The following is a 72,089-nucleotide window of genomic DNA, read 5'->3' as shown; positions in this document are numbered from 1 at the left end:
AATTTATCTTTTGTCCATTTGTTCCTCTTGAAGAATTACATTAAAAAATTAGATTGTGGATCATATATGACTATAAAATTATACACAGAATTCTAATAAAATTTTTTAAATATCTAAGTATATAAAAATGCAAGTATTAAACTACTTTAAGTGCAAAGTGAAAATGAACATTAAATGTCTGGTTATAATAATATTTTGAAATAATATTTAAAGACATGAGAGTGCTTATGGCCTAAATATTAAAAGAAGGATTCAAAACACTATGTATGATAAAATGTAAAATTGGTAGAAAATATACACACAGAAACAAATACACACAGAGAATTGAAGAAATTTATTGGAAAGAAATATTCATTAAGAGGATTCATTGGTTCTGACCAATTTCTTTACTTAAGATATTTGCCATATACTTCATGTTCCCAATTATCTCACTTTATAGGCAGAAAAATTCTATAATTACTTAAAAAATACTCCATTCATTAAATTTAGCATAATGTTGTTAGTAATTATCCAATTTAAATACAAATAAAGAGATGTCTTGCTAATGGTAACAAGTAGCCTCTTTACTATGCTTTTGATGTGAAAGTAAGATAACTTTGTTAGTTCCAATGCATGCAAATGAATGATATTTATGTCATAATCTATCTTTTAATTCAAAGCATTATTTAATTATGTTGTATTTTGTCTTGAATCAATAGTCAGATTCATGTAACTATATTAAACAATGAAAAAAAAGGGAAACAGAAAGAAACATTAAATGGAGGATGTTTTTTCAAGGTTAACAAAATATAAAACATGTATTTTGTGATAAATCAAATAAATCAGCATATTTCTGAATATTATGCATGTGTTTAAGCCTTTCATAATTTTGGCTATTTTTAAATTATGACTTTTTAATGCTTTAATTGTCTGAAAATTCCTTCTGGGAAATTTTTGTCCTAGTTTTCTGAAATAATTGATGAATATAAATTTATAATTACATATAATTTTGCATATTTCATGGTTACAAAATTAGACTATATCAGAAGCTTGAAGCTGAAAAGATGAACAAAGTAAAGTTAAAAGATTAAAATATTAATTATCATGGGATAAAAAGTACAAAGACCATTAAAAAAATCTGTAATATTTGTCTTCCTTTGGAATAATTATTGACCCCGAAAGACAATGACTTGTATAACATGGTGAATTAAAATTCCTTCCTTCCCAAAATATCCTTTACATGTTGTTCTCTTTATTCTCTTTGTCATTTAGTGCTAAATTCTGCCTCTCTAAAAGAAGATGTAATGCGGCACAGTTCATAAACTGTGGCAAATAACAACTATAGTTGTTTTTTCAGCACATTCCATGAAAATAAAATACGGAAAGAAAACTCTTTCATAAATCAAGTCTGATGAAATTCACTCAACTGCTTGGGAATCCAGCACAACAGGTACAGACCAATGTGACAAAAAATTAGTTTTATGTCAATTCATTATTATGATAGATACACTTTATTTTATAAATTTATACACACTCAGAAAATTGAACACCTTTCATTAGAGTATTTTTTCCTACCATGCATAGTTTGGGTATTACAAGATCTAAAAGATTGTTCAAAGGTCTGAACTGTTTTCTGTCAATCTTGGACCTGTTGCACAACTCTCCCTTCTCTGAGCCCCATCCACAACTTGTAACATTCCAACTGTCCAGTAGTGGGTTGGGAAGAATCTCCAAGTACGTAAGAAGTTGCTCCAGAAACCAATATGACCTTTAAATGCTAAGCTTCTCTTTGAAAGGTTTGAGATAATAGATTCATTAATTCTATACTTCATACAAGGTGTCAAACATATCTCAATCCACTAAAGCCCCCAAAATATCACTAATATATTATCTCCAAATCTTCAAAATGTTTATCTCTCGGTTGAGAACCCCTTGATACACCCACTGGCAAGCAGCTTAGGCATGCGGACTGAGAGGTCCCTGGCCTTCTGGAGCCCCAGTCCATCTGGCTCACCACGCCCACTTGTGACCAGCTAGACAGTGAGGGCCTCTCAACTCACCCACCGGCAACCAGCTTTGCCCCACAGGGCACCTGCAACCCCTGCCCACACCCCCGTCACCCACAACCTCTGGCCTCCTGGCTGTGCTACTACCTGGTTCCACACTACAGAGGCACAGAGGGGCATACAGGCCATTGTCCTGAGCTGCAGGAGTGAACAAGAGATAGAAGGCCCCTCTCAGGCTCCTTGATGAAAACTGAAGCCCACTGGAAAAGTGAAGATAATCTCTGCAATAAAGGCACACCAGACCACCGTACTTGGTAAGTTGGAGGGATCATCACCTCTCATCAGAACCTGGACTATCTTCAGGGGAAGGGCAGCTGGAACCTGTAGTAGAGCCTTGTCAGAGTTTAACCCTGCAGGAGGACAGTGAGCTCAACTTGGGACTAGCAGCCAGAAATCAGCCTGAAATTCATGGGTCTGCAACTGGCTTGCTGAGATTCATTGACTTATATCTGCACACTGCTGTCCACATTGTCTATTGTGACAGCAGAGACATACCCTGAAGGAGGCCCTTCACTTTTATCTTTTAATTGTTATTTTCAAAATTATTATTAGTATTTATTAGCTCTTATTTTTAATTTTTTCTTCTACTCTTTTCAAATTTTTATTTTTCTCTTTTTTCTTTCTTTTCACTTTTCTTTCTATCTCTCACATGCTCCCTTGCTGGCCCACATTGTTCTTCAGCTCCCTTTGTGTTCCTGTTCAGGGTCTAATTCGTATTTCTTCTTTAATTTTCCTTTTTTTTCTCTTTTTCCTCCTCCTGTCTGTGTCCTCTGGCCTCACTGATAATCTTCCCCTATCGTTCTACCTACCTATCCCTCCTTCCCAAACTCCTTCTAACTCCCCATCCCAAAGGGTAAAGTTGCTGTATTGAAGAGTTTATTCACTATAAATATATGTTCAGTTGGTCCTCAATTTTGATTTAATTCACACACTTAAAGGCAATAGATTAATAACAACCACAAATTGTCATTTTCTAAGAGGTACATGATGCTATGGTGTTGCTGATTGTACCACTTGAACTAAGGTGTTGTGATTTATCTAATCAGTTTTCCTTCTGGGTACAATGAAAATGAGATAGCATCAGAGTCATTAGAGACTCAAAACCTAAAGACCAGCTATATCTGGAAGACACCTGTGAGACGCAATCATGCCATAAGGGTTCTAACTACAAGCAAAAAAGATACTTAAAATAAGCAACTTCCAAGTATCCACCAAGAATTCAAAAAGGACAATACCAAAATAAAAATGCTAAGATATTTAAGCAAGGCAAAAACTCAGACTTCCACCCCACAAAGGCAAATTCTGGGAAAATGAAGTGAAAAAGTCTGATAATCAAACACTTGGACACCCTGAACAGATAGCACAGGAAGTAACAAAACAGATGAATGAGGCTCTAAAAAATTCAAAGCAGAAATAATCTCCAGATAACTACCGAGATGGCGAGCAGAATGAGAGACATGATTAGAGGCTCTAGGACAGAAACAGATAAAAAAATAGATGGGCTCAGAAATATACTGGAAGCCATGAATGCCCAGCATAAGCAAGAAATGGAAAGCATGATCACCCAGCATAAGAAAGAAATGGAATCCATGAAACAGATTCAAACGGATATCCAAGAGATTAAAAACTCCATTGAAAGTATGCACAGCAGATTAAGGGAATGAGAAGATAGAATATCAGGTACAGAAGACAGGATTGTGGTTAAGGACCATGAAAACAGAGATTTCTGCAAAATAGTAAGGGACCATGAGAAATTAATCCAGCAGCTGCTAGATAATGGAAAGAAGAATAACATAAGACTGATAGGAGTCCAAGAAAAAAATAGGAAAAAGTACAATTGACATAAAAAAACCTGTTCACAGAAGTAATAGTAGAAAACTTCCCAAACAGAGGTAGAAAATCAGACATACAGATAAATGAGGCATCTAGAACACCAACTAGCCACTCCCCCCGCCAAAAATGTACACCTGGACATATAATAGTCGAGATCCCAGAAACCCAAAAGAAGAACAAAATCCTACAGGCAGTTAGAGAAAAGAAACTAATCACCTACAAAGGAAAGTCCATCAGAATCACAGCAGACTTCTCAACACAAACCCTCAAGTCAAGGAGAGCCTGGAGTGAAGTATTTCAAGCCCTAAAAGAAAATAACTTCCAACCTAGACTGTTGTATCCCACAAAATTATCATTCAAATTCAATGGGGAAATTAGATAATTCCAAGACAAAGAACACCTGAGAAATTTCATGAACACCAAACCAGCACTCCAAACAATTCTAAACAATATCCTAGAAAAAGACAATGAAAGTCAGAAATCCATGAGGCCCAACAGTGCAAAGCCACCAAGCAAGGTAACAAACTAAAGGGAAAGGGGGAAAAATAAGAAATATAAGAGCCAACAAGAGTAAAATATCAGTGAAAGGATGATTTAATATCTATCAATTATAACCATCAATGTTAATGGCCTCAAATCACCAATCAAAAAAAAATAGACTGGCAGAATGGATTAAGAAGCAAAATCCAACAGTATCCTATATAAAAGAAACACACCTAACTCAAAAAGAAATTCGTGGACTGCGAGTAAAAGGATGGAAAACAGTTCTGCACATGACAGGAACCCAGAAAAAAGCAGGAGTAGCAATTTTATTTGCAGATAAAGTAGATTTCAAACTAAAATTAAGAAAGACAAAGATGGTCACTACATCCTTATGAAGGGATTAATCCAAGAGGAAGAGATGACAACCATAAATATATATGCATCAAATATGAATGCCCCCAAATATACAAAACAAATATTAATGGACATGAAAAACCAAATAAGAGCTAATACCATTGTAGTGGGGGACATCAATACCCCAAAAATAGACAAATCATTTAGACAAAAAATTAACAATGAAATTCTAGAACTGAACCAAGCTATTGAACAAATGGATTTAATAGATGTTTACAGAGTGTTCCACCCCACAAAATCAGAATACACATTCTTTTTGGTTGCACATGGGTCATTCTCCAAAATTGATCATATGCTAGCTCATAGGACATGTCTAAGTAAATGTAAAAGAACTGAATTTACCCCCTGTATATTATCAGATCATAGCGCAATAAAACTGAAGATCAATAGCATAAGAATCTGCAAAACCCCCCAAAACTCATGGACATTGAATAACACCCAACTGAACTACCAGTGGGTCACAGGGGAAATTAAAGAAGAAATGAAGCAATTTGTACAAGTAAATGATAATGCCAGTACAACATTCAGAAATCTATGGGACACAATGAAAACAGTTCTATGTGGGAATTTCATAAGAGTGAATGCCCATATTAGGAAAACAGAGAGAACCCAAATAAATAACCTAATGCAGAACCTCAGGCTCCTAGAAAAAGAAGCGCATTACAAACCCAAACCTCATGAAGAGAGGAAATTATAATTATCAGAGCAGAAATCAATACAATGGAGACTGAGAGACTGATACAAACAATCAATGAATCAAAGAATTGGTTTTTCAAAAGAATAAATAAAATTGATAAACTTTTAGCCAACCTTACCAAAAAAAAGCAAAGAAAAGGGTCAAATACATGCAATTAAGAACGAAAAAGTGAAGTCACAACAGACACCACAAAAACCCAGAGGATCGTTAATACCTACTTTGAGAACCCATACTCTAATAAAATGGAAAACAGAGAATAGATAGATTCCTAGATACATACGAATTGCCAAAGTTAAATGAAGAAGATATAGAAATTCTAAACACCCCAATTACAATGAGTGAAATTGAAAATGTAATAAAAAATTTACCAACAAAAAAAGGCCCAGGTCCTGATGGCTTCACTGCTGAATTCTACAAGACATTTTAAAAAGAATTATTGCCATTACTCTTTAAACTCATCAAGGAAATTGAAAGGGAAGCAATACTTCCAAATTCATTCTTGGAAGCAAGTGTTACTTTGATTCCTAAACCAGGGAAAGACCCAACCAAAACAAGAGAACTATAGGCCAATCTCTCTAATGAACATAGATGCAAAAATCCTCAACAAGCAACTGGCAAACAGAATACAGAGGGTCATCAAGAAGATCATACCTCCTAACCAAGTCAGATTTATCCTAGGGAGGCAAGGATGGGTCAACATACATAAATCAATAAATGTAATACACTATATTAACAGAGCCAAGGACAAAAACCATATGATCATCTCAATAGATGCAGAAAAGGCATTCAACAAAATCCAACACTCATTCATGATAAAAACCCTACAGAAAATTGGAATAGAAGGTCTTTATCTCAACCTGATTAAGGCTGTCTATGAAAAACCAACAGCCAACATCATACTAAATGATCAAAAACTGAAAACGTTCATGCTAAAATCAGGAACAAGACAAGAATGCCCACTATCACCACTCTTGTTCAATTAGGAAAGAGAAAGAAATAAAAGGAATAAAGATTGGAAAGGAAGAAATTAAACTGTCATTATTTGTTAATGATATGATTCTTTACATAGAAGATCCAAAAACTCCACCAAAAGACATTTAGACTTAACTGACAGATTCAGAAGACTTGCTGGATACAAAGTCAACACTCAAAAAAAAAAAAAAAATCCTTCTTGCACACAAATAACAGACTCACTGAGAGAGAAATTAGGGAAGCAATTCCTTTTCAGTAGCAGCCCCAAATATTAAATATCTAGGAATCAATCTAACAAAAGAAGTAAAAGACCACTGCACTGAAAACTAAAGCTCTTTGAAAAAAGAGATCGAAGAGGATATAAGAAAATTGAAAGTCATCCCCTGTTCCTGGGTAGGAAGAACCAATATAGTGAAAATGGCCATACTTCCAAAACTACTATATAGATTTAATGCAATACCAATTGAAATTCCAACAATATACTTCACAGGACTAGAGAAAACAATCTACAAAATTTATTTGGAACCAGAAGAGACCTAGAATAGCAAAAGCAATTCTAGGCAACAGAGATATGGCAGGGAGTATCACAATCCCCAACTTGAAACTATACTACAAAGCTAATGTGATAAAAACAGCATGGTACTTGCAAAGAAACAAACCTAAGGATCAGTGGAATAGATTAGAAGATGCAGAAACAACTCCAGACATACTCAGCCACCTCATCTTTGACAAAGGAGCCAACCACCATCATTAGAGGAAAGATAGTCTATTTAATAAATGGTGTTGGAAAGACTGGCTTTCAACCTGCCAAAGATTAAACTAGACTCATATCTATCACCATGCACTAAATGAAGATAGAAATGGATTAAAGATTTAAATATTAAAACAGAAACAATTAACTTGTTGGAAGATAAGTTATGTAGAACTCTTGATGACATTGGCATAGGAAAAGACTTTATGAACAAAACCTCAGTAGCACGGGAACTAGCACAAAGAATCAACAACTGAGATCTCATCTTATTAAAAAGCTTCTGCACTGCAAGAGAAACTACCAACAGAGCTGAGAGACAATCTACAAGGTGGGAAAAAAATTTTAGCACTTGTACCTCATACAAAGGACTACTATCTAGAATATATAAAGAATTGAAAAAACTCAAACCCCCCAAATTCGAAGACCCATTTCAAAAATGGGCATCTGAAATTAACAGACATTTCTCAGACAAAGAAGTAGAAGCAGCAAAGAAAAATATGAAAAAACGTTCAACATCACTGGTCATTTGAGAGATGCAGATGAAAACGACACTGAGATTCTGCTTCACTCCAGAAAGAATAGCTGCTGTCAAGAAATCAACCAATAACTAATCCTGGTGGGGGTGTGGGGAGAAAGGAGCCCTTCTTCATTGTTGGTGGGAGTGCAGACTGGTGCAACCATTGTGAAAATCAGTATGGAGATACCTCAAAGAACTAAGGGTAGAGGTCCCATTAGACCCAGCTATTCCTTTGCTGGGTATCTTCCCAAAAGAATTAAAAGAATCATACCACAGTGATAAATGTGCACCTATGTTTATAGTGACACAGTTCGTAATAGCTAAAGCTTGGAAACAGCCCAAGTGCCCATCAAATGGAAACTGAAGAAAGAAGATGTAGTTTGTTTTTTTTTATGTAAATTGGAGTACTACTCAGCCATAAAGAATGAGCAATTAGAGACATTTATAGCTAAATGGATGGATATTGAGGCCATACTCTTAGGTAAAATAGATAGTACACACAAGTGTAAATACTGAATAGTTTCCCTAGTGTGAGAAACTGAAAGTGTAAATGAGGATTAAAATAATTAAAATGAATAATTGATAATTTGAAATAGGAAGAAAAGTTCCAAAGTGGTAGGGGGACTGGGAGGGGAAGGAGCAAAGAAAGAAGAGAAGGGACAAATTATGAGAAAAGAAAAAAATGGAAACAAAATCTATGTAAATATGGAAGGGTGGAGGGGATGAAGGGAGCACGGGTAATGGGGAAAAAATAAGAACCAAGATACATCATGTACAGGTACAAGCACCCAATGATAAATGTAAACGTATTGTATACCTAAAATGTACCAATAAAAGAATTTAAGCAAAAAAAAAATTATCTCTCACCTTTTCCAACACTGTGTCTTAACAAGACTTCCAGTATAATTGTCAATTCTTGATCTATGTTCTGACTCAGATGCAAAAATAGTTCATTAGGGTCCAAGTCCCTCTGGATATAACATTTTCTCTACTGTCTTTAAATTTATTCTCTTGTCTGTCATGTGTCAATGTGAATTTCCCCTGTTCTGCCTGGAATGGAAAAGATTTGCCAGATCAATTTCAAGAAACCATGTGTCAAAGCCTAGGTTAAACTATTCTAAGAAAGACACTGCTTCCTATAAATTTGCAGCAAATAGGTCAATGCTTGTTCAAGTTTTAAATTGTCCATGTCATATCCAACAACACATTCACTTTACAAGTGCTATATTGGTGAATAAATATAACCAAGGGCCATGATGAATGGATTCCTTAAATCTTTGAGACTGGCAGTATTATTTGCCATTTCTTCTGATTTGATATTATTTTTTATTTTCTATGTAAAGTAGTAAGATAATAGTGGTGATGAAGGCCTTGCTTGGAGTCTTTTTATGATAATGCTGTAGACCCAGTGAACTTATTTTGACCTAGTCTAACCCCTGGATTCCATTAAACATCAGGCACTTTTATGTTTGTGTATGGTATGAATCTCTCAGGGGATGAAAATGGCAGTGTGAGTCCTCAGTAAAAATGTCAAATGAATATCTGCACCAAATATTTCCTTAAAAATCTGGCTGTTCTCTTTTAATATATATCTGTTTGTTTCCATAGATTGCTTCTTTGTGGACAGATGAAGAAAATGACTATTCAGTGTAAGTAGAATGCCTTGGAAGGTCCTGCACTGTAGAATTTGAATTTTTCCTCAGTCCAAAGGGTTTCAGAACAAAGAAGTAAATCAGATGCAAAAATATGGATAGAAACAGTTAATTTTCACAGGAGCCATCAGCTTCCTGAACATCCATCCTTGATTTCTTTCTCTTTCATTTTTCCCCAGTTTTAAAGTATGATTGAGATAAAAATTATATCTTTTGTAAGGCAAATAGCATGATGATTTCATATATACCTTGTGAGATGATTATCCTAAGCCAGCCAATTACCATAGTCTTCACCTAGCCCCCATTTGCTTTGAGTGTATACAGTAGACAATTCCCTTATAGAGTGCTCCTGTCTTGCCTTTGGGGATTTTCTGTCTGCACCACTTTCTCATTGTCAGGGCCTGCAGGCTATCCTAAGATATTTCTGCTTGTTCTAATTTTTGTACCTATCTTGCTTAATGTTTTATTATCCTATTGTGGTCTTGAAATCCAGTTTTATGACATCAAAGAGTAGGTATCACTGAGCTGTTCAAGGCTGCTGACATTCCTGCACTAGCATATTGCATATTAAATTGTTAAATGCAGACTACTCTGGTTTTTCTCACAGAGGTGAGACATATGGTGGTTTTCCTTTTGCCTTCCAAAGTGTATCTCCTTTAATATGGTCACCTCTTTGCACATTTTAATCCCTTTCTCTATCATCTACCATAGCACTTTGATACTTTTTCTTTACTTTGTATGGTCCACCTATATTCTGATTTGGCAAAATTTATCTTGCTAATTGACCCAGTGTTTCACAGTTCATTGTCAAACCATTAAACATTGTTTTAGCATAATATCTCATAATGATAAACTATCTTTTATACAATCGTATTTACCTCTTCTATGACACAGTGCCTTCATGATTTAACTTCACATAATTTCCCTTTTCTTACTAGTGCCTAATAATCAAATTGGGCCACTATCTCATTGCACCCATAATACAGCTTCCCTTAGGAGGTCTATCACAGCCAGAACAAGGCCCTGCAAGGATTTGGGCCTTGATATTCTTTTAATTATCTGTTTCCCTGAATATAAGACCTAGCCAGGAAATAACATTACCTGCCTTACAGAGCAGCCACCAAGTAAGATAATCCTGTTGGCAGGTAAGGCAAGGATAGGATGATTGGGGCTGGCATTTTTGATCTCGAGTTTTCAAGGCTGATTGTTGTCCTAGGTCTTAATTTTGGGGAAAAGGAGTTGCTGTGAGCTGAGCAGTTATCCAGACAAGAATTAGAATTAGAGTCCAGGAAGTTAACAAATGTCTTGTACTTTTCCAAGGCATTTGTTTCCTCTGTGTAAGACGCACACAGTACTGTGACGCTATTGCACACAACACTGTGTGTCACTGAGTTAACACAATGGTATAATAGGCATACATTAGTGTATGGAGAAGTTCTTTTTTTTAATATGGCACTGTATTTGCTTTTTTTCTTTATCCTCCCCATTGAAACTCTTTATTCTGTGTAAATTGATAGATAACTTGGAAAATTACCTTTGATATCTTTTTATTTCTCTTTTAATTTAACTAAAAATTTCTTACTAAAACTTAGCAGTTCAATGCTTCATTTGTCTACATTCTAGAGTTTTGTTTGCCGGTTCTATACTTGCTTAAAAATTCATACATGATCATATCATCCAATTACTTAATGTTTTCAAATGATTCTCTACCACTTGTGTGAAAATTCCTAGACTCTTTGCCATGATATAAAATATGCTTTCTTGAGCTGGTTTCTATTTTTTTTTTGTTATTATATTTTTTTAATTAAATTCTTTTATTTGTACATTGTAGGTATACAACACAATTACATTTCTCATTGAGAATTGTACCTTTACATAATGCATCTTGGTTCTTATTTTTTTCCCATTCCTAGCCCTCCCTTCCCTATTTACAAAGACTTTATTTCCATTTTTTCCATTTCTCAGCATTTTTCCTTTCCCTTCTTTCCTTTCCCCTGCCCCTCCCACTACCCCTAACTCTTTGCACCTATTCTTCCTACTTTGCATTATCAATTATTCATTCTAATCATTGGTACACTTTAGGTGTACCATATAATGACATTCATCATTGGAAATTTGCATCTTTACATAATCTCTCTTGGTTCTTATTTTTCACCCTTGCCCAGCCCTCCCTTCAACCCCTCCGTTCCTCCCTATTTACAAAGATTTTGTTCCTAGTTTTCCATTTTCTTGTATTAATCCCACTCCCTTCTATTCTTTCCCCTACCCCTCCCACTTCCTTCCCCTTTGCCCCTTTTCTTCCTATTTCACATTACCTATTATACATTTAGTCCTTATTTACACTTTCAGTTTCTCACACCAGAGAAACTATTCAGTATTTATACATGTGTGTCCTATTTATTTCACTTAAGAATATCGCCTCAATGTGCATCCACTTAGCTATAAATGTCTCTAATTTCTCATTTTTGATGGGTGAGTAGTACTCCATTTTATTAAAAAAACACATTTTCTTTATCCAATCTCCAGTTAATGGGCATTTGGGCTGTTTCCAAGTTTTAGCTATTACAAACTGTGCTGCTATGAACATGGGCACATATATATCACTGTGGTATGATTCTTTTAATTCTTTGGGGAAGATCCCCAGCAGTGGAATAGTGGGGTCAAATGGGACTTCCAGGGCTAGTTCTTTGAGGTATGTCCATACTGATTTCCACAGTGCTTGTACCAGTATACAATCCCACCAGCAGTGGAGCATGGTTCCTCTTTCCAAACAGCCCCACCAGCATTTCTTATTGGTTGATTTCATGATAGCAGCCATTCTTTCTGGAATGAAGTGGAATCTCAGCCTTGTTTTCATTTGCATCTCTCAAATGACCAGTGATGTGGAACATTTTTTCATGTATTTATTTGCTATTTCTACTTCTTTGTCTGAGAAGTGTCTGTTCATCTCAGATGTCCATTTTTGGATTGGGTCTTTAAATTTGGGAGATCTGATCTTTTTAAGTTCTTTATAGATTCGAGATAGTAGACCTTTGTCTGAGGAAGAGTAGGTGATTTTTCCCACTTTGTGGGTTGCCTCTTCACACTGCTGGTGGTTTCTCTTGCTGTGCAGAAGACTTTTAATAAGAAGAGATCCCACTTGTGGATTGTTTCTGCTAGTTCATGGGCAACTGAGGTTTTGTTCATAAAATCTTTTCCTACACCTATGTCTTCAAGGGTTCTACCTAACCTCTGTTCCAACTGGTTCAGAGTTTCTATTTTAATATTTAGATCTTTAATCCATTTTGATTTTAGTTTAGTGCATGGTGAGATATACAGGTGTAGTTTTAATCTTTGGCAAGTTGAAACCCAATTTTTCCAGCACCATTTATTATAGAGGCTATCTTTCCTCCAGTGAGAGTGTTTGGCTCCTTTGTCGAAGATGAGATGGCTAAGTGTGTCTGGCATTGTTTCTGCATCTTCTAATCTGTTCCACTGGTCCTCAGGTCTGTTTTTTTGCCAGTACCATGCTGTTTTTGTCACAGTAGATTTGTAGTAGAGTTGCAGGTTGGGGATTGTGATACCTCCTGCCATGTCTCTGTTACCTAGAATTGCTTTTGCTATTCTGGGTCTCTTCTTATTCCAAATGAATTTTTGGATTGTTTTCTCAAGGTCCATGAAGTATGCTGCTGGGATATCAATTGGAACTGCATTAAATCTATATAGCAGTTTTGGAAGTATGGCCATTTTCACTATATTAATCCTTTCTACCCAGGAGCAGGGGATGTCTGTCCATTTTCTGATATCATCTTCAATTTCTCCTTTCAGAGTACCATAGTTTTCAGAGAAGAGGTCTTTGATTTCTTTTGTTAGGTGGATTCCTAGGTATTTCAACTTTTTGGATGCTATTGTGAAAGGAATTATTTGCCCTATTTCTCTCTCAGTGAGTCTGTCATTTGTGTAGAGGAAAGCTATTGATTTTTGTGTGCTGACCTTGTAACCAGCTACTTGACTAAATTTGGTTATTAAGTCTAGAAGACATTTGGTGGAGTTCTTGGGGTCTTCTATATAGAGTATCATGTCTTCTGCAAATAATGACAATTTGACTTCTTCATTACCTATCTTTATTCCTTTAATTTCTTTCTCTTGTCTCATTGCCACGTTTAATGTTTCCAGAACTAAATTGAACAAGAGTGGTGATAGTGGACATCCTTGTCTTGTTCCTGATTTGAGTGTGAAGGATTTCAGCTTTTGACCATTTAGCATGATATTGGCTGTTGGTTTTTCATAGATGGCTTCCATCAGTTTGAGGTAGAGATCATCTATTCCAATTTTTTGTAGGGTATTTATCATAAATGCATGTTGGATTTTGTCAAATGCTTTTTCTACATCTATGGAGATAATCATATGGTTTCTGTCCTTGGCTCTATTGATATAGTGTATTACATTGATTGGTTTGCATATATTGAACCATCCCTGTATCCCTGGGATGAATCCCACTTGATCAGAGTGCATGATCTTCTTGATGATCTTCTGCATTCTGTTTGCCAGTATCTTATTAAGAATTTTTGCATCTATGTTCATTAGTGAGATTGGTCTACAGTTCTCCTTTTCAGTTGGGTCTTTCTCTGCTTTGGGGATCAAGGTGATGCTTGCTTCCAGGAGTGAATTTGGGAGTATTGCTTCCCTTTCAATTTCATTGAAGAGTTTAAATAGTAGTGGCTGCAGTTCCTCTCTAAATGTCTTGTAGAATTCAAGCAATGAAGCCATCAGGGCCCAGAGTTTTCTTAGTTGATAAGTTTTTACTTACATTTTCAATTTCATTGGTTGATATTGGGTTGTTCAGAATTTTTAGGTCTTCTTCATTCAACTTTGGTAATTCATATGTATCTAGGAATCTTTCCATTTCTTCTGTGTTGTCCATCTTATTGGCATATAGGTTCTGGAAGTAGGTATTGATGATGCTCTGGATTTCTGCTGGATCTGTTGTAATTTCACCGTTTACATTCCTAATTGCATGGATTTGGGCCTTTTCTTTCCTTTTTCTGACAAAGTTGGCTAAGGGTTTGTCAATTTTGTTGATTCTTTCGAAAAACCAACTCTTGGCTTCATTGATTTTTTGTATCGTTCTCTTAGTCTCTCTTTCATTGATTTCTCCTCTGATCTTTATAATTTCCTCCTTTGTATGAGCTCTGGGGTTGTCCTGTTCTTCTGTTTCTAGAAGCTTGAGGTTCAGCATCAGGTTGTTTAATTGGGCTCCTTCTGTTTTCCTAATATGCATATTCACTGCTTTGAATTTCCCTCATACGACTGCTTTCATTGTGTCCCATAGATTCTGATATGTTGTATTGTCATTGTCATTTAATTGAAGGAACTGTCTGATTTCTTCTTTAATTTCTTCTGTGACCCATTGGTTATTCAGAAGTGTGTTCTTCAATTTCCACGTGTTTATGAAATTTTTTGAGTTTCTTTTGCTATGGATCTCCAATTTCATCGCACTATGGTCTGATAATATACAGGGGACAACTTCAATTCCTTTGCACTTACTTAAACATGTTCTATGTGTGAGTATGTGGTCTATTTTGGAGGATGACCCATGTGCAGCTGACAAGAATGTGTATTCTGATTTTGTGGGGTGGAAGACTCTGTAAACATCTGTTAAATTCATTTGTTCAAGAGTTCTATTGAGTTCTAGTATTTCATTACTTATTTTTTGTCTAGTTGATCCATGTATTTGTGACACTGGGGTGTTGAGGTCCCCCACTACAATTGTATTAGTGCATATATGACTTTGCATGTTCTTTAGTATTTGTTTTATATAGTTGGGTGTACTAGTGTTTGGTGCATAGATATTTATGATTGTCATCTCTTCCTCTTGGATTCTTCCCTTTACAAGGATGTAGTGTCCTTCTTCATCTCTCTTCATCAGTGTTGGTTTGAAATCTACTTGATCTGCAAAGAGGATAGCTACTCCTGCTTTTTTTCCAGTTCCTCTCGCATGGAGTATTGTTTTCCACCCTTTAACTTTCAGTCTATGAGTTTCCTTTTGAATTAAGTGTGTTTCTTGTATGCAGTATATTGTTGGATTTTGCTTCTTGACCCATTCTGCCAGTGTATTTCTTTTGATTGGTGACTTGAGACCATTAACATTGATGGCTATAACTGAAATGTATTGACTTGTCATTGCCATGACTTTTTCTTTTCGTTGGGTTCTCCCCCTTTACATTTACTTTCTTGTCATGCCAGATGGGTTCATTCTGCTTTGCTTCCTGGGGTTGTGATCCTCAATGTCTGTTCCTAGGATATTGTGTAAAATTCTTTAGAGTGCTGGTTTGCTATTTACAAAGTTCCTAAGGTGCTCTTTGTCATGAAAGTATCTTATTTCTCCATCCATTTTGAAAGATAGTTTTGGAGGGTACATCAATCTGGGTTGGAGACTGTTTTCTTTGAGGGCTTGGAATATGTCACTCCAAGCTCTTCTTGCCTTGATGGTTTGTGTTGAGAAGTCTGCTGTGATTCTGATGGGCTTCCTTTGTATGTGATTTGTTTCTTTTCTCTAACTGCTTGGAGAACTTTGTTCTTCTGTTGAGTTTCTGGAATCTTAACAATTATATGCCTAGGTGTAGATTTTTTTTGATCAAGGCTATTTGGAGTCCTATATGCCTCACTTAACTGTATGTCAAGCTCTTTTCCCCTGCTTGGGAAGTTTTCTGCCATTATTTCTGCAATGAGATTTTTTATGTCATCTCCACTCTCTCCTGTTTCTTCATTGGCGCCAATCAGTTTTCTGTTATTCTTCTTTGCATCATCTAGCTGCTGCTGGATTGATTTCTCATGTTCCTTCATAATTTTGAAACAATTTTTCTTTTCATGGTCACTAATTGCAATCTTATCTTCTATATCTGAAATTCTGTCCTCACATTGGCTCATTCTGCTGGGTAGCCTTTCAAGGGAGTTTTTCATGTCCTGGAAATCTATTTGCATCTGTTTTTTGGATTGCATTTGTTTCCTAACTTGGGATTCCATCATGTTCCTGAGCTCCTCTCTAGATTTATTGATCATGTCTTGCACTAGGGGCACAATTTCTCCTGTTATCTGAGAAATTATTTCTGATTTCATTTTTTCCAGATCCCCTTTTGTTGCCAGTTCAGTGGGTCCAGGTGTTTGAGTATCAGAGTGTTCCATCGCATTTCCCTTTGGGGTTGCTGTAGTTGACCTGGAAGTCTGGTTTTGAGACTTATTTACCTGTTTTCTCATTTCAACTGGGGTTGGGGGGCTGTTGGTGCCTGCACGGATTACCTCCTCTGAGCTGGGAGAGGTAGGACAGGGGCCAGGTACCGTGGTAGGGATGGTGACCCAAAAGCCCTTTCCTGTGGGCTGGGAGCAGTGGGAAGGATGGTGGCCAGGAAGCCCCTTCCTCTGGACCAGGAGCAGTGGGATGGTGGCTCTGAAGCCCCTCCCTCTGGGTTGGGAGCAGTGGGATGGATGGTGGCCCAGAAGCCCCTTCCTCTGGGCCAGGAGTGGTGGGACAGAAGGTGGCCCAAAATCCCTTTCTTCTGGGCTGGGAGCTGTGGGAGGGCTGGTGGCTGGAAAGCCCCTTCCTCTGGACCAGGAGCAGTGGGCCGGTGGCTCAGAAGCCCCTACCTCTGGGACAGAAGCAGCAGGACTCAGTACCATGGTCTGGTGGTCTGGTGTCCTCTGCATCTTTGTAGTGTGGAACCAAGTGGCTGTACAGAGGAGTGGGGGTGGGGTCCGGTGGATTGTTGCCAGGGCACAGGCTGATTCGGCATGTTCCTGGCTTCTATTTATCCTCACTGAATGAAACATTTTTCAAAAAGAAAAAAAATTCTCACTGGCTTCTACATAGATTCAGACCAAACCACTATGAATTTGCTATTGCTGTTTCTCCTCCAAGCAGCACTAACCTTCATACTTGCTTCTTGATGCCAGTCATTATTTGATCAGCCATGCCTTCCACAGTCACTCTTCTACCCTACAGTGGCACCACTCTATTTATATCAGAATAATTGTCTTGCTATATGGCACCTTTTGGTTTACTTTTCTACTTCCCTTGTTAGTCTTTAAAATTTTATATATCCATTCATTTATTTATTTTGTGGTCCTGGGGAATGAACTCCGAGACTTCATACTCAGTTACATCCCATCCCTTTTACTGTTTATTTTGAGATAGTATCTCACCAAGTCACTAAGTTGTCCATGCTAGGCTCAAACTTGTAATCCTCCTGCCTCAGCTTTCCAAAATGCCGGGGACTATTAGTGAAATTATAATTTAGTTAGTCTTGGAAATTTTATTTTTTAACCTTTTCTTATTTGTGTCTAGCAATTGACATACTCAGTAAGTATTTTGAATACATGAATGAAGGGCAGAAAATGTGTATTTGATAGTACATCTATAATTTATTAAATATGTAGCTTAGATGTATCTTTTCATCTTCTTGATCATTTTATATCAAATACCTATAAAGAATAAACAAGAAACAATATTTAAAAGCTATAATTATTGATGATTATGACTACCTTGTTTTGATGCTGAATTCATCATTTCTTTCACTCTGTCTTATTATGTCTTATGTTTAATATAGTAAATGCTTGTCATAATGCTAATCATGTATCATCCATTGAGAGCATTTAAACTAGTTCAGCACAGTCATAAATTTTCCTTAAAGTAGAATGTGTCTTCTCTAAAGTGAAGCTATAACCTCATGAAAAATTTGGAGAATATAGTGAATCCATTTTCTTTGGAAGAAATATTGGGAGAAATTATTAGCAGAGCTCTATGCTAGCTACATTTGACATTATTATAATATCGGAGAGTTTGTGTATAAAGAGGAAATGTTTAATAATCTAAAAGATTGTATGATCCATCTGAGATTTCTACCTCAAACAACAAATTAAGCAAGATTCTCCAGACTGCATCACCAAGAAGGAAAGTGATAAAGAAAAGGCTCTACACTGAGATATGTTCTATAACTACATATTATTTGTATAAATACATACAGTACAATAAACTTGCACACACACAAATAGACGCACATATATTTCAGGACACACAAAGTGTTCCTAGTCATTCAGTGATTCAAATCATGGAAATTTATCTGGAGCAGCTAATTTAGAGTAAACTCAGATCTCTCCTCTTCAAAAGCTTCATCTCTTGGGATATACTAATTCTTTGATCCACAATATGCAGTAAACTAAATGTAATAATTACCCAGTTGACATACAGGTAGAAAATATACTTGATTTAACTTGGAGTTTTCTTTCCAATGACATCAGATTTGCTTTTATAGGAGCAGAGAAAACAATAGAAAACAATACGAAGAAAGCTAATCAGGTAGTAGAAATTAGAAATTATCTTTGGAGATCAAAATTCGGGGAAATTAAATTTAAGGATTACTATAGTGTTTATGGAACATATTATCTTGCTATGTCCTACAATCTTTTAAAAAGTCTTTCATAAAGTAATATATTTTTATTTCAAAGGTGTGTATAATAATAATTACTATATTTTCATTACTGATAGTACCTGTCATTATTGATTCTTAGCCCATATTGTCATAGATTGTAGCATACCAATACATCTTATAGGAGTTAAAACCTGAAATATATCTACCCTAAATTGTCTGACTGTTTAGCTTGTTGACATGCATATCATCATAAATATACAAATTTACCACAAAATTAGAAAATGTGACTCTGATATTTCAATTTAAAAAGTGGATAGCTTCCAAGAAATCTTGAAATGCAATTTCTACTGGTTATGTTTTGCTTTTGCACTATTTTAATATATTAAAATATATTTAATAATAATAATGAATGTACTTAATAATAATAATTGAACCATCATAAATGTACTTAATATGTACATCTGTACTTAATATGATTGCCCTCATTAAAACTATCATTATTTTATTTTTCTAACTCCCTTCTCAAACATTTACATTGGTATATTGGTATATATCACATGTTTATTATATACTAGTTAATTTTGATTATGGGAAAGCATCAAAAAAAGTAGAACAATGAGCAAGTGTTTATTATTTATTTCCTCAAAATAATTACACAGAACATTTCCTCGTTATTAAACAGTTAAATTCTAGGACTATATACCATCAGTCAAGAGATAATGTTTTAAAGGATCCCAGATGTATATTAAGATAATCATAAAAGTAATACATAAAGCTACTGGAATATATTGGGTATTCTTTTAGGCCACTGACTGACATTAACATTAAAATTTCAACCATGTATTCTTTTTTATTTAGAGTACAGATATACTTAACTAAAGGACAGGGACCTATCACTACTCTCCTTGAAGATAAAACATGCTACAGAGTTACCATATGTATTTGTCAACTTTGTCTTCACCAGCACAAAATACCTGATACCTCCAAATTAAAAGTGAAAGGTTTATTTTGTCTCAGGTTTCAGAAGTTTCAATCCATGGACAATGGGCTCCAAAGCAGTAAATAACATCACTGGCTGGAGGCCTGGCAGAGAAAAGCATCCCACTTCACACAGAAGCAGAGAGAGAAAGAACAAGTGAGCCAGAAAGACATATAACCTTTGAAGATACACCTTCAAGTTTTACGAGATGGTATATATTCACATATTTTAAATAATTATGTTAACGTAGACAAATGTGTTTTTCATTATAGTATGTTTCATTCAGGCATATATCCATGTTGAAAAGCACAGAAGTCATAAATGTACATATGAATTATTACAAATTGGACCCATCAATGAAATCATTCTCAGATAAAATAATAAAATAAGACAAAATACCTAAAACCAATAAGTTCAGGGTATTATTAGCATCCAAGAAAATCTCTTATGCTATTTTCTAGCTATAACCTTCGCACAAAAGTAAGCACCTTTTGGACATGTTACAAAAATACATCTTTTTTTCTTCTAACATTTGTATGAATTGAATGACACAGTTTTGTCGTTGGCTTTTTTCATTCTCATTTTGTTCTCAAGATTTATTTATATTGTGTGCAGTTATGGTTTTTCAAGGTCAATTGTGTATAGCATTCAATTATGTCCTATTGCATTGATCACAGAAGGACATATACATTATCTCGAAGTTGGGGCAATAATGAATATTGCCTTTCTGAAAACTCTTGTGGCTATCTTTCACTGACATTTCTGCTAGGCATATATCTATGAGTAGAATACCTGTCATAGGGTTTGTCCATAGTAGATTAAAATATTGTTATGTTTTTCAATAATTGTCAAAGATTTTTAAATTCTGACATTGTATTTAACTGTTTCTTCCATATTCTCTCAAGTTGGTATTTTGTGCCCTATTCTTTTATTAAGATGTTCATGATGAGTAACAAAATTGAGTTTTCTCTCTTAGAAATTCTATTTTGTGAAATATCTGTTTAAATGTTCTGTGTATTCTTCTATTACAGTGACTGTTTTGTTTTAGACTGATCCCATAAAAAGGGCTTTCTATATTCAGATGGAGTCCTTAGTCAGGTCCATTTGCAGCTGGCCGCATATTCAGTGCTATCATTTGCCTTTTCATTTTCTTAATGGTGTCTTTAGACAGTCAAATTTATTATTTTTGAATCTTTCTAAATAGTGTTTTTGAATCTTACGAAATATTTTTGCCTGCTTTTTGACCATGCAGATTTTCTCCCCTTTCTTTTTAAATATTATTCTTTTATTTTTACAATGAGATCTGCAATCTATCTTAAATCATTTTTTGTTAACATCATGAGACAGAGGCAGAAATTAAGGTTTTTAAAAATGCAATCAATTTGGCTTGTGCCATTTACCAAAAATCAATCCATTCCACTCTCTAATACATTGCTGCTTTTCACATAAGTCCCATAATCACATTTAACTCAATACATACTGAACATGTGAGATGAACAATATTCCATTGTAAAAGCTTGAGAGGGAGTTATAAAAATAAAATAATGATAGTTTTAGTGAAGGCAATCTTATTAAGTACAGATGGTTCTCATTTATGATGGTTCAACTTAAGTTTTCCATCTTTGCCATGGTGCAAAAGCAAAATACAGCCAGCAGAAATTGCATTTCAAGTTTTAAGTTTTCATCTTTTCAAAGGCTGGTGGTGTACAATTCAATACACTCTGGCCAGTGACAGTGACTTGACCACACAATGACAAAAGTAAGCAACCCATACTTTACAGTGTTACTCAATTACGACATTCCGTAGCTGAAGTGCATGAATCCATTTCTGACTTATACTATTTCAACTTAAAATTAGTTTATTGAGATATAACCAAATGAAAGTTGAGGAATATCCATAAATTAATCTAAAATTAATAAATTCCATAACAGAATCATTACCAATGTGTTAAGGAGACATTATATTTATTTTTAGTGAATGAAAAATGAACTTTTGGTAATCATTGATATGTGAGAACTGGGGAAAGGAATGAAACTAGTTAACTATGAAGCTAAATCCTATTGTAGCTGGTTTAGGGTGTATGTCCATAGAAAGTCAAAAAAAACCACAGGAATTGGCAGAATACCATGGATAGCAGAGTATCAATATGATGCTAAATACTCTGTACTTAGTTTTACACACTGTCTGAAAATTTTTATAATTAAAAATAATGAGAACTATGTTCTAGAAGACAATGGATTTCTAAGAAATTATAATGGAAACAGAATGATCAGAGAGGAGGTTTTCCAACTGATAAGAGCTAATTGGCCTAGCCATAGACTCAGAATAGTAAGGCAGAAACATTTTAGAAACATTTAGAAACATTTTCAAGTCTTGCAAACTCACTAACACATCATTTGTGAGCCTGAGTGTGGCAGGATTTCTGGCTTGAGGAACATCAGTGGATTTAATGTCATTAACAAACAGATAGAGTCCAGGTGAGTGAAGGAAGTGCAAAATCATGGAAAACCTGGAGACAGGAAGCCAATTGAGGAACTGAAGTATCATATGGAAGATAAGAATTTCATATCTGAAAGACAGTCTCTGTAGTGACAAAATTTGAACTTTCCATAAAAATCAATTCTTCAAATTACAGGGATAGCACACAGTGTAATAATATACATTTAAATTTAAATGAAAATAAGGACAAGGTCTTTAGGAATGTCATGATTCTTGCTATGTTTAGCCATTAAGCTTTAGAGTAGTGTGTTTTGCAGAAAAGTATAAACAGAAGGGTTTTTTTCCTAAGGAAATTATGGCATTTGTTTATAACATACAGGGAAGTAATAAAGCAGACAAATGAAAGGAAGAAGGGAGGAAGGGAGAGGGAATATCAGAGAGGAAGGACTTATACTATATGAGTATCAGAAGGAATGGCAGAAGAACTGGAGGGTCAGCTCATCATGCAGAGTTGAGGCGAGACAGTATGACTTCACAAGCAGAAATCTTAGAAATGCTATTTCAGTTATTTTCCTGAATGTTCAACAGTTGTTTGGATAAAACTGCATAAAATTTACAGATGGGTCTTGATATGTTGAATGGGAATCTGGTGTCATTTTGGGCTAATTGGAATTTCTCATGGTGACTCATTCAGTGATGGAGCAGGTGCTACTGCTATCTGTGCATTAATGGATAAAAGCCTTTCTCCAATTTAGTGATGACCTTTTCATTTCCATTACTGAATGACACTTAATAGGCCCATATTCTTTCTGCAAGTGGAGAAAATGCAAACTAAATTTCAAAAAAATTAGTATTTGATCCGATAGCTCTTTAAAGAGATGATATTTAAAATGGTCAGTGTAATTATTTTAGTCAACTTATCACTAATTATTTCTGTCTGCTTATCACTGCTCTTTGCCTTGAATCACAAGTTCTGGCCAGTATCACATGAGTAAATACTATTAACTGGAGGTTGATCTTGTGGCTTTCCTGGGAAATCTGAGGTAAAGTTTTGAACAGATTTAAAAGGAAATCTGGCTTTTATTCAAGAAAGCCTTATTTAAATCTGAATCATCTTTGAAACCATAAATTTGTGAGACATTATTCTGATAAATACATTTCTATGACACAAATTGTTAAAAATATAAGCAGGGCTTTTAATTTTATTCATGTGTAATTTTACAAAGCAATTTATGGTATATTACAAATTTAAATAGAGTGCAACATGAAAACATAAATTAGGAGTATTCATCTCTTTCCTTTTTCTTTTCTCCCTTCCCCTACCTTCTGTCCCCTTCCTTCACTCTTCCTTTCCCTTCCTTTCTAATAATCTTATGCAAGAGCTTTTGTTGGAACCAAACAAAGTAAGCAGAGGCCATGGAGAATAATCCTGGCTCAGAGGTGAGAGTCAGATTCCAGGTAGGGTCCAGTCACAGCTAAATGAAGAAAGGACATTCAGTGAAGATGGCTGCCCAAGACACGAAATTTGATGCAGAATGGATTCTTCATGGGATGGCAAGAGGATCCATGGAGGGAGAGGGCAGCTTGCAACAAGAAGTAGGAGCCAAAGATAGGTCATATGGGTGAACATACAAGGAAAGGAACCACACAGGTTATTGGAACTTAATGCATTCAAACACATTCAGGGTTTCAGAGGTTATTTGTTTAGACAGTCATAGCCTATACAGGAAGACAAATTGTCTTGCGGTGCTGAACTAGAATATGAAGAATTAAAAAGGGAAATAGCAAGAGTTGCCCAAATTCAAAGGCTGACAACTAAGAAGAAAATAAGGGCATTCATCCTATGGGGCAGACAATTGAAGGGGTTCAGAAACCAGTGAAAATTACCATGAATATGATTCCTATCTACTCCAGACATATATTAATAAAATTGGGTCACTTGGAAGGGAGGGATGGAGGGAGTAAGGTAGAAAGGGACAAAGAGACAGAGACAGAGACTGAGGGGCAGAATTAGATATAAATGTAAATGTAGATATCTCCATTCTCCATTCCCTGGGACTATTTTCTAAGAGACCAAAAAATCAATGATACCTCAAAATCAGTGAGGTTATCTGATCTTATTTCTAAATACTATTCTTCCCTGGAAAGAACAACAGCTCCTTAGAGAAGTAGAGAGGGAAAAAGCTGGGCATTTTTTCAAGAGATAAGGTAAAAAGTGTTCCAATAATGTTTGGGTCAAGTCATAAAGAAACAGACAACATGGAGGAACAACTGATGAAATGGGAAAACCTAAGTGTTAATACTGATAATAAACAATTATCAATTACATAATATATATCTTACTGAACAAAATAGGACACTGGGATTCTATACTGATTTAAATATATAAATGATTGTGTTAGCACTTTGAAGAGGAATACTCTACTTATGTAGTTTCCCAGTACCTTCCTCCACAATACTTGTTAATTATAAAGTGAAAAAGGGTAATTTCACAGAGTAAAAGTCTGATAGATATAAACCAAATTAAATGATCTAAAGAGATATAATCAGTGAAGGGAAAATTGAACCAGTGCCACCTAATAAGAAGAAATGAAAGCCATGATCCTTCTAAAAATATATAAACTGAATTTAACTATGGAGAAACCACATACAAACATAAATAGAGAGACATTCTACAAAATAATTGGCCTGCAGTAATCAAAAGTCTCTAGTCTATTAAAGTCATTGAAAGTCTTTTAAAAACTTTTCCATAATAATGTTGTATAAATGAAATTAAATGTAAAATAGAAATCTGTATTATATTATTGTTATAAAAGCCAATGTTGACACAATTAAGGGACTTGAGTTCTTGGGGTTGGGTGACAGTAATGGATCAGTATGACTTCTGATTTTGATGAGTGAATTATGGTCACAAAAGAGAACATATGAGTTTTAGGAAATATACATGGAAGAAACATGATGCATCATCATGTAGACAACATATTCTCACATGATTTAGAAAGATAAACTTTTTTCTTTTTACTTTCAAGTCCTTGGTATTTGAAGATGGTTCAATGATACATAGAAACACATGCAACGGGGCAAAGATGAAACAACATTAGAAATAAAATATTGTCCTAAGAGGAAAAGTATCTAAGTCAAGTAATCAATGTCTCAAAAATATGATTTTAAATTTACAATTATTTCTATTCTATATATTTTATGGTACTGTATGTGGTACAATAGGAAATATAGTTGGCCATTTTGTCAGCATTCCTCTCTTTGTCTTTGTTACAATGAGCCAGTTGTGACCACACCTGAATTTCTCCTCATGTGGTGACTTAAGGCCGGTTCTCTCAGCCTCAGGAGATGGTTGGTTGCCAGAAAGTCTAAGGGGTTACAGGGGTTGGAATTTTGATTCCCATTCACTGACCTCTGGAAATGGTTTGAGGTGCTGGATATTGAGCCTCCTATACTGGAGGCAGAGAGTATGAGACATACTGTGAATGTGTGGAAGCCCAGCATCTCTTCATTGTACCCTGCTTTATGTACTTCTTCATCTAGTTATGCATTTGTGTGCTCCGTAGTCACTGTAAAAATGTTTACCTGGATTCTGTGAGTCATTCTCACATAGTAGTCAATATGGGAGACTTTGGGATTTGGGGATTATAAACCCAAATTATAGCTGGTTAGTCAGAAGTATAGGTCAGAACCTGAGATATGGGCTTGTCATTTTATGTGGGAGTCAGTCTTGTGGGCCTGACTTTTTAACCTGTGGGATCTGATGCTATCTTCAGGTAAAAAGTGTTAGTTTTGAAATGACTTGTAGGAAATCTAGCTGGTACCCAGAGAATTAGAAAATTGCAGAAAGTGTGAAAAAATTCACTAAGGTGACCAGAAGGGAAATAAGTTTACTGCAAGTATTGGTGGTGGTGGAAGAATACAAGCAACTTTTGGGGTTCTAAGAAAACACCTAAACCAAAGAATTAGAATTTGAATACTGTACTTTCCTCCATTAAAATTACATGAGTTATACACAGATGTGCTTTTACTTATGAGGATGTTACCTAATCATAAGCTAAAAATATCCTAAATTGAAAACGAATTAAAAAGACCTAATCTACTAAAGTTCATAGTTTAAACTAGCCTAATTTATACATGTTCAAAAAGCTTAGAGTTGCTCAGAATCATTTAACACAAAACCTATTTTAACTTATTAAATACTAGATTACTAAATATCCATGGAATATATTAAAATCTTGTATCCAAACAACATTGATAACACTGTAGAGCATTGTTTTTCCTCTCCTGCTGCCCATCATCTTCAGAGTATTGTCTCATATAAAAAAAGAATATTTCGCTATCATTGAACCCTTCCGTGAGTTGTAATCTTTTTGCTCTTAAAGATCTTGCCTGAATGATGATGTTTGCTCCTAATCAGGTGGTAGTTGGTAAAGGTTGGGATGCTCTAGAAATTGCTTAAAATAAGACAACAAGCAATAAAACTTGCTGTATGGATTGACTTTTCAAGAGAGATTTCTCTACAGTACATATCCATTTGATAGTATTTGATTTATAGTAGAACATCTTTCAAAACTGGAATCAATCTTCTCAAACTCAGCCACTGCACTGTCAACTATGTTAAAGAAATATTCTAAATATTTTCAAAAAATGTTCACAACAATTTCACTAGGTATAGATTCCAGCTCATTACACTGCTTTCTTTTCTCCTCCCTGAGAAGCAGCTCTGAATGCAGAAAATGTTTTATCCTGAGATTTCAGCAATTCAGTCTCATCTTGAGGCTCCATTTGCAGTTCTAGTCATCTTGTCATTTCCAACTTATCTGTAGTTACTTTCTCCTTTGCAGTGAAGAACACCTTAAAGTCATCTGTGAGGGTTGGAATCAGCTTCTTCCAAACTCCAATCATTGTTAATATTTTAATTTTCCTCATGAACCACAAATGTTGTTAATGGACTTTGGCCATTCAGATTCAATGGTGAATCCTTTGCAGAAGGTTTTCAATTTGTTTTGCCACCTTCCTTAGAAGAATCCATATTCATGGCAGCTATAGCATTAGACATATGCATTTCTTTAAAATAATAAGACTTGAAAGTTGTAATATTCCTTGATCTGTGGACTGTGGAGTTGATGTGGTCTTCACAGTCATGAACATGAAACATGAATTTTATACTATGTCCATCAGCACTTCTCAGCGACCAGTAATTTTCAAAAGGAAGCATTTTTTTTGGAGCAGTAAATCTCAACATTGAGCTTGAAATGTTAAGTAAACCATGTTGTAAGCAAATATGTGGTCATTCAGACTTTCATATTCTAGTTGTATAGAACTGAGTAGAATTATTAGCATTCATATTTTTCTAATAACATTTAAAATCTTGTTGATCTTAAGACTCCATACTTTCTATTACTTTACTATAAAGAGGGATAAAATAATACAGTATCATTTGTTGGAAAATAGATGCACCTTGAACACATAATATTAAATAAAGTAAATCAGACACTCAAACTTAAGTACCATATGGTTTTTCTCATATGAGAAATCTGAAGTATAAATAAAGAGCAATATAAAAGATAAATGGAAACAGGGAGAAAGATCTTTTGCAAATGGGAAGGAGACAAGGAGACAGAAGAAGGAGGAAAGGAGGAAGAGAAAAGGAGGTATAAAAATATTAGACTTATAATTCTTAAAGTCCTGGGATTTTCAGAAGATTCATAGCACTGGCTTCAAGTTCCAATCACCAGCTACAAGTCACAAGCTAGTAAGAGAGGCAGCTTATCCTTGATGGTTGTAAACGAAGCATTGATTTCTCTCCAGCTATTAAAGTCCTAATTGGCATCTTCTTCAAACAAAGGGCATTTCATCTACATTATAAATCTATTGTTTATCCTGGCCAATTTCATCAGTTGTCTAAGCTAGAACTTTTGATGTCACTTGTAAATCAGCTTTGGTACTTCAAAGTTACACTCTCCGGTTATGAATATAGATTTTTCCTGAAACCTCATGAACAAAAAGCTACTAATTAAACATTTCTTCGACAGCTTTTTCACCTCTATCTTTTTAGAACTGGAGATTCAGGGATTTGTTTTGGATTAGGCTTTAGCCTAAAATAATGTTGCAGTTGGTTCAAACTGCTATCTAGACCACTAAAGCTCTCTATTAGAAATGATGCTGTTTTTTAAAAAACATTTCATTTTGTTTACATTAATGTGTTCTCTGAAAGCCTTTCTTAATATCTAACATTTCTTCCTCTGGAAGTGTAATCACTCATAGCTTTTGATTTAAAGTGAGAGAGGCATGCCCTACCAAGATTCCGGGTCATCTGGAAGACACCGAATCAGCCTGCTGCAGACAGGCAGGTCTGCGCATGCCCTACCGAGGTCCCAAGTTTTGCAGAAGGCCCTGAATCGGCCTGCACCCATGCCCTGGCAACAATCCACTGGACAACCCCCCCCCCACCGCTCCTCTGTACAGACACCTGGTTCCACACTACAAAGACGCAGAGGACACCAGACCACCAGACCATGGTACTGAGTCCCATTGCTCCTGGCCCAGAGGTAGGAGCTCCTGAGCTGCCATCCCACTGCTCCTGGTCCAGAGGAAGGGGCTTCCTGGTCAGCATCCCTCCCACTGTTCCCAGCCCAAAGGAAAGGGCTTTTGGGTCACCATCCCTACTGCTGCTCCTGGCCCCTGTCCCACTTCTCCCAGCTCAGAGGAGGTAATCCGTGCAGGCACCAACAGCCCCCCAACCCCAGTTGAAATGAGAAAACAGGTAAATAAGTCTCAAACCCAGACTTCCAGATCACCTACAGCAACCCCAAAGGGAAATGAAATGGAACACTCTGATACTCAAACACCTGGAACCACTGAACTGGCAACAAAAGGGGATCTGGAAAAAATGAAATCAAAAGAATTTCTCAGATAACAGGAGAAATTGTGCCCCTAATGCAAGACATGATTAATAAATCTAGAGAGGAGCTCAGGAACATGATGGAATCCCAAGTTAGGAAACAAATGGAATCCAAAAAACAGATGCAAATAGATTTCCAGGACATGAAAAACTCCCTTGAAAGGCTGCACAGCAGAATGAGCCAATGTGAGGACAGAATTTCAGATATAGAAGATAAGATTGCAATTAGTGACCATGAAAAGAAAAATTGTTTCAAAATTATGAGGGAACATGAGAAATCAATCCAGCAGCTGCTAGATGATGCAAAGAAGAATAACAGAAGACTGATTGGAGCCAATGAAGAAACAGGAGAGAGTGCAGATGACATAAAAAATCTCATTGCAGAAATAATGGCAGAAAATTTCCCAAGCAGGGGAAAAGAGCTTGACATACAGTTAAGTGAGGCATATAGGACTCCAAATAGCCTTGATCAAAAAAAATCTACACCTAGGCATATAATTGTTAAGATTCCAGAAACTCAACAGAAGAACAAAGTTCTCCAAGCAGTTAGAGAAAAGAAACAAATCACATACAAAGGAAGCCCATCAGAATCACAGCAGACTTCTCAACACAAACCATCAAGGCAAGAAGAGCTTGGAGTGACATATTCCAAGCCCTCAAAGAAAACAGTCTCCAACCCAGATTGATGTACCTTCCAAAACTATCTTTCAAAATTGATGGAGAAACAGGATACTTTCATGACGAAGAGCACCTTAGGAACTTCGTGAATACCAAACCAGCACTCTAAAGAATTTTACACAATATCCTAGGAACAGACATTGAGGATCACAACCCCAGGAAGCAAAGCAGAATGAACCCATCTGGCATGACAAGAAAGTAAATGTAAAGGGGGAGAACCCAAAGAAAAGAAAAAGTCATGGCAATGACAAGTCAATACGTTTCAGTTATAACCATCAATGTTAATGGTCTCAAGTCACCAATCAAAAGAAATACACTGGCAGAATGGGTCAAGAAGCAAAATCCAACAATATGCTGCATACAAGAAACACACTTAATTCAAAAGGAAACTCATAGACTGAAAGTTAAAGGGTGGAAAACCATACTCCATGTGAGAGGAACTGGAAAAAAAGCAGGAGTAGCTATCCTCTTTGCAGATCAAGTAGATTTCAAACCAACACTGATAAAGAGAGACGAAGAAGGACACTACATCCTTGTAAAGGGAACAATCCAAAAGGAAGAGATGACAATCATAAATATCTATGCACCAAACACTAGTGCGCCCAACTATATAAAACAAATACAAACGGACATGCAAAGTCATATATAAACTAATACAATTTTAGTGAGGGACCTCAACACCCCACTGTCACAAATACATGGATCAACTAGACAAAAAATAAGTAATGAAATACTAGAACTCAATCAAACTCTTGAACAAATGAACTTAACAGATGTTTACAGAGTCTTCCACCCCACAAAATCAGAATACACATTCTTCTCAGATGCACATGGGTCATTCTCCAAAATAGACCACATACTCACACATAGAACATGTTTAAGTAAGTCCAAAGGAATTGAAACTATCCCTTGTATATTATCAGACCATAGTGCGATGAAACTGGAGATCCATAGCAAAAGAAACTCAAAAAATTTCATAAACACGTGGAAATTGAAGAACACACTTCTGAATAACCAATGGGTCACAGAGGAAATTAAAGAAGAAATCAGACAGTTCCTCCAATTAAATGACAATGACAATACAACATATCAGAATCTATGGGACACAATGAAAGCAGTCTTATGAGGGAAATTCAAAGCAGTGAATACGCATATTAGGAAAACAGAAGGAGCCCAATTAAACAACCTGATGCTGAACCTCAAGCTTCTAGAAACAGAAGAACAGGACAACCCCAGATCTCATAGAGAGGAGGAAATTAAAAAGATCAGAGGAGAAATCAAATCAATGCAATGGAGACTAAGAGAACGATACAAAAAAATCAATGAAGCCAAGAGTTGGTTTTTCGAAAGAATCAACAAAATTGACAAACCTTTAGCTAACCTTGTCAGAAAAAGGAAAGAAAAGGCCCAAATCCATGCAATTAGGAATGAAAACGGTGAAATGACAGCAGACCTAGCAGAAATCCAGAGGATCATCAAAACCTACTTCCAGAACCTATACTCCAATAAGACGGACAACACAGAAGAAATGGACACATTCCTAGATACATATGAATTACCAAAGTTGAATGAAGAAGACCTAAAAATTCTGAACAACCCAATATCAACCAATGAAATTGAAAATGTAATTAAAAACTTATCACCTAAGAAAAGCCCGGGCCCTGATGGCTTCCCTGCTGAATTCTACAAGACATTTAGAGAGGAACTGCTGCCACTACTATTTAAATTCTTCAATGAACTTGAAAGGGAAGTAATACTCCCAAATTCATTCCTGGAAGCAAGCATCACCTTGATCCCCAAAGCAGAGAAAGACCCAACTGAAAAGGAGAACTATAGGCCAATCTCACTAAGGAACATAGATGCAAAAATCCTTAATAAGATACTGGCAAACAGAATGCAGAAGATCATCGAGAAGATCATACACCCTGATCAAGTGGGATTCATCCCAGGGATACAGGGATGGTTCAATATACGAAAATCAATCAATGTAATACACTATATCAATAGAGCCAAGGACAAAAACCATATGATTATCTCCATAGATGCAGAAAAAGCATTTGACAAAATCCAACATGCATTTACACTAAAAACCCTGCAAAAAATTGGAATAGATGGTCTCTACCTCAACCTGATAGAAGCCATCTATGAAAAACCAACAGTCAATATCATACTAAATGGTCAAAAACTGAAATCCTTCACACTAAAATCAAGAACAAGACAAGATGTCCACTATCACCACTCTTGTTCAATATAGTTCTGGAAACATTAGACATGGCAATTAGAGAAGAGAAAGAAATAAAAGGAATAAAGATAGGTAATGACGAAGTCAAATTGTCATTATTTGCAGAAGACATGATACTCTATATAGAAGACCCCAAGAACTCCACCAAATGTCTTCTAGACTTAATAACCAAATTTAGTCAAGTAGCTGGTTACAAGGTCAGCACACAAAAATCAATAGCTTTCCTCTACACAAATGACAGACTCACTGAGAGAGAAATAGGGCAAATAATTCCTTTCACAATAGCATCCAAAAAGTTGAAATACCTAGGAATCCACCTAACAAAAGAAATCAAAGACCTCTTCTCTGAAAACTATGGTACTCTGAAAGGAGAAATTGAAGATGATATCAGAAAATGGATAGATATCCCCTGGTCCTGGGTAGAAAGGATTAATATAGTGAAAATGGCCATACTTCCAAAACTGCTATATAGGTTTAATGTGATTCCAATTGATATCCCAGCAGCATACTTCATGGACCTTGAGAAAACAATCCAAAAATTCATTTGGAACAAGAAGAGACCCAGAATAGCAAAAGCAATTCTAGGTAACAGAGACATGGCAGGGGGTATCACAATCCCCAACCTGTAACTCTACTACAAATCTACTGTGATAAAAACAGAATGGGAATGGCAAAGAAACAGACCTGAGGACCAGTGGAACAGATTAGAAGATGCAGAAACAACACCAGACACACTCAGCCATCTCATCTTCGATAAAGGAGCCAAACACTCTCACTGGAGGAAAGATAGCCTCTTTAATAAATGAGGCTGGAAAAATTGAGTTTCAACTTGCCAAAGATTAAAACTACACCTATATCTCTCACCATGCACTAAACTAAAATCAAAATGGATTAAAAATCTAAATATTAAAATAGAAACTCTGAACCAGTTGGAACAGAGCTTAGGTAGAACTCATGAAGACATCAGTGTAGGAAAAGATTTTATGAACAAAACCTCAGTTGCCCATGAACTAGCACAAACAATCAACAAGTGGGATCTCTTCTTATTAAAAGTCTTCTGCACAGCAAGAGAAACCACCAGCATTGTGAAGAGGCAACCCACAAAGTGGGAAAATATCTTCACCTTCTCTTCCTCAGACAAAGGTCTACTATCTTGAATCTATAACAACTTAAAAAGATCAGACCTCCCAAATTTAAAGACCCAATCCAAAAATGGACATCTGAAATGAACAGACATTTCTCAGACAAAGAAGTAGAAATAGCAAATAAATACATGAAAAAATGTTCCACATCACTGGTCATTTGAGAGATGCAAATGAAAACAAGGCTGAGATTCCACTTCACTCCAGAAAGAATGGCTGCTATCATGAAATCAACCAATAAGAAATGCTGGTGGGGCTGTGGGGAAAGAGGAATCCTGTTCCACTGCTGGTGGGAGTGTAGACTGGTGCAAGCACTGTGAAAATCAGTATGGAGATACCTCAAAGAACTAGGACTTGAAGTCCCATTTGACCCCACTATTCCACTGCTGGGGATCTTCCCCAAAGAATTAAAAGAATCATACTACAGTGATATATATGTGCCCATGTTCATAGCAGCACAGTCTGTAATAGCTAAAACTTGGAAACAGCCCAAATGCCCATCAACTGGAGACTGGATAAAGAAAATGTTTTTTTTAATAAAATGGAGTACTACTCAGCCATAAAAAATGAGAAATTAGAGACATTAATAGCTAAGTGGATGCACATTGAGGCAATACTCTTAATTGAAATAAATAGGACACACATGTATAAACACCAAATAGTTTCTCTGGTGTGAGAAACTGAAAGTGTAAATAAGGACTAAATGTATAATAGGTAATGTGAAATAGGAACAAAAGGGACAAAGGGGAAGGAAGTGGGAGGGCTAGGGGAAAGGATAGAAGGGAATGAGATTAATATGAGAAAATTGAAAACTAGGGACAAAATCTTTGTAAATAGGGAGGAACGGAGGGGTTGAAGGGAGGGCTGGGCAAGGGTGAAAAATAAGAACCAAGAGAGATTATGTAAAGATGCAAATTTCCAATGATGAATGTCATTATATGGTATACTTAAAATGTACCAATGATTAGAATGAATAATTGATAATGCAAAGTAGGAAGAATAGGTGCAAAGGGGTAGGGGTAGTGGAAGGGGCAGGGGAAAGGAAAAATGATGAGAAATGGAAAAAATGGGAATAAAGTCTTTGTAAATAGGTAAGGGTGGAGGGCATGAAGGGAGGGCTAGGAATGGGGAAAAGATAAGAACCAAGATGCATTATGTAAAGGTACAATTCCCAATGAGAAATGTAATTGTGTTGTACACCTACAATGTACAAATAAAAGAATTTAATTTAAAAAATTACTACAAAATAAATTAAAAAAATAAAGTGAGAGATATTTGACTCTTCCTTTCAGTCTAACACTGAAAATTTTTCAAACAATGAAATTATTATTTCACTGCATAATCGTGAAAAGTTTGAAAGAATAAAAGGTTGCCAGTTACCAAACTATGACACAGAATCATGAGGTGTGCACATGCAGATGCAAAAATCGCCTTAATAGTCTTGCTCCACACAGAGTTGCCATAGAAATTCAATTTGTAAAAAATGCATTTTCTGTGAAGTGCAACAACAAAACACATATATCCATAAACATGTATTGATTTAGTATATGTTTATGTCTTCATCCTATAACAATTCAGGTTCTCTTATAGCTCACATTTAATTGTTGTTATTTTTTAAAAACCTGAACTACTGGGCCGGGGATTTAGCCCAGTGGTTCTGCCGCCTGTCTCACATGTGCAAGGTCCCGTGTTCAGTCCCCGGGAACAAAACAAAACAAAACAAAACCCAGAACTACTAAAAATATTGAATGAAACTACATGTAGGATAACTAAAATTTCCCAAATATCAAAATATAATTGTTGTTTAAATATCCGTGTATAGGAATATGTGATCAGATTGACGAGGTGCCTATTATGCCCTCTAGGGGATAGATGGGACATATTAATCGGCTTGTTTGAAGTTGATAGTTGAAAAGGTTCTTAGAATCCATGCTGTTAGCCATGTTTACGTACTCATAATTTTTATTTATACACAATCATGTACTGGATTTTCTATATAATTATAATATTGAACTCATCTGGATATGTTCTTATCTCCAAAGGTATATGATTTGTTTTAAGGAGATATGTTTTTTCAACAGTATATTAGTCAATATTTCAAAAATTAAATTCAAGAAAGGAGTTTATTTAGAAAAAAATTATTTGTGTAAAGTCAATAATATCTTATATTATTTATTACACAAAATAACACCAGGAGCTTATATATTGAGTTCATTTAAAGTGATAGAAGAGAGCTGGGGATTTAGCTCAGTGATTCTGCCACCTGCCTTGCAAGCACAAGGACCTGAGTTCGATCCCTGGTCCAAAAAACAAAAACAAAAACAAATGGTAAAGTGATAGAAGATAGAATCTGTTATATTCTGATGAAAAACATATATTTGTGGGAAATAGAATTAAATAGTAATGATTTCTTTTTTACTATTGCTGTATAATACAGTTTTGAATTTGAAAATGGCCATCCATTCTTCTTTTCATCTACTTTCTAATTAATGTACAAAACTTGATAATCTTTTTATTATATTACAGCAAATTGCTGGTCTTATGGTAGAATGATGCAAAATGAGCAAGGCCAGTCTATCAGAATAAATTGCCGCTAATGTACAGCATATAGAATGTCCTTGACTTTTTTGATGCATATTTTTTTTAATTTACCATAGTGCAAAAGCAATGAAGTAGAATTTAGTAGAAGCTATACTTTGAATTTTGATCTTTTCCTGACAACAGGGTAAAATATTTTCTCATGATCCTGGACAGTGAGTGAGCCACAGCTTCTAGTCCATCAGAGGATCATAAGGGGAAAACAAAACAAAACAAAACAAACACTTAATACTATAACGTGTACCGTGTTGCTAGAATTTTTGGAAATAAAGCATTTGATAAATTACATGGATTATTCAGTCTTTTATTATAAATAAAAGAGGATTGGTGTTAAATTTTTTTTTTACTCAAATGTAAGCTACTTTAAATCTTTTCAACATGTGTAAAATAGGAAACTAAGCTATATATTCACTAGCTCAATGATGTTGATATAGGGCACCAAGTAATCCAAAAACTGATGTAGGGCAAGTAATCCAAACAAGCAAAAATAATCCAAACAAGGGAAATATTATAACTCCCAGCCTGCTAGATATCCGAAAAGTTTGTGTTCTCTAAAATCAAAGAATGAATTCTAGGAACAATAGAGGCTAAGAGTAAGAAAAATTTATTGAGAGAAATGATAGCTGCTGTCTAAGAGAGACAGAAGGGGGACAAAACAGTGGGTTGCCCTTGGGCCCATTTCCTAGGGGGGTTTTGTGGAGCAAAACCATAAGGTTAGGAGGGTGCGAAAGTGAGGAAACTAATAAGAACCAAGGGAAATTCAAAAGATGTGCATGTGGTGGGACAAAACCATAATCAACCAGTAAGATTACAAATACAGTCACCCAGGTAATATTGAATTAAATGGGAATCAAATGGGAAAACAAGTCATGTACAAGGAATTTCCAGAAGGGAAATGGGCTAGGGAGATTGATGTCTATTTAGAATATCAATCGCTGCTGTACATCTCTAGGGGAAGTAGGTAAGTGTAGTGCCTCTTCTCTTTTTATAATGCTAACCAGTGAATGTGCCTCAATTGTTTTTCTGTGCTGAGGGCCCAGTTTTGTCTAACTGCCTCATGATAATAATTTTTAACTAACTTAGCTATCTGAAATAATATCAAATACATTTTTAACTTCAGATATTTTAAATTTGTGATAAGTGTGAGGACTAAACCCACGTCATGATTGGGAGCACTCATGGAGAGATGGCAGAGAAGCTTCTTAAAGAACTGGTAAACCTCAGAGAAAAATGAAAGCAATGAGTACAGCAATCCACTGAGGCAGCATTATGAACACATCACAGAGTGAGGAGTAGCTCATGTTAGGCAATGAGCAGCAGCTTATTTTTTTCTGAATTATGGAATGAGAAGCAATAGGAGTTTAGCCTGAAGTATTACACAAGGCCAGCTCACTGAGGATCTTTCATAGCACATTGACAGTAGCAATATAACTTTTTATTCAAACGAACACACATCTTAAGAGAAAACAGGGAGCAATTAATGACTGCTGAACTAATGAACTTACCTAAAGCCTGTCCTTAGAAAACTAGAAAAAAAAAGACCAGTTAAGAATTTTAGACTTTATCCTCATGTGAAATCTTCTAAAGGGTCTAACTGAAATTGAATATTATAAAGGTTGACTGCTTGTCAGCAATAATTATGCTAGACAGAGATACATGAACTTTGGATCTTTTAGAAAGTTCTAATAAACAAGAAAACATCTAGGTCAATTTTACTTAAGTAAATTCTCTATCAGTTAAAAGAGTGATTAGAGTTGTGCCTTCAAACTGAAGAAACTTAGACATGAAGATGTCATTTTCCCTTTTAGACCACCAGAGTATCATTGGGGAAATTACTCCATGGAAAGAGTTAATGTAGCTTTCAAACATGCTTAAAAGGAAAGTTTGGGGTTGTTAAACACTGAGAAAATCTGGGTTAGCATCAGTGAATCTGAAAAATTCTCAGACCTATAAATTGAAATCATAGGAATGAAATTGTAGACTCCTTGGAGTATACTAGAGAAGTCCTACCCTCACTATATATTTTATTCTGTTTTGCCTGGTTGGCACTGGAAATTCACAAAAGCCAAATCACAAAGTCAGTTCTTCCTAAGTTTCTGCCAACATCAACTCCAAAAGATTTTAGTATTTTATTTTTAAAGAAAAGAGAGAATTTGAATTGCAGTTTTACATGGCAGCTTTGTAGTGTTCCACAGATACTATGTCCTATAAACTGGTGAATTTTGATTTTAACTTCGAGCAGTAAAACGGCTTCTGTATCTTTCAATGGCATTTTATTTAAAAAGTAAGAGAATTCAGATTTAAGTTTCTGCTTATTCTATAGACATATTCATTCTGGTTTTTAGATTTAGTTGTTAACTTGGCTAGATTTCTAGCCAGGAACCATTTCTATAAATAGGGTTGAAAAATCAGCTAGATATCTGGTCAGTGAGCATCTTATAGCTGTGCCATTTTCTATTTCATATATGGAAATTTCTCCAAAGTCTGTACAAAAATAACTGGTGACCGAGATATCTGTTTCCCTAATGCACATGAAAAGCATTTGAAAGCGATCCTTCAGGTGTACATTTTTAAGGAGCCACATATCCAGTGTTTGCCAACAGAGGCTGTTACAGGACCCTGTAGCAAGGGTAGGAGAAGCTGTTAAAGAGCTTCTGGTAAGAGTATCTGAGATTTGTCATTTTCAGAGAGCAATACCACTGCCAGGGCTAGGGATCTGTCCAAGATAACAGAAAGAGCTAGTGAGATATTAAGAATATTCACAAAGCTCAACAGATATATTTTCTACAAGTAAATGGAGATGGGGAAGTTGCCATCACTGAAAGAACAAACTTTAGGTAGTCAAATGCTTCTAGGGCAGTTTTGGTTCAACATTTCATAGAATTTGAAGAGATAGGAGGAAAGAAATTACTCTTGGCAACAAAAACAAAATAGGTCAAGTGATGCTTTACAAAACATGGAACTCAAGTAGAAAGAGAAGAATGGTGAGCTCCACATGAACATTAAATTATCAAAATTATTGCCCAGTTCAGGAAAGTGTTCACATTTTAATCTTGTTTAACCAGGTTAATTATATCTGTGAAATCATTGCTAAAGCTATTGGAAAGTCAGGTGTGCCAAAACATTTATGCTCAGAGAATACAATGTTTACTTTTCAAATCTCTAGCTTTTAAACATATAAGCCATTACATGTCTTTAAATTTATAACAGCAATAATTCTGTTATTCTGATGTAACTATCATTCTAAAGCTTTTTCTATTTCATGACATTTGCCCTCACTAGGATTTTTCCTATGGCATTCTATTTGGGGATTCTTTACCTGGTTAGTTTTCATTATCCTTCAAGTATCTGCTGAAATAATATTTCATCAGGAAAGATTCCCTTCTCTGTAATTCCATCTCAGTACTTTTGTTTCATCTGAGAGCACACACCAAATATAAATATATAATCATGAACTTATTTATGTTGGCATTCACTAAACTGTTAAGTGTATATGCATAGTCTATGTCACTTTCCTTAGGTTGGGCCTATTTAATGGTTAGTGGAGTTTGCCATAGATTTGGTACTCAGTAAATATTTATTTAACAAAAGAATACAATTTTTATACATTCAAAGAACTGTCACAAAAATTAATATTTTCTCCAGAATTTAAAAAAATATATTGAAATGGCAAGAATATAACCTTTTTAAGTTAAACTTGCATTACTAAATCCTATAGAAAGGTAAAGTATATAAGGATACAATCTTGGACTCTTCAGTCCTCAAATTCACTATTGCCCAGCAGAATGCACTTAGAGATATAGCTGTAACTAAAAGGTAGATGTGTTATAACCAGGATGTTCCTTCCTGTGAAGGTTGACACTTTTGCAAAGATATTATTAAGCAGGTATGAACTCTGTGGGTTACATCAAAGTTCTCCATACTAAAAACTTCTTGTTCTAGCTAAGGATGACAGAGCTTAAGCACAAGGGTTGGCATCCTGCCTTTATCCTTCTACAGAACCACAAAAGAAAAAGCATATGCTTAAGAAAAGAAAGAAATATTATTAAGTTTAATGAAATATAAAAGAAAGAACTGTTTTGGAAGAAGTTGTAGTAAAACATGGGATAGACCTTTACTGTACTAAACCACAAAGAATTGTGAAGCATTTTCTACTCAGAGGTATTTACATTTTCTGATTTTTTATTAGCATGCATATGTACTTTTTTAGAAGAGCTATGAGACTGAAGCTCTAAGTTGGATTTGTGAACAGACATTGAACAACTGAGTTAGAACTGAGAAAATATGATTGCAATGAAATGACTAAAAATACATAGAAATGTACAAAACAAATGAGTCTTTACATGGACATATTGGGAACATGTCTGTGCCTGAAACCTGCTCCCAAAACACAATGGAGGTTAAAAAGAAGGAAGAGTGGTTTCCAGCTTTGTGTTATTTTCATCTTGCGGTTGAGCTGTTGATGAAGTCATATGTTGAGATACTTAAAAGAAGGAAACTAATATAAACCAACTTTGGTTCTTCAGGCTCAAGTTTTTATTTCATTTATTTCATCAAAACACTACCTTCATCAGTCACAGTTCATTACCTTGAAAAAATGAGCAAAACATAATATAACCAAAGCTCAATGATTTCTATATTTTACATTTGTCTAATTATACCTATAAAGTGAAATAGATAATTTTAAATTATTTTACATTTGCCCATATGTGTAAATATTTATATAAATGAGATTGTTGAAGAAATATTAATTAAACTAAAAACATATTGTGGTATATTAAAGCAATAAAATTTATATGTAAACTTTCCTCATACACTAAACATCAAATTATACAATATTTAAGCCATTGGTTAATATACAATTATAAACAGAAAGTTTATCTTGCACAGCCCCCAGCCAAAGGACCTCCCAGACAACATCTATGAAGGTGGGCAGGCCCCAGCCAGAGGCACACCCAGAGACCACCCTAAGTGTGCACAGGCCCCAGCCAGAATGATACTAGGATAACAGCACAGCACAGGGATCCAAAAGGTCACCATTCTGAAACCAGGAATTGGAGTAGTGGTAAGCAGCAGAGAGACGGCCTCTCTGAGGCTTGCTGAGAATTGAAGCCCACTAGGTAAGCAAAGAGTCACCCAACAAAGGCACAGCAGGCTGCATCTGTTGAAATGAGAAAATATTTAAACAAGACTCAAAACCAGACTTCCAGATCACCTAAGGGAACCCCAAGGGGCAATGAGATGGAACAATCTGATACTCAACCACCTGGACTCCCTGAACTGGCAACAAAAGAGGATCTGGAAATAATAAAATCAAAAATTATTTCTCAGATAACAACAGAGATTATGTCCATCATGTAAGACATGATTAATAACTCTATAGCAGACACAGATTAAAAGAAAATAGAGGAGCTGAGAAACATGATGGAATCCCATCATAGGAAACAAATGGAATCCATAAAACATACGCAAATAGATGTCCAGGAGAATAAAAACTCCACTGATAATTTATGCAGCAGAATGAGCCAATTGAGGACAGAATATCAGATGTAGAAGACAGGATTGCAATTAGTGACCAGGAAAAGGAAAATTTCTTAAAAATAGTAAGGGACCATGAAAAATCAATCCAGTAGCTGCTAGATGATGCCAAGAAGAATAACGTAAGACTGATCAGAGTCAATGAACAATCAGGAGATAGTGGAAACAACATAAAAAAATTGTTCACAGAAATCTGAGTAACTCATTATCCATTGTTCTCCAAAGCATTTTTTTTCTTTTTTGGTATCGGGGATAGAACTCGGGTCCTTGTGCTTGTGCAGCAGGCACCAAAACCACTGAGCTAAATCCCTGGCCCTCTCCAAAGCATTTTAAGGATAGGCATATGGAAATGATTAGGAAGAAAATTTTGATTAAAAATAGTAAAAGGTAAAATCCTATAAGTAATTTTTAACTTCTTGACCATAGGTACATGTCTTAGCACATCATTATGTGCCTTTAGTACTTGGCATAATGCCTCTCACATAAAAGTTCTTAAAAAATTAATATTGAATCAGTGAATGCAATAATAGATATGACTGACCAATAATGAAATAATCACCAGTGCAAGGAAATGAGCACTCTACCACTGAGAGTACTGAAGCAAAGAGTAAATGACTACCAAATTGCAATGCAATGCAAGATGTAAGTATAGAATATGCCTCATATTAATCTATGTCTTCAACAATCAACCCAAATGTATGTTATGATGGTGTAGCATATTATATTTGGGAATTATTTTCACTAAATGAGAGGTTGTCATATCTGCTCGTCTGCAGCTTAAAATAGGAAGATGCACTGCTTAAGTGCACAGATGTTGGCTTGATGAAAAGATGGTTTTATATTTGTTATAGTATGTAAAGATGTATGATCTGAAGCCTTGTTGATGCTATCTACAAATATGGGTTACAAGGGTAGAAAATTTTTAAGTGATATGAGAATTAAGTGAGATATTTCTAAATTTTAGGACACAGACTAGGCTGTTAATATAGTATATCTCATTAATTAGTTTCTGATATTACATATATTTTAGGTTGGCTAATTTATTATGACCTAGGCATACTCTGCTAATTATAAATACATTTTGTTTATATTTTTAGAAGAGTGCTTTACACAAAGGAGGCAGAATTATATAAATGGATCCACAGCCACTGAATGCTTGGGGTTTCAAGAGCTACTCACAGTGGTACTGACAGCCACAAAAAAGACATTCTTTGTTTATTTGTTCATTTTATCTCTTTAAGGCCTAACATGGCCTGAAGACTAGGTGGGCTTTTAACAAACAAATAGTAATATTGGTGGAATTCCTTCTTTATGTTTTGTCTTTTTGTATTAGCCATTACATGGAAGAAACTTTAAAAAATTACATTGTAAAATAATAGAATTAGAGATAGGAGTATGTTCTTTCAAATTGAATCAGAGTTTAGTAACATACTGAAAGTTTGACAAAGCAAGAGGCAATAAAATATCAGGTCAAATGGTAACAAATTTATAGAAGAGTATCTTAATGAATTGAAAAAGAGAACAAGAAATCAGGATAAGAAGGGAAAGAAGGGCTGGGGTTTAGCTCAGTGGTTCCAGTGCCTACCATGCAAGTGCAAGGTCCTGAGTTCAATCCCTGGTACCAAAACAAAAAAAAGAAGAAGGGAAGAAAACTCAAATGAAAAAGCCAAAGATTAAGAAAACATTTTAATCAGTAAGAGGAATAAAGATATTATGATTTCTTCAGAAAATTGTGACACCATTTAACATGTTGTCTAAATCTTCAGGAGGGAACCACAGTACTTTAAATATGTATGATAGTAATAATAATGCTAAATGTATTTAAGGAGAGATAGTACAGAATACTAGATTCAACCCCATCATGAGCTAGCTGAATGTCACAGATATATGTAATCACCATTAAGATCTTCAAACTTGAAAGGCTTTATACTGTTTTCAGAGTGTGTTTGTGGACATGTCAAGTCTTGCTACCCTAAAATAAAAAGTTTGACTCAATAGCAGATCATCTAAATGAACTTTCTCACTCAAAATCAGCATTTTGCCTCATTTTAGTAGAAATAATAAAACATAAAGAATTTGACAAAGTGCTTCTGTGTTTTATGTATCATTAAAAACCCATGAGTTAAATTTTATTGGGAATAAAAGAACATATTTCAGAGTATGAAATCTAATGTGATCTCCTTCCATCAGATATTGATTGAAATGACTATTGATATCCTAGCTCTTGACAAGTTAGAATTTACAGTTGGATTTCTTTTTTCATTGTAGTGTGAAGACTTAAAACCTATGGAACATCATAGTTTTGGATTTTCTATCAGTTTGAGGAATTAATTTTATTTACTTTTAGCCACTAGAAATAAGTATCTGAAAGAGTTCTAGTACAATGTTGCTAAAAGAGTCTGTGTAGTCTTCCACCACCAAGTATTTGAAGTTTATTTTTTTTAAAAACTAAATACACAATGGTAAAATTTTTTTGAAAGCACTCAGATTATAGAATAAAAAGGAAAATATAATGGGGCCAAGTCCATAATTCAGCTGAACTCAAAATAGTTTCACGTATGACACAAAGCAGCATATATTGAAGCCACATCTCTTATGTATTTGCATAGTCTTGCAGAAATAATTTCATCATGTAATGGAATTATAAAGATATAACCCTGTTATAAAATCATTTTTACTTAGCTCCTCTAAGAAAATGATGCAAAGCCACATGAAATTGAGGAAAAAAAAAAAAGCTAGTATATGTAGAAATAAAACAACCATTCTTTTACCCTTTGGTGACCATTTTGAAACAAATTAACTGAAAGCATCTCAGCTATAGAATTTATTTCATTATATTCTTATTTCAGTGACAAAATATAGTATATGATGGTAGATGATTTAAATGACAAGAAAGCAGGAGAGGTCCAAAAGGTGCTTATAACTACTCAAGAAGTTACATACAGCTATCACATTGAAATAAATACTGCAAAGCTACATACTTTCATTATCATAGAGAATACAGCTGCTTCACAAATAATGGATATATAATATATTATATATTTTTCTCTTTGCAAATACATGATTAACCTTTATATGTTTACAGCAACAAAGCTTTTATATAATACATCACTTGAAATCCCCTAAATGTAAACATAGAAAATACATTAACTTAAGGTGAGCCTTATTGTATAACATAAAATAGTTTTGTTTCAGAGTTTGGGTGGTGGGCATACAAAATCAAGCACATAATGAAATTTTATAAAATTACACACTCTCATGCATAATACTACATGAAACGTGGGTGTGTAGAATCTCAGTAAACCATGTGGGTTTTTTGAGCATGTGTTTTATGGTTTTAGTATTACACTTTAGTGTTACAAGCGGGTAACATTGGGGAAACTAGGAGAAGGAACACTGGGGACCTCTGCAAATTCCAGTAACTTTCTGAGGATCTATATATGTTTCATAATGATAGTAAAAAAAGAAGAGAGACTTAAGTTAGTATTTACCATATCTTAGGTCACTTATGTCTATATAGCACAACACCATCAATTGTGTGGTTTATTAAAAGTAGAAATTTGTTTCTTATTGTTCTGAATGCTGGGAAGTCAAGATCAAGTTGCTGACAGGTTCAGTGCACAGTCATAGAGGGCTCCATGATTCATAGATGGCTGTAATCTGTCCTCACATGTTAGAAGGGCAAGGGGTCTCTCTGGGGGTCTCTCTCACTCTCTTCTCTCCTCACATCTCTCTCCTTAACCCCATTCCCAACCCCTTTCTCTTTCCAGGGATGCTGTTAAACCCAGGGCTTTGTCTATGCTAAGCATGTGTTCTAATACTGAGATATACTCCCAGTCTGTGAGTCACTGCTCACTAGAGAAATAGAGCCAATATAGGATAATATGGGGCAGGCATGCTGAGGCAGGATGATTGCAGCGAGTTTGAGGCCAGTCTGGGCTACATTGTGAGTTAAAGGCCAGTCTGAACTGCATGGTGAGACCCTGTGTCAAAAAAAATATCTATATCTATATCTATATCTATATCTATATCTATGTATTTGCAAGTTAGGCTTACAATGGTCACCTGAGGAGTCAGGTGTGGAAGAGGGCAAAAGGGCTGTGTGCTGGATATCCAAAGGATCCAGTCAAAAGTCAAATACTTGGAGCTCACTGTAGAGCCTGATGAGAATCCGTATCAGGAAGCCAAAGGGTCTGCATTGGAAGCCAGGAGACAGATGTCCAAGGTGAACGTGAAGACCGGAGCACCTCCCAAGAAACATAAATGAGACTGCTTTCTTTCCTTTTTTCATTCCATGGAGGTATAAATCTATCAATATGTGCCATTCACACCCACAGTGTGTCTTCCATCCTTGATAAATCCATCATTCAGTCACACCCAGAACTAAGTTAAGCCAATCAGCTGGGCATTTCTTACTCAACTTGACAAAACAGTTAAGTATTACAGAACGTATATAACACACCAGAAGTAAGATTTTGTCCTTATTTTGAATCTAATATTAATTATAGAAGATAGAAAAACATATAAATGATTAGCAGAATGTAAATATTGATCATTTGCTATTAAATTTAATGTAAATTTTTAAGGCATAAGAGATTGAGTTATTTTAAAATGTTATATAAAGAAAATCATAAATATTTTATTTGAGTTGAAAATACTGTAGCATTTTAAAAACTTAAACTAGCATTTTATATAGGTGAAGATTCACCAAGTCGCCCTCAAACGTCTATTATTGTACATGGTTTCATTTATATGAGAAACCCAAAATGGAAAAAACTGAAGAGCAAATTAAAAAACAGATAGTAGGAGACAGAGAGGTTGGAGATAAGAAGGGGACCTAAAAAAGGAGAAGAGTGGAGGGAGGAGTAAAAAGGGTATAGATGTGATGTGTATATGTCCCCATTCCCTAATATAAATGTAAATATTCTGTTTGGCATACATATACTAATAAAAATGAATTCTTTTTTTAAAGTCTATATCATGTTAATTTGAAAACAAACAGATTCCTGTAGTTCATTCCCACAGTATGTCATTTCAAAGCATCAGCTGCATGTTGGGGGCAATTTGATAACAATTTGAGGAAGATATGATCTCTTTCTCTAGTTTTTTGATATTTTTCCAAATAATGGATTTACCTCTTAAGAGTTAGGAGTTTATTTTGAATATGAATTGTTTGTTTTTACTTTAGCTTTTTTAAAACAAAACATTGGCAACTCATTTCTTTCATTCTCAACTAAATATAATTTATTGGTTGTGAAATGATTTCAAAGAAGATATTATAATTTAGAAATTTTAAAACTTTTATTAAGTCTCTCTATGGCAACTGTGTCTCTGCCATTTTGCTTTCTGTGTGAATGTTAACAGTCAGTCTACCCTCTCTTCTAGGTGTGTGTCAGTACTAAATTAAATACAGTTCTCCTCGGGGCTACTAGCAGCTACGTTAGTCAAAGCAACACATTGCCCTATATGCTTTTGTAATAAATTTAGCATTGATTTCTAAAGACATAAATCTAGCTCAGCCCCTTAACAATGGAATCTTGAGCTGACTATTTAGTTCTTATATCTTTAAATTTGGGTTTATTTTTCCCATAATTTGGAATGACAAGAGAATTTACCTGATATGTTTATTGGTAAAGGGTGAAAAAAATATTGCATATAAAATGCCTGGCCTAAGAATCACTGCTTAACATGTATGTGGTGTGTGTGTGTGTGTGTGTGTGTGTGTGTGTGTGTGTAGAGGAAATTAAGTTACAGAATATTGAGGAGAAAAAACATGTACTCTGTCTTAGATAAAGTCAGTAGGTTTAAAATATAGAAAAAAACCCCACTGGCCTGAAATAAGAAATGGTTTTTTTTTTTTCCACATGGAATAGTAATGATGAATCTAAACTATTTATATTACTATGTCTTTGCTTGAAATACCAAAAACAAATAAACAAACCAAAATTATTGCTATGCCTAGAAGCTTTCAACAAAACATTCAAAAAGGGTAATTGATGTAACTAAGACCTTAGAAAAATAAATGTAAATTTTGATCTTTTAGTCTATAAAATATACGCACAACATAAATAGCTGTAGCAAGGAACAGTAGTAATATATATTTTCTGGTACCTCATAAAATTAAACAAATGTATTTCCCTATACAATATGAGTTTTAAGGTGATTTCATAAAAGAAAAGAATTTAAAAGATATCTGTGGGAAAATAATTCTAGTCTTCAGATAGGAAACTAACATACAATGAGTTTTTTTTTTCTTTCTGTTCTTATACCCTCTTTGCCCCAGGGAAGATGAAAATAATGTTTTCCTATATGAACTACAATGAAGGATAAGATATATTTTGGGTTACTAGTGAAACATATAAGACAAAAATGAACAAAGCAAAAAAAGCTATACTAGCCTTCTCAAACTAATTACAGTCATTGCCTTTAGCAGATAATATTTCACATTTACAGTGAACTCATCTATTTATCAAAGTGCCTGTAGATTTTGGAAGACTTAAGCTATTTTAATATGAAAAGTGTGTATTATTTCATAAGTGTATTTATTGAATTTCCTGCAATACAGGTTTTCAAAATTGATTTTTTAAATAGGAAAATATGAGGTTAATGCTTGGCAGTATATTTTGCTATAGTAGATTTTTTTTCCTTTCCACATCAAATAGATGTTGAAAAACCATCAGATAAAATACTTTTGTTGGCTGAGGTAATCCTTTTAGCTATTTTTACTATATTTGTAGAAACTTTTATTTTACATAGGATATAAAAAGCTTCTATTATTTATGAATGAACAGCACTGATACATTATCTTCACTCTCTACGACTAAAATGATTGAGGAAATACATTAACTATATTTTTCAGTGCTTCCTGTGCTTATTAGACCAACAATGAGTGATTCAGAGAAGTACATCATTGTGGCTTTCATTACAAAGCTTATTCTTTAAGTGGAGAGACAGGAGTAGTGTGATTATATCTATATTTTTAAGAGCATCAATTTCCAATGACACCCAATTTTATTTAACAAATAAAAATTGATTAGTGCCTCATAGAAAAAGGAAAGTATGTTGATCATAAAATTGTTTAATTGCCAAATATTGAGGACTGCACTTGCATGATAATCTACACCCTTCACTTTTGCTCGACCCATTGCATTGAAAGAGTTATGCCCCTACTCCTCTGGCATCTCACTGCCCCTAGTTGCTTTTGTCTCTGTGATTAAACTTCAAAGGCTTCAACAAACTAACCCTAATCCTACCCCTACCCCTAAGATTGATTTGCTACTTTGTCCCTTCTAGGATACTACAATTGCCCTCCTTTCCTCAGGTCGACTTCTTGAAAGAGGTCTCCACACTTAGCAATTTTATTTTTTTTTCATTTTCTGTGACTCCTAATCAAAGTGGATGTATGGTGATTCCATCCAGTAATGAAATTATTCTTACCAATGTTATCAATAAATAATTATTGAAACAGCAGGAAACTTTATAATTAGTGTAACCTTTTGCACGTTATTACATTCATTTAAATCTTTTAATGTCATTGACTTTGAATCTGAATCTATTCAGTATCTATAGCTTCTGGTATTTTATAAACAAATTCTACAGTCTTTTATTCTAACAATCAGAAACAATAATTTTACTTTCTTGCTTACAATTTTTCAAGTGTTTCTGTACACTCATGATAAAAGCAAAGCAAGTCCAAGCTAAATAAAATATGTGTCTAATTTCACCTACATTCATGTATTATCTTCAGGAAATACCCATTTCACACAACAAAAATTAGCCAGGGTAAGAGGGCAACTTCATATTAATAAAAAGGTCCGTTCTATAAAAAGACATAATAATTCCTAATTTTTATGTAGTTAATAACAGTATAAAAATACACTAGACAAAAACTTAGAAAAGTGAAAGTAGAAATAAACAAATCCACTGCTCTATTGAGAAATGTCAACTCTACTCCTTCTGGAATTTATAGATAATTCAGGGAGTAAATTAGTAAAATGTAAGATCACGTTTGACCCAAACAGCTTTTTCAAAAACTTGTTCTAATTGACATTTATAGAATAGATATTATTTTCTAATTCTCATCAGATATTCACAAAGACAAAACCATCTTCTATACTTTTAACAATTTGAAATAACAGAAATCAAATAAAGTACTTTCTTGGAAAAATTTTAACTTAAGCTAGAAAATAATAATAGAATGTTAGTAATTCAAAATATTTAGAGAATAAATCACATATACTCAACACATGAATCAAGAGTGAACTCTTGACAGAAATTAACACATTTTGCACTGGAAGAGAATGACAGTATTGTTTTTCACAGTTTATCAGAAAAGATAAAAACAGTGCTTGGATTAAACTTGCTAGCATTAAATGAACATATTAGAAAAGAGGAAAGGTTTTAAATCAACAATCAAAGCAATCTATGCTTTTACCCAAGACACTAGAAAAAAGAAAATAAATTTAAGTCTAGAGCAAGTAGTAGAAATCATAAAAATATTAAACTATAAATCAATGAATTTAGAAAAGGAAAATTATAAAGAAATTAAAAAAACAAACAGCTTTTTCAAAAATGACTAAAATTCATACACATTTTGACTTGATAATAAATTTAAAAAGTATAAAAAGCATAAATATCAAAAGTTATATGGAGGTCTCTACCACTGATATTATGGATCTAAAATAGTAAAAGAAAAAATACATGACCAACTTTTTGACAAAGCTAGAAGAAATGAATCAATTTTTGAAAGACATACATTACAAAAATCCCCCCAAAAAATGCCTTCAAGGAGTTACAAAGAAACTGAATAGGACAATATCTGTTAAAGGATTTGAATAAATTATAGTTTCTAAATAGAATTTATTACCAGCAAGGAGCTTAGCTATAAAGTATGTGATACTTTCAACAATTTTTTAAAAACTGGTACAATGAGGTTGGTTGATTGCTCCAAATGTGGTTCTTATTCTGTTTTGCTGTACTAGAGCTCCTGTGTTTCTTTTTTTTTCCTTTTTTCCTTTTAACTAGAGGGGTTTAGTGTAGTCAATAACAAGGAAAACACGTGCTTCAATATATTAACTTCACATCGATTTCAAATTAGTATCTGAAAAGAAGAAATATTACAAAAGGATAATCAGAGTTATACTGAGATTGACAAACAGGCAAAACTTTAAGTAATCATAAATGTGCTTTGGCAAAGTAATAAAATTATTATAAAAAATTTCCATGTTGTGCTCAGAGACTCAAGTCTATGTACTTTAAAAAAATTTTTTTCACCTGGAATGTATATCCTGAGCTGTCAATATAGTCACTGTAAAAGAGATGGGTCTGAATAAACTACTACCTTTAGAATATTATATAGAATGTGGCCATGAAAATAAACAGATTTGCCCAAATCATTTAAGATCCTATCTTTTAAAACTCTTTACAGTTAACATTTGATTTCTAGAAATGATCTTATTATTTTGCTTAATGGCTGGGGGCTCAGATACCAAAATGCTCATAGTCAAAAAATACATGATTCTTGATCATTTTGAATTAATGAAGCACAAATTGTTTCCTTCTTCCACTATAGCAATATTTAGCGATGACAACAGTAGATTGACCTAAGAGACCTGAGTTCTGTTCCTACCATACCTTCTACCTGTGAGATCTGTGACCACACAGTTTCTTCTGAGATATTTCCTCATTGAGAACATAAGATTGTTAGAATAAAAAAATAAACTTAACTGTTTATTTTTTGTTTTTTTCTTTCTCTACTTTTTGTATTTATACTTCTACAGTAAAAAAAAAAAAATGGAGAGCAAATTAGTGTGTATGATCTATTTGAATCTAAATCTAGGTTCTCAGCAGTGATACAACTTAATCAAGGACTCTAAGAGTGAAGATGTTGTTGGTATCTTGATTTGCTTTTCTTAAATAAAGTGGAATGGCTTTTGTTGATAGAATTTAATTGATTTCCACAGAATTCCTATGTGTGAACCAAACACAGTGTTCAAAAAATTTATATTTTTTAAAACAGAAATAACAAGAAAAACATCCATACATCTCTCAAAATTTTATGTAGTTGACTTAGTCCTTTCAACAAAGTCAAAGTGCCATAAGATAACACAGTGTGTTTGTGTGTGTGCATATATATATATATATATATATATATATATATATGCACACACACACCTATGGGTGTAGAGATGGAGATAGGATGAAAAGGAAGAAAGAGATAAATAGAATTCTTTTAGGGTTTGTTTAATAATGATGAGTGATTACATATAATAAGACCCATATAAGTGTCACAATCATAAAAATTCAGAAACGAATGAAGGAATTGAAATTCTAGTTTTTAGGAGTAGCAGGGGAAAAACAATATCTGTGGAGAGATTATCTTTAATAAAAGACTGAATAGTAAGGGATTATATATCCAAAGATCTGGGTAGTAAAGTGGGAAAGAAGGCGCATAATATCTTATGAAGAAAAACTATTAAATTTAAACTCTCAGACTAGGATGAATACACTGAATAGTGTTAGGAATGGTGTAAGACAAATATAAAGATATAATCAGGGGGACACATCATGTATTCGCTTGAGGATTACAGAAATTAAATAATATTTTAGCCTAGGTATGATACAAAGCCTTTCAAGAGTGGTGGCACAATGTTACTTTTTGTTCAACAAATATGTATTGAACATTTACTGTGTGTTAAACTATTGCAGGTATTTTTTTCCATGTAGGTGCATTTTATTTTATTTTTTTTTCCATTAAGTTTATTGGTACATTTTAAGTTTACAATACAGTTACATAATTGGGATCTTATGATGTATCTTGGATCTTATTTTTTCCCCATTCCCCTCCCCTTCCTTCATCCCCTACACCCTTCCCTATTTACAAGGACTTTGTTTCCATTTTTTTCTTTTTCTCATATTTTTTCTTTTCCTTTCTTTCTTTTCCCCTACCCCTTCCACTTCCCCTTTGCCCCTTTAGACCTTTTCTTCCTATTTCACAATATCAATTATACATTTTGATTCTTATTTAAACTTTTAGTTTTTCACATCAGAGAAACTATTTGGTGTTTACACATGTGTGTCCTACTTATTTCACAAGAGTATGGCTTCAATATGCATCCACTTAACTATAAATGTCTCTTGTTTCTCATTCTTCATGGCTGAAGAGTGCTCCATTTTATTTTTTTAAAAAATCTTCTTTTTCAGTCTCCAGTTTATGGGCAATTGGGCTGTTTCCAAGTTTTGGCTGTTACAAACTGTGCCACTATAAACACGGGTAAGCATGTATCACTGTAGTATGATTCTTTTAGTTCTTTTGGGAAGATACCCAGCAGAGGAATACCTTGGTCAAATGGCACTTCTCATCCTAGTTGTTTGAGGTATCTGCATATTGATTTCCACAGTAGTTGCACCAGTCTGCACTCCCACCAACAATGGAGAAGGGTTTCTTTCTCCCCACAACCCCACCAGCATTTGTCATTGGTTGATGTTCTTAAATTATCATAACAATAAGTCAATACATATCAGTTATAACCACCAATATTAATGTCTCAATTCACCAATCAAAAGAAACAGACTGGTAGAATGGATTAAGAAGCAAAATCCAACAACATGCTGTTGTAGGTATTAAACACAGAAAATAACCAAAAGCAGGTGAAAAGTTATGATTTATGCTTTAAAATGATGTTGCTGGTCAAATTAAGGGACATGGATTTTAGGACATCAAGAGAAAAAAAAATCAGTTGAATCTTTTTCTTAAAAAAATATGCTAAGGGAGAGAGTGGCAGTGGTGACCAGAGAAGCAAGGCTAATAAATCAGGAATATATTTTTTTTATGTATTCATCAGGATTTTCCTTGGAATTTGTCTTACTTTCTTACAGCTGAAAAAAAAAACAAAAAACCTAACACTCAACTTAAAAGAGGAAAGGTTTGTTTGGCTCACCTTCTTGGAAGTTTCAGTCCATAGCTGACAGGCTTAAATGCAGCACCAGGATGGTGGAAGGGCCTGCCATAGAAGAGGACTGGTCATCTCATACTTACCAGCTCAGTGAGCCCAAGGAAGGAACCAGGGTGGGAGATATAACCTTCCAGGTATCTCACAGTCATGCCTCTTCTGCCCAGACCCCATCTTCCAGCAGCAAGTCAGCTAGCTGTAAGTGCTCCAGGATACAAGAGCACACCAAAAGTTCCAGCTCTGAACACTTGAGGCCTTGGGAGGATATTCTAGAGGTAAAGTAAAACAGAATTTCAGGAAACACAGCAATGCCTTAAAAGACAGTTTGAAGACTGAATAATAGACAGCTTTGCTCATTCTGGGCTCCTTTTTCTTCATCATAGAGATAGCTGAGGGTTTTTTAAAAAATCTCTTTTATGCATCATAGATTTTCTTTTTCAAATTAACTTATTAAAAATATTTTTCAACATTCAAAAAATGGAGACCACTAAATTAATATGTATAAAGTGTCTACCACTGTGCTTGCATCAAAATAATTTAAATGTACTCAAAATAAACTGCTACCATTATTATATTTTATATTTAATATATATTTATATTTATATTAAAAATTTAAATTTAATTTAAAATATTTTGAGATTTATCTTCATTTCTTAGTAGAATTAGCTGTTAATTTTAATGGATGCAAATAAAATAAGTGTTCTTCTCATTTAACATGCATCCTACCCCACCTATATACATCCTGTCGCATACTCTTCTAGTTGATTCTAGCTTATGAAATTTTCAGGCATAAGTGAACAGTTTGGGCATAAAAGAACATTGTGTTTATGAGTATTACATTTCACTGTAAAAATAAAATATGGCCAACCCAACTTTCCTGTTTGGGCTGAAGAATTATGGTTCCAGTTGCTGAGAAAGTTATGGTTGTCAGCCTTTAGAATGAGTCCTCTCTGAAACTTGCCTTTGATGATACAAACTCCTAGCTAAAATCAAGCTGGCATTTTGGGAAAGATTATGATCCTAGTCAGTGTGGGACTATAGAAGCTTGACTTTATTGCCACATTCAGTGTCCTCTCCAAAATTCATGGTGAGATGTAATTGACTTTGTAGTGTATTAAGAAGGAGGACCTTTAAGAAGTGTTTGTCCATGAAAGCTCTATCTTCATTAGGGATTTTAATGTCTTAATAAAAATCTTTCAGGAATGAGCTGTCTTAGCTCTTCTACTTTCTTGTCATTTGAGGTTCCAGTATTTTTCTTCTCTCTGGAGGAGGCAACATGGAAGGCAGTCTCCTGAAGCAGAAAATCTGAGCCCTAATCTGCTGGCACCCTGATATTAGACTTCTCAGCTTCAAGAACTATGATCTGGAAAATTTCTGTTTATCATTCTCACATATTCTACTACGTGCGACCAAGGCTCCCACCCTGAATAAGACTTAATGACAGGCCTATAAACTAAAACAGTTCCTAAATTCTAAACCAAGATAGCACCTCTAGAATGTCACCATGATTTGGAGCATGACCCGTCTGTCAAAGAAGGCCTGTGAAATTTAGGCTTTAATAAAAGGAAACCAATAATCTCAAGTTTCTGTGCATTGGCTCCTGCTCTGTCTTTTCCAGTTTTCTGTTTCTCCCACAAATCCCTGTGGACTCGGTGTGGTCTAGATGCTTGTTTTCTGTTCTCCGAAGTGAATGAAAATGTTCAGAAAGTAAACTTTGTTTTTACCTGAAAGCACAACTATCTTCTTGTCATTTGATTCTAATAAATGGATGAAGAAATTCGAAAGACAAGACACAGAATCTGAGATCTTTCTGTTTTAACAAAAACAAATCTTCTTACCATATTTCCTATACCTCATTTCTTTGCTTATTTTTTCAATAAAAGCCACATAAATAAAATAAGTGTAAGACCAAATCCTAAAATCAAAATGATGCTTAAATATGAGATAATCAATATGAAATATTTCCTTGACTTCTAATACTGTCTCACCAGATGCACAAGACTTTCAATGTTCAAGGTAAAGTTATTTCATAAAAATTATATTGAGAAAAATGTATGTCTGTAAAAATAAAGTATATAAACATATCTGACAAAATACCTATATTTAGCATTTTGCTGCTATGTGGTGAAAGCTGCCAAAATCAAGACTAGAGAGAGGGAAAGATTTATAAATTTAAGATGGATCTTACCACATACAACATGTAATTTGACTTTCAGAGTGCTGATAAAAATATATTTATAGTAGATGTGTATCTCCACAATATGTAAGAATCAGTCATTGGGGACGATATCTTCCTTGCTCTAAATCCTAGCTCCCCACAAGTTTAAGATTTAAGCACCTCTGAGAAATACGTCATGGCAATACCAAAACTCTTTAGTAAACTATATGAATACTCCATGGCGATTGAAATTGAGCAGTAATCAAATTTGTAAGACAAGTGTGAAATGTTTCCTAGGACATTTTAATTAAACAAATATCTAATTTGTTAAATAATTATAATCAGTTAAACAATGCTACTCAACTGTCTTGAATAATTCACTCTTCTTTCATATGCGCTGAAATGAGCTGGTGTTAGCCCCACTTCTCTCAATAATCTATCTGAGTTTTGGTCAGCTAAGGGAAGTTTCAAAATGTTTCAGAGTTTAATTGAGAAATAACAACAATGGTGAGAATGTTTATATTAGAAAATGAAAACTTTATTAATTGTATTAGTTCTTATATATTGAAGTGGAGAGTTCTTTCCCTTTCCTCATTTTATTTACCTTTTTTGTGTTCTAAAATTGAATAATCTGATCATTTCTATGTGGTTGATCATTGCAATCACTTTCAAGCTAAGATCTGAGTCTGGATAAGTTTATAAAACGAGCAATTCATGTCACAAGGGTAAAAAAAATAACTGGGTTATACATGATTGGTGTGCTTATTGGGTCAACTTAGCACCAGATTGGATGATCCAATCGGCAATCAAATTTTTCTGCTGCACCACCGAAGCACTTGGGCAAAGCTAATCAAGGATCTCATTGACCAAATCTGGGTACTTTGTGTACAACCATTGTGTGTGTAATCATGGACAGTAGTATCACTTGTATTTTCCTTCTTCATCTTTGTTTTCCATGTCCTCTGTTTTTCTGCTCTATTTATTTTATTGTACTTTCATTATTTTAGTTAAATGCATGTTTTAATAAGAATTTTTATTTTAATGTCTTCCTATAGCACCTATATATTATAACATGCTATGGAGCTTTGGGCATTTTGACAGATGAAGATCTCACTGTGTCTAGTTGGAATTTACCCATTTAAACTTGCATAACTGATATCAAAATAAATATTTTGCTTGCTCATGGGAGTGCACTGATTGTGGTGCAGTGCATTGGGGATCTTAGGAGAAATAATTTTTTACTTTATTCCTGGAAGCAAACACACTGACAACCTGAAGTGATAAACTGTTACCATCTCCACACCAGGGATTGTTAATGTAATTTCTCCTGGAAAGTTCTAGTCACTGCAACTTTTGGCACTGGCATGAAAAATGGAAATGCATCTTATGTTCACACTATTTCCACTCTGCTAAAAATATTTTCTTTACACTTTGCCATTTTATTTTTACAAAATACTGGGGGGGAAACTGAATAGGAAAAAGAGAACAAAAATAAAAATAGACCAGTACACAAAGAATATAGATATAGATATAGATATAGATATAGATATAGATATAGATATAGATATAGATATATACATATATATATGAATTTTATAATTATATGTTTAGAGCCTTAAAAATTACATAAATGTATAATACTTGTATATAAATATTATATGCATTATATAATATATTGCATTTCCATCAAACTATACTCAATTTGTTTTACACATTGTTGTATTCTTAGAAATATTTGATGTTTATAGCCTAGTTTTGTTTCTTGATTATATGTTGTAAAATTTGTTTTTCCCTTGTGAGTTGAAATATTTTGAAAAGCTTGCTCTCCTCAACTATTTTGTTACATTTAGGTAAATTTCCTAAAGAAAGACATGATATATGGTTGATTCTTTCCAAATATTGTTTTCCAAACAATTAATCTATTCCCCAGAATATTTCAAGAGTGATTTTAGTACAATTATGAATTTATATATTTACTATAGTTGATGCACTTCAATTTGTTGTATTTACAACCTTTACTGATAATCAAACATATCTCTTTGTTAGTAGGGAATAATTATTTAAACTGTTTTAACTTGCTTCAGAAGAGACTGAAAAACATGATTTGGAGTACGAAATTTTGAAATTGAATAATCATTACAAAAATATTGCTTTAAAAACTTAGGATTTTAAAGATAATAAAAAATGTCTCAGAATATTTTTAAGGAGAATCCAAGATATAATGAGATTTTAGGCTAAATCTATATTTTTTTCACAGCAACATTCAATATTTAGAAACATAAAGATCTTTTGAAGAAAATAAATATCTCTAAACAGAATACATTTATTTAGTCATCTAAAAATCCATATTTATGTATATGATATCTATATACTGTATACTTAAGGATGCAGATTTCTAGTGAATTTTTCTTTATCCCTGTACACTTTAAATTTATTTAGTTATTTTATTTTTGAAATTGTTTTGCTTTTTCATAGATTCTTCCTACAGAAATATCTAATGTTAAAACTTCAAGCAACTAGTTTGTTATCTTCTCATTCTGGGAAAGATATGATGGGTTACATAAAATCATTTTAAATATAGAATGAGAAGTAAGTTAAATTAGACCAAAATATTAATAATATAGTTATATAGCAAAAAGCTAAAAAAATAACTAAATAAGATGATAATCTAGTAACTAAAAAGCATTTGGAAGAGAATGGAAAATGAAACTGTGAAAGTGTAGGTACTGTATGAGGATTTCTTTATTATATTACTGTAAATAGACATTTTCCTTACAGTGTGTATCAATTGTGTGAAACAAAATTAAAAGTTCAGAAACACAGTCTATTTAAATTGGTATTTTAAAAAGAAGTAAGAAAATCTTTTTTTTTTTAAGTTCTTTATACATCCTACATGTTAGTCCTTTGTCTGAGCAGTAGCTGGCAAAAATATTTTCCCATTCTGTAGGTTGTCTCTATTTTTTGAGTGGTTTCCTGTGATGTGCAAAAGTTTTTTAACCACTTACCAGTCCCATTATTTAAATAAAGGATGACTCAAAATTGAACATTTTTTGTTAATTTTTGTAAGATAATATAGCAAGAAATATAAAAATGACAATTTTATCAAATTTATTTAGTACAAGAATTAACTGGTTGAAATGACACCTGACTGAGCAATGATAGGGATAGTCAGTAAGTAAATAAATGCATGGCCTGAGTGACACTCAGGGTAAGCTGTTAAGTGGTTAATTTAATGAGATCCTATTTGTTGATTCTTGGTATTATTTCTTGTACAACTGGGATTTTATTCAGAAAGTCTTTTCCTATGTCTGTCTTCAAGAATTTTGCATGTTTTGTCTTCTAGCAGATTGTTTCTGTTCTAATGTTGAGATCTCGATCCATTTTGATTTTAGTTTAGAATATGGTAAGAGATATGAGTCTAAGTTCAAACTTGGGTATGTGGGTAGCCAGTTTTCCAAGCACCATTTAATAAAGAGGCTATCTTTCCTCTACCAAAGGAATTTAGCACCTTTGTCAAACATTGTGTAATTGAGTGTACCTGAAGTTGTTTTTCTATTTTCTAGTCTGTTCCATCAATCCACAGTGTTTTAAATATTTTTTCCAATACCATGCTGTTTTTATAAAAATGAGACCTTCTTAAATTTAAAGATTCAATCAAAAAAGGGCATCTGAAATGAATAGACACTTCTCAGATGAAGAAATACAATTGGCCAATAAATACATGAAAAAAATACTCAACATTGCTGGCCATTTGAGAAATACAAATTAAAACAACAGTAAGATTCCATCTTACTCCAGAAAGAATGGCTACCATAAAGAAATCAATCAATAACAAACCTGGTAAGGGTAGGAGGAGAAAGGAACCTTTCTTCATTGTTGGTGGGAGTGTAAACTGATACAACTACTATGGAAATCAATGTGGAAATTCCTCAAAAATCTAAAATAGAAATTCCATTTGACTCAACTATTCCTCTTTGAGGTGTCTTTCCAAAAGAATTAAAATCATCATATCTCAGAAATGTATGTGTACCTATGTTTAGAGCAGCACAATTTATAATAGCTAAACCTTGAAATCAGCCTATATACTTATTTGCAGATGAATGGAAAAAAAAATGTGATACCTATATACAAAGGAGTACTATTCTACCATTAAGAAAGATTATTTTGAGGCATTTGTAGGAAAATGTGTGCATCTTAAGATCCTAATTTTAAGTGAAGTAAATCTGACTTGCAAGCTTGTACATCATATGATTTCCCCTTACATGGAATATTTAATAGGAAAGAGAAGAGAGAGAAAAAAGTAATAATAGGTATGTTTCTGTTGTCGGTCTCTGGTTTCACTCTAATATGGTGTGAGAGCTCACTTTGTAGGATTTACATTTCTTTTGATATGTTAAGTTCTTTGTTGTTGTTATGAGCATGTTGTATTTCATTTTATTTTATTTTGTTAGTTTTTTTTTTTTTTTTCCCGTACCAGGGATTGAACTCAGGGCATTGTGCTTGTGAGGCAGGCACAGTGCCACTGAGCTAAATGCCCATCCCAGTATGTTGTATTTCATAAATAAAAAAATAAATTCCCAGAATAGGAAAATATATGAAGCTAGAGAGTAGCTCAGCGGTTGCCTAGCATTAGATGTGAGGGTTTGGGACATGATAGCTGGTGGACAGAAATGTTTTTTGATTTGGGATAACAAAAATGACCTAAGTGTGATCATGGTTAGAGTTGTACAACTCTGTCGGTGTGCTAAAATCTGTTGAATTCTACATTTTAAGTTTGTATAATTGTGTTGTATGAAAATTTTTAGTTCAATCGAGTTGTTTTATTTAAAAAAAAAAGAAGTAGAAAGGGCAGAGAAGAAAATATGCTAATTGTCTCAGTGTCCAGTTAGGAGGTTTATAGACAACTTCTAATGAAAATTGAGGATTATAAGATAACATGTAAAGTTAGGGGTATTAAATTTACTGCTAGGAAAACAAACAGTACAAACCCAATAAACTCAATAAATGAAAGCACACACAGGAACAAAGATAGGTTTTCTGATTTTTGTAAAACTTCAAAGGAAAAATTACAAAAATACATATAGCAAATTATGGTATCTCTCAAACAACATATGATTTGAGCATAGTAATTAAAGGTAGTTTTTGTTTCATCTCCAAGAAAAATATTAATTACATATCAAAGCAAAATATTAATATCTTTCTGGTTATAAAAGAGTTATAATGAGCCTTTTGAATGAATAAGTATAAAAGGCATTCACAATATAATTGAGTTGACTTAATTAGAATATTTTGATACGTATGCATTGAGAGGTGAAAATATTTCATTTGAAAACAAAACACTAAATATCTCTCAATAAATAAAAATAGAAATTGTGAATTGATAATAATGCAAGACAATTCCTCAGTCTCTTTGTGCGGAATCTGTGCCTGGATTCAAGAGACTTTTCTACTCCTCCCTCAGGGAGAAAGAAAAAGTAAGTTTCTGATTTTTACCCTTGGCCTGTAAGCAGTGGCTCAATTCCATGTTTCTTGAGGACAAAAGATCCTGTTTTTTCCTTGTTACTGGGATAAGCATGGCATTTTTACGATTTTTACTAAGCAGAATTAATTCACTAGGCAACTAATTTTGTCTTTATTTTTGTAGAAATACACAGCAGAAGCAACATTGAAAATAGAAAAGGAATAATGCCATAATGAATGATAGTGATGAGTCCATTTTTCTTACTATGACATTAATCTATAGGAAATCATTTAGGCTAACATAAATTTCCATGGGCGATCCAAATCTTAGCATAATTCTACTTCCTACAGGTAAATGACCTAAGGCACTACCTGCCATGATAACATGACATTCTCATTATTAGGTTTTTTTAGATGTTTGAATGTAAGGATACTTTAGAGGTATGGGTGGTGACATGCTAGCCCGCCATCTATCATAAATATGCTTCCAGCCTATTCTACTCTATATGTTTCATCTTTATTTTATCACTATATAACTACGTATAGGACAGAAGTTGAATGAATGAATTTGTCAATTGCAGAGGCATGAATTAAATTTGCTTCTTAATATTGTACATAAATATTACTTATTCATAATCACTGTTTAATAGCAAAAATGTTAGAGGCAAATATTTAACTTATAAACCTAACATGACTTCAGTATCCCTACATAAGTACAGCAAGTACAGAAACTATTGGAAGATTAAATTCATCCATTTCCCAAAAAATAAGTTGTGTTAAGGACCTCAAACTATCAGATGGGTCAAATGAATGGTGAATGCTTTAATCTCCTGTGCAGAAACCTAAGGCATAAATACTCATAATTTACTACAGTGAGTCCTTTATATTTAGAAGTAATTTGAGTAAATAATATTTTTTTCACTATATTATTTCTTGATCATAAACATTATTGTAAGTTTGGCCCTTTACCCAAACTCAGTAATTTAATCTTGTTTACTTGAGTATAATAAACTCTATTAGTATTTTGAATCATATGTTTACTAAAAAATTCACGGAACAAATTAATTTGAACTTTTAAAAATTTCATGTAAAAACACATTTTAAGGTTGCATAAATAGGTGAAACTGAAATAAGATCATTTTTATCTTTTTAAATAAAAGACCTAATGAATAATACTTCCTCCAGTGAATTCTCAATCTAAAACAAAAACATAAAATTTTATTCTTGTTTTCCACAACAGTAACAAATACACATTTCAGAATGTTTTTACTCATATTGAATGCTACTATAAGAATATTTTTGCTGGGGCCGGGGATTTAGCTCAGTGGTTTCGCTGCCTGCTGCGCAAGCACAAGGACCCGAGTTCAATCTCTGGTACCAAAAATAAAAAAGAATATTTTTGTAATGTCCTTGTGTTTTAAATATTTCAACACTCCTTCAAATATGAGTAGATCTCAACATTCATTTCATTTCTTCTTCCAGTATTGCTGAACATTGCTGAAGAATATCATGAACCAATTTATTTTTTTCCTAAAGAAGTTTACATTTATGGAAAAGAGTCACTACTTCATCCATCCACATGCTACCAGACAGCATTTTTTCACTTTGTTTATTTAACCTTTGGTCGTCTTTCTTATAGCACTTATAAGACCCTACCCAGGTCGTGTTCTCAATCTCTAAACTTGCTACCTTCACTTGCCAAAGCTTCAGGTTAAATTCTGGGTAATTTTGATAAAGTGTGTGTGTGTGTGTGTGTGTATTTTAATTGTACACAGATTAAAATATGTCCTACTATTTAAAATCTAAGCCCTTTTTAATTGTATTTTATTATATGAAGTTTGCATTGATCTCATGGAGTATGAACTTAACATATCAAGATATGTACTTAACATATCTTTTTTTTAATTTTTAAAATTCTTTTATTGGTACATTTTAGGTATACGACACATTTACATTTATCATTGGGTGCTTGTACCTGTACATGATACATCTTGGTTCTTATTTTTTTCCCCATTATCTGCGTCCCTTTCACCCCCTCCATCTTTTCCTATTTAACATAGATTTCATTTCCATTTTTTTCTTTTCTCGTAATTTTTCCCTTCCTTTCTTGACTCTCTTTATTCCCTTCCCCTCCCCACTCACTTCCTTCCATCCTTCTGTAGATCCTCTTTCCCCATTTTCAGCATTGTTGTTATTATTATTTTTTAGTTTATGTTTGCTACATATAATGTTTACATTTATTCTGGGTATTTGGTACTGGTGTATGATGCATTTTAAATATTTTTTACATACCCTCCTCTACCTCCCTGTGCCATCATCCTTGTTCTCTTGGATCCCATCCCATTTGCAAGAGACCTATCTCTTCCTAGTTCTTTTCATCAAACTTTTATTTTGTTCTTTATTTGGCCTTTGCATTTTTCAAATGAGAGTAATGTTATTTAAGCTTATACATTATGTGATTTATTGCACTTAATATTATGTTTTCCAGGTGTATTTGCTTTTCTCCAAGTGTCTCAAATTTATTCTTATTTATAGCCGAGTAGTATTCCATTATGTATAAGTAACACATTTGCTTTATCCATTCATCTGTGGATGGAAATACAGGTTGCTTCCAGTATGTTCTTCTTTTTCCTCTTTACCAAATCTCTGGAGACCACATTTCAATTATCTCAGTTCTCTTACATCATTAGTCTCTCACAAATATAACTACATCTCTCCTACAACCGTAAAAAAATCATAGGATTTACGCTTCAAGATAAACTTTCATGGCCCGGGGATTTAGCTCAGTGGTTCTGCTGCCAGCCTCGCAAACGCAAAGTCTGGAGTTTGATCCCTGGTACTGATAAATAAATAAATAAATAAATCAACTTTCATGAAATAATAAATTTCATAATGTCACATATTAGAATCAATCTTAGATATTGTAAATGCTTTTAGTAAATAAACTGAGCTATTTCAACAGCAACAAACAATTAAAATTTTAACAACTTAGGGATTTTAAACTAAAAAATTACCTTCCCTTTAAGAAAGAAAAATCAGATGTCATTTGGTGGGTATCATCTCTGCTCATTGTTTGAGGAGGTCTAGACTTCCTCCATTTGCAAGCACAAATGTCAAAGTGTGGTATTCTATCTGCAATAACTGAGAACAGGAAAAACAAACTCAAATTGTCAGAACAGTATCTTCCAGACAGTTATATACACCAACTGCATCCTTAACCCATTGGCCAAAAATGGAAACACGATCCCAGTGTTGTGGTGTGGAGGTCACACACAGAAGCCTTGATGAACAGTGTCATTGGTTTTATGGTTTTCTAAAGAAAATTGAGATTATCACATCCTTACAGATGTCTAAGTGTTATTTGAGTTTTATAAAATGATGTTTTCTATAAAGTATAATATTCCATGTTGATTTTGAAAATTTTCTCAAAAGACCAAACTGCATTTATTCAGCCAGGTAATCATAGTGGAAACTATGCTGTCTGGACAAGGCTTTCCTCAAGAAAACATTATCAAATTATCAGTTATCAAAAAATGATATTAAAACATCTTTTCAGGGAAAATATGAATGATTATTACATTGATGCTTGATTGTGTTCCTTGACCTATAAATCTTGTATTGAGTCACGTTTATTGAGTACAAATGATTTACATGTGAGTGTTTTGAAGTAAGTTAGAATGATGGTCCTTCCTATAAATTTCTTAATTGTCTGAAAATTCAGGGAAATCCCTTTATCAAAACACTGGGAAAGCAAGGCCACAGCTACATAATGGAAGTGCTTTCATTGAAAGCAAAAGATCACTACATTTTTTGCTTCTTGTTGAGAAAGCTTTGTCCTTTAAACTGATTTCAGAGTTCTTCATTTATCATTTTTCTTTAATTTACCACTGGGTCAAATATTGTGGGCCTAAAATGGAGATATTTGTAACTGTTTCTTTTTATTATGGTTTGGGTAAAAATAGAGCCTCAGGGCCACATAAAAATTCATCCAAATCTTCTACTTAAATGCAACTCATCCTTACACAACATTTCCAAACACTTTCTAAACTAGTCTAATATAAATAAAAACCTGCTGTCAGTTGCTCAGTTGTACAGACTGTTTGTAAGTAGCCCAATGCAAATGCAATTAAATATCCCAAACCATCAGGGTTTGACATGCCATTCAATGAATAAAAGATCACTCTTAGTGAAGTCATTCTATTGATGGAACTGAAAAGTTTTCTAAATATAAATTGTGTTGCTGGGTCAATTCTTAGATAAAGGTTATTTCATATGATTGCAATGCTCACTGCATTGTCCAGATTAATTGGTATTCAGTATGAGATAGTCGCCATAAGGAAAATTGTGGCTTTCTGGAAATTTCTTACAATATGTTTATTACTTCATTCAAAATCATTCAGACATTTTCTATCTTGAAATGGACAGTTTATAATGTGTGCCATGAGCCAGGCCTGGTTGAGTAGACCAGCACTCAAGAGGAGGAGGAAAAAGGACTGCTGCAAGTTTGAGGAGTACTGACCACGTGAACAAGCTGGAGAGATGCTTTCCTAGGAAGAAGGTGTACATAAGATTGCATGAAAGAGTGCAGTTGTACACAGTAGACATTAATTCTTGCGAACCAAGTATTTTTGCTATTGTTAGCTCATTTAATGTGTCAAAAACATCATGAGTGTTTTCTTTCATTTTGGACGGAAATTAGTGAATTTGAGAAATATTTTAAAAGTGTATTAGTGCATTTTCTGCTTCTATCCCAAAATATTTGAGATCAAATAATTTATAAAGAAGAGAAATTCGCTTGGTGTCTGAATCTGGGAGATGGGAAGTCCAAGGGCATAGTGCTAACATCTGTTTGGCATATGACGAACTTCTTCGTGCTGCATCAGTGTGTGTATGTGGAAGGAGGCATCACATGCTGAGAGAAAGCAGAGTCTCTCATCCTCTTCTTGATAAATTCATCATAGGATGTCTTGTAAATAACATCATAGGATGTTATGTAGACATCATGGGATGTCTACATAATTTTGGGGAAAAATCATTTTGCAATTAAGTTTTAATTAGGCCTACTTTTCCTGCCTACAGGGTCGCTCTGGCATGTTGAGCTATAACTCCATCTTCACCTCTGGTCAAACACATCCTGGGGAAGAATAAATTCCTAGCCAACATAAGTTCTTCATTACCTAGGATCTTCATCTGCATAAATTCCTCATTGGTCTAGGATTATCTCCTCTGTCCTCTGAGTCATCTGTTACTCATAATGCATGGAATAAAGGTGTTACAAGCTTGGGTTCTTTTGTTTTTACTGCTCAGAGCAGCATTGATTAGGCTCAAAGCTCAGATTCTTCTCTAACTCTCATTTTCTTTCTTAATTAATTCACCTTGTGCTGTCATGACTCACAGGAGACCAGGACTCACTGGGGAAGTTCTGGTAACATCCCCTTTCCCTGTCCCCTACAATAGGAGTTCCACCCAAATGATCTCACCTAACACTAATTACCTCCCCAAAGCCCCACCTCCATATGTCAGTAATAAATGAATTTGGGTAATATGTTTCCAACACATTGATCTTTGGGAAATGTATTCCAACCACAGACCCAATCTGGCTTCCTGGGTGAATATAAAACACTGACCCATTTCACTCATGCTTCATTTTAAGAATAACTAATTTTTTGGTTTAAGTTATAAATAATTTATATATTTTTAATCTTATTTAATACTTCTAGCACCTATATTCAAGGTGGTCACTGAACTTTATTTTCACTTTGGGACTGCTCCTCCTGCATCTGAGGAAGTGTTACTAAATACTAAGGAGATCAATGACTCCTATACATAGGGTCCCCCTAAATAGGCCGCAGCACATATTTCCAAATATACACTACATAGCACCTGCTGTCTTATGTGAAGACTTAAAATGGACTGTCTTTTCTGCATCCTCTATCACTGCAGTTGGTCTTCTCTATTCAGTCCTTGAAATATTTCTCTTTCTCATTCTGCAATATGCCATCTTGAACCTTACATTCATTGTGAAATTATAAATTTAACACTCTTAATCCATTCCATTCTTCACAAAACCATTTCTCTATCTAGCTGTACTAAATGTATTCTCCTCTAAGTATTGCTTTTCTTGCAGTTCTAGAAAAACAAATTATTTTCCTAGAAGACTCATAAGACTGATCGAGGAGATAATAGCTATATTTTATTTTATTTCTTTATTCACACTGCTATGAAAAAGCTTTCTGCAAAACATGTTACCTATTTTGACATTCAGACTACCTAAAATACTTTCCTAGTTGATATTATCTACCTATATATTTTATTTATTTTAATAAATTGAGTAATTTGATATACATTTTTATAATTCTTTCTTCCTCAATCACTTACTCACTATTAATTTATTTTATACCCACTATTAATTTATTTTCTCTCTAATCTATCAATTTTGACTATATTTTGAAAAAGATTTTTAAACACCCCTTCCTTAGATGATCTTTCTGCCTGATTTCATAATAAATGCATTTCAGCAATCAGAGAAGAGTGGATACCATTAATACTGTACTTTAAAGAGAGCCAAGGAGAAAAAATAATGACATGATTTTATTTGGCAACACTCCTACATAGCTTAGGAACATGGCCTCTGTTTCAGGTGACTTCAGTAATATTTTATTTTTGCGTTCTCACACCTGAAAATAAAAATAAAAATGATAATGTAATGACAATAAATCTTACAATTTAAAGTATTCAAAAGTTTACACAGTTTGTTTGTAAACCTTGATACACTACTTTCTGAGTCCTCTGATTTGTCCAACATAATTTATCTCCCATATTTAATATTTATATTGCATATGTTAAGTTCCTCAATTATTAAAATCTTACTATATTCTGTAAGTAAGTAATAAATGCATGCAATGTTTTAAGTATGTTGGAACTTCGTTATCCTAATTTGGAACTTCATTATCCATAATCCTAATTTGGCTAATCTCTCAAACAAGAGTCTTCTCTCAAAAACTAAACTATTCAAGTTCTTTTAAAAGACTTAATAGCCTTGAAAATAGACTTAATAGTCTTAAGTACTGAAGACTTCATTAACTTTATAAACTATATTACAGACACTAATTGGTATATTATGAAATATTAATAAAGAATTAAAGAAAAATAAAAAATGAGAAACTACTTTAAAATGTTTCCTTTTTAAAATCTTATTATTTATATTGCATTATTTCTAAATCATAATTCAGTATTTTTCCATGGTGTCTCAAGACATTAAAGAATATTGTGCAAATTCTATTGAATACTTGTCTAATTTCTGCTCCTACTTCTTGCCACCTATACTCTTAATATGTTTGATGTTCAATTTTTTGATTACTTAAATAAATAAGATATGGTAATTTCTAAAATTTTTGTAATGATTATTGATGTTATAGGAGGTAATATTTCATACTCACATGTAGTTTAATTTCCTCATCTGCATGCATTAATAACTTCTTAAGATTGTTGTAACTCTAAAATGACCAAATAATATACAAAAATGACTATACTAAAACCCGCCAAAGAGTAAATTCTCAACAAATACTATTATGAAATTAGAAAGCAAAATAACTTTCTAAATGCTAAAGCTGATAATTGATGAGACAGAATTCAAATTCAGTTCTGGGCATTCAGTCCAGGTACTTATGAGTTATTTAAAATGCTCACAATCATTAATGAGTATAATGGCTTCAATGTTACATCAAACTGAACTTATGCATTTATCTGTTATGTATGATTTATCTATCCACAATTTATACAAGTGAGAATCTATCAATTACCTGATTGACTCGGTTCTTATCAGTCTATATTGCTTAAGATTCCTTAAATAGTCAAATCGACCTCAGTGCTCTACTTTGCCTAATTTATATTAACATTTTGGGGTTTCTTCTGAGTTTTAGGCACTAAAATTATATGCAAAGAAGATGACCACATGTGAGTTATAATGTTAGTTTGTTGTTTAAAATGATTGCACAGGTAAATGTGTAATAAGGATACTTTATAATATCCTCCTTGTCTATTTTTCCATTTCATTCATTAAAAGAGAATTCCTATCATTATACTCTACTAGGCCCTCCATGCAAAAGATGTATAGATTCATTACTTTTTGAAAAATTACATAATTTAGACTCCTTCTCTAGAAATCTTAATTTATTTTTAAAGGAAAGTACATTGTTTCGGATGTGGATTGTCCCCCAAATGTACAAATTTAATGAAGAAATAATTTAAAAATTGAACAAGAGTACAGAAAACATACTTAAATGTAATTGAGTTCTCCCATGCATTTTCATGTTTCTGAGTACAGATACCTCACTTGTTGGAGGTTCAGATAGCTTCCAGTACAGCAATTTTATCACTTTTACTGCAACCTCCTCTGTCTGGAACAGTCCTGTTGCCATTACCTAGGAACAAGTATTTTATACACCTCTTAAGTTATCTTTATGAAAAATATATGTCTGTTTTAATAGGATACTTGTTCTGTACTACATTTAGAAAACCATATTTTAGTTTTCTCCAACCGTAAATGTCTATGATTGTTCCATAAGCTACAGCATTACTTTTGAGTATAGTTGCATATTTAATGTTTCTCTGTAGTTTGTTAGCAGCTGACTTCCCTGATGTAATTGCTTACTTGTCTATCTGCCTGGAATCCAGATGATGCAGTTATTTGACCAAGCATGACAACACTGAATAATAATTTAGACTGTGGCTTGTTGTCAAAATGTGTAGACATTAATTTGCACAGAACCTAATTTTGTTGTGTTTTTGTTTGCAGCACTTTAGATGCATTAGTTCCATTGAAATTACTTTTATCCTAGAAAAAAATGAATAATTTATGAATCTTTATGCCTCAACCAGATCATTAAAGTCGTAGCAAATACTTACTGAGAACTTCCTTTGCTTCTAACTTCAACTTAATTGTCTACTTGTCTTTTTTATAAAAATCCCATGTGAAAGGTAATGCCATTCTTTCCAGTTGCTATCTTAAACATCTAAACATTAAGGAGGTTAAATAGCTCAACCAGGGTCACCGAGCTACAAATGTTTGAGACTGAGATTACAGTCCAACTTTACAGCACTTCCTTGTTATCATTTTGCTATAGCTCTAACAGTAATCAAGTGTGACTTAGCTACATCCCAAAACATGAAAGCGATAAGGTAATAGATTTAACACTAAAGATTTTTATTTTATCTATGGAGGTTTAGTTTCACTGTATGAACTAGTCAGAATTGTTTAATTATCATATGACATGATATACATGAGTCATATAACAACAAATTCTATGAAGCTCTGTTAAAGGAAGGTTTTGTGAGGTAGTCTGGTGACAGATAAAATGCTGGGTTGTTTTTCAGTTGGAAACATGTCATTTTTCTTTTAATATACAATTATTCATGCAAACAGTAATAGTCTCTATTTATGGATAAGTGCTGAAGAGATATTTTAGAGATGCTAAATATCATCATACCATTTATTTCCATTAAACTTGAGCTTCCAAAACGAGAAGGTTTAAAACAAGGGTTTACTTAGAGTTTATAAATGTAACAAAATGTACTGCCCATCATATCGGAAAAGGAAATGCTTACATTTTACGTTTATTTAAATGACTAATAAAAATATTTAAAAGTAATGTGTCATCATCAAATCTCTCTTGAATCCATTGTTTTGGTGGAAAAGACTGAAGCTTTAACCTTGCGACCTCACACTGAATTTCATTCCCAACTTCTTTATTTTATTTAATTTATTATTTTGTTGTTGCAGGGTCTCACTAAATCACGAAATTGTCCAGGCTGAGTTCAAACTTGTAATCCTTCTACCTCAGCCTCCCAGAGTGCTAGGGTTATTGACATATGCACCACTTGAACTGTTTTAAATGGCAAGGCACAATTCACTCTGAGCATCGTGGAAAGAGCCATGCAGAAGGCTTTATTTTTTCTTTTTTTTTCTTAATTTCCTACTTCTAACTGATCATGTAAGTGTTATTAGAAGCAGAAATTCAACACATAGTACAAATTTCCTTCTTCTGCATTTTTAACTAATACAAGACATAGGCAAGCAGTGATAATCAGTCATATTATTAGTAGTCTTATTGGAGAAAATAGATTATTTTGTGGCCAAATGGGTATTTTTTTCTGATGCTCATGGCCAGTTCAATCTAGATGTTGGGAAAGGCTGCTCAAACAAAAGCTTGGGTCAACAGAGCTGAAAAATTTAGCCAGTATCATGTTTTTATGGTAATCTAGGGATCAAGGAAGAAAATAAAAGAGTGAATGTCCAAGAGGGTGGCACTTTTCAAAAAGGTAACTCCATTCATTAGATGTCACTTAAAAATCACGTACTTCCACATACTGGGGAATAACACCAATGATCAAGAAAAGAGAAAATAAGGACAAGAACATTAGAACATTTCGTCTTTTAAAACTGCAAGTACAGGGCTTGCACTAAATAGAGTAAGAAGTAGTTGTAATATTAACTCACCTGTGTTGGGGATGGCTATGATAACAGGCAGCAGATTGAATTTTGTTGTATTAGTATTATTGTATTAATAGGAACAAGAGACAGATTACAGAGGTATACAAAGGTTGTTGGAAATGAAATTATACCATATCTCCTTTATTAAAAGAGAGATGGTGGGATTGTATATTGAATTTGAATAATTACATTTGCTTCTAATTTTTCTCTTAAATTTTTTTATTGGTACATTTTAGATAGACAATACACTTACATTTACCATAGGTACTTGTACCTGTGCATGATATATTTAGTTCTTATTTTTTTCCCATTCCCTGTCATCCCTTCACCCCCTCCACCCTTCCTTATTTATGAAGATTTTGTTTCCATTTTTTCCTTTTCTTATAATTTTTCCTTTCTCTTCTTTCCTTTCCCCTTCCCCTCCCACTTCCCCTATTTCTTCAGATGTTTTATTCATTTTAAACATTTCAATCCTTATTTACACTTTCAATTTCTAACACCAGAGAAACTATTTGGTATTTACACATGGTGGTCTATTTATTTCACTTAAGAGTATGACCTCAATATGTATCCATTTAGCTATCAATGTCTCTAGCTTGTCATTCTTTATGGGTGAATAGTACACCATTTTATAAAAAACATATTTTCTTTATCCAGCTTACAGTTGATGGGCACTTGGGCTGTTTCCAAATTTTAGCTATTACAAACAGTGCTGCTATAAACACGAGTGCACTTA

This window comes from Heterocephalus glaber, unplaced genomic scaffold (genome assembly GCF_053883595.1).
Source record: "Heterocephalus glaber isolate CG9 unplaced genomic scaffold, H.glaber_assembly_v1.0 deba00001509, whole genome shotgun sequence".
In the NCBI taxonomy this organism is placed as follows: Eukaryota; Metazoa; Chordata; class Mammalia; order Rodentia; family Bathyergidae; genus Heterocephalus; species Heterocephalus glaber.
This window is presented reverse-complemented; position numbering follows the sequence as displayed.